This window comes from Nilaparvata lugens, chromosome 8 (assembly GCF_014356525.2).
Source record: "Nilaparvata lugens isolate BPH chromosome 8, ASM1435652v1, whole genome shotgun sequence".
Taxonomy (NCBI): Eukaryota; Metazoa; Arthropoda; class Insecta; order Hemiptera; family Delphacidae; genus Nilaparvata; species Nilaparvata lugens.
In genome coordinates, this window is record NC_052511.1 from 29,741,257 (window position 1) to 29,813,345 (window position 72,089).

Genomic DNA, 72,089 nt, shown 5'->3' on the forward strand with positions numbered 1-72,089 from the left:
ATTTGAGAGTGAGCGGGGGTCATTGAACCGCTTAATTAATGCATCCCAAATAATTTCATAATTATTAGCAATAGGTGGTAGATGACGTGAAATATTAGCTGCTTCTCCAGATAGTTTGGACACCAGATATTGGACCTTTTGTTGATTTGGAATCGATTTGTTGTCATGAATCATGCATTTAAACATTTCGTAGAATACCGCCCATTTTGATTGATCTCCGTCGAACACAGGAATTTCAATTTTCGGTAAAATATTAGACGAATCCTTATTGGAAGATACAGGTTGAGCCGGGGTAGAAACACTAGGTACAACCTGACTGCGTTTTTTCAATTCACTAGCAATTGCTTCCATATGTTCGAACATTTCCATATGTGAACTACTAAATTTGGGTACAAATTCCGGGTCTTTTTCCATTTCAAGCTCCTGTATTTCCATTTCAACAGCTTCATAATCCTGAACAGTTTTAAGAGTGGAACTATAGAGAATTAGAAATTGTTTAGCACTAGCTTCTTCTTTTAAAGCCTTTTTCGACAAATCGAAAGTACGTTGAATACGATAGAAATATTGCTCAAGTTTAGCTCGTTTGAGCTTTAACTTCTTTTCACTCATGATTGGATATTGGAAAGGTCTTAATGATTTTCATTTACTAATTTTCGAATAAAATTACGAATGCAACAATGAACTATTTTCATTGATGATTCAAGCAAGCAAAATGATAATGTTAGTACAAATTGAACAGAGAAAGCTCAATAGACGAAGCAAGCTAAGTGATAACGTTATCAGCATTGCAAAGTAACGGTTCCGATCGGACAATAGAGATAAGAGTGAACCAACTTGATCGGCTCAATTCATAATGTACAAACAGGTTTGAACCCTAGCATGCACAAACGATTTACAATAAAATTGGATGAGTGCTTGCCAAATATTTGAATAAAAAATAGCCAATAAAATTCGGCCTGGATGACCACTGTAAACTCTAAGGTTCAACTTTACGAAATTTATATTGATTTTAAATTGGTAATCAATAATTTTGATGTAAAGTGGACTGTATTGAATAGAAAAGAAACAAGTGATATCTCTACAGAAACAAGTACATGCAATGAATATATAAAAGAACAACTCACCGAAAATCTGCAGAGTACCTAATGTAATATTTATATTATTGAGCTTACAACTCCCAGGTAAGGTATTCAGGTGTCCCTGAGGTAGGAGATGAATCAAGGATGGTGAAAAGGCAAGCTTAATTGTCATCTACTGTTGGTAAATTCGGCTTCCATCATATAACGTTGCACATATATTTCTGACGAGATATTTACAATGTCTTTAAAGACTATAGATCAGTGAACTTTCCAATTGAAAAATAATAGTTTAAAACTTTCAACTAAAGGAAGTTTGGCAAACACTCTTCCAAACGTAGGTTTATGGTGTACGATTTAACATTAACGAAAAAATAATAATTTGAAGAACGATTTTCTTCTGGGAATGATCGACGAATAATATCAATTCCCGACTCGAGGCAAGCTATTACAAAGCGAGACTGAACTGAAAGAAACAGCCTACCGGCTAGTGAGCGCGACGCACTCAAGTGAAAGAAATACGAACTGAACGAGGAGCGCGCGTCCAATTCAAAAACGAAAAATGAAAACTAGGTATATATATATAAAATGAATGTCTGTTTGTGTGTTTGTTCCCTATGTCTTGAAAAATATTTGACATAACAGCATGAAACTTTGGGAATATTTTGTGTGAATATTGGGGATGGTTTCTGACCAGAAATTTTAATAGGGTGGCTAATAATGATTATTTATTAATCCATTTTTTACAGACCTATGTTTTCGAAATTGTTGGCCTAGTGGCTACCAAAGAACGGAAAGATGATCATGATTCAAGATCATATTGAGATAATATGATTTATCATCTAAAGTTACCAGCTGTAATAAACATGTCACCCTATGATAAATTGTGTAGGCTACTGGTATTACAACGGTAGTTTGGAGTTGAAGTGTAGTTGACTGGTACCAGCTGTAGATAATGGTTCCTTAGAAGACCTATACAAATAATAACTCCCCTATCATTGAGTAACCGGAAATGTTGGAAAAAAATTATTCACCTGATGGAGGAGAGATGTTCATTTTGCACTCATTAATGCCAGAATAATTTCCATTTTTTTAAAATTAAGCTTAGCTTATAATCATCCTAAAATGGAAGATGGAAAGAATATGTAATTCTATGTGATTCATCATACATCGCATATTTCCTGGACCATCTATTGACAATCAACAACTATAAAAACATTAAATTCGTCTTTGAAACACTGATTTACCCTATCTTTTTTTTAATTCAACACTTTACTGTTAGATATTACTACCAATTAATTGATTGAGAAGAATATGTTTTGGAAATAATGAATGCTGCATGACTAAGCACATAGGAAGTCCGTATTCAAATGTAAATGAAAATATTGATTGTCAAATAAATTTCATGATTCACCAAATAAAGTAAAGTGTGACATGAGATACATTGACTTTTTGGCGGTACGAAGTTAGCCGGGTAAGCTAGTTGTAAATAGAGCTTTATTATTAATAGTCAATGCTGAAAAAAGACAGACTAAATCACCAGGAATACTATAAATTCTATGAGGGACCAGTAAGCCATTAATATTCATGAGTAGTTCAATCACTTCCACTATGGACACTGAATAAATTATGTATGGACAATCAATATGTATGAGATTTATTAGCTACCAGTACTGTACAGAATAAAAATCTTTTGATTGCAGTAGTGCCAACTACTACAATATGAATAACCATTTGGATCAAATATAAGGAATTACTCACATGTCTCATTGGCTCGTACTTTTTATTTACAAAATATCAACAAAATATATAATATATATAAGTCATATTGAATGAACTTATGGCTAGTACTCAAGTTTGTCTTTTTCTGGCCGTGCTACAAATAAATATAGGTATATGTTTGACATTTTGTTTTTGTTATCTTGTTGTCTATTAAGAAAGTTTTCAATGTGATTTTTGATGGCAGTAAAATTAGAATTTTAAAAAAGAATTATCAACAAACTCCTAACCAAAGAAATCTCTGTGCTCTGTTCTAATCGGAATGTATGAGACTTCATATACAGCTGAAGGCGCAAACCGAACTGGCCAAGCATACAACAATGGAACAAACACATGGCAAGTTTGCGTTCTTGACAAACGCCTTTATAGCCTTTTATAGATATAGAGATGAATAGATTAAATATGGTGATTTAATAATTATTTGATTCAGAATTTCATTGAGAATTGAAAAAAATGTATAACAGTAATTGATGGAGCCTCATTTAATCATTGATGAAAAATAAATCTGGAGGGATATCATCATCAGATTATTTGACAATGTTTAATACATTGACTCGTTTATTTATTTATGCATAAATAAAAATAATGTAATTCCAAACTTATTATGAATTATTGGGAGAGGAACTACAGCTTTTCTGTTGATATCAGCAGCATTAAATAATACTGAGAGGTAAATTGCAGTACTGCAATTACTGCAGTACCACACAAAAAAGATATTTTCCTTTCTCCTCTCTGAGGAGTTACTGTACTAGTGTGTGATTCACTGTATGTGTGTGCGCTTTATAAAATTGAAAACACAGCAGAGCAGAGCAAGCCGATGTACAAGTAATTGGCTAAGTGCCAATATTGTTGTGACTTCTGTTGGATGTTGATCTGGAATGACAATAACAGCAGTGGAAGGGGAGGAGGTGACAGAGTACTATTACTACTCTGGTGGAGGGGGATTACTGAATTAGCAGGGAAGGCCTGACAATGGTGCTGATCTCTCGTAGCGAATTTAAGAACTAACTGTGGTAATCACCCATTTTACCCCGCTCCACACCCACTAATCACGGCTTGTCACTCATTTAGCGCAACATTAGATGCACCCTCTGCTCTTACTTCTTCTCTGTGGCTGCACTAAAGAAACCATTCCGCCCTCGCTACAGATTGTGCGTAATAGTATATTTCGCACCTAGGGTCGAAAATGTACGTTTTCCGGCTTGAGATCGCAGTTTTCAAGTTCGAGACGAAGTCGAGAGCTTGAAACGTTTGAGAGCTGGAAAAACATTTTTGCCCATGTTGCGAGCGCTATTTTTTGCCACACCAAAAAAAAAAACTTCCCAATATTTATAAGAAATTGAAAAATTAATAAAATTCAGACAGCCTATTTTGATAGTTTGAATCTTGGTTATGACAACTTTTACTGTCAATTAATTTCAATATTACTAATTAATAATTCACAATGGTGACCATATTTTTATACTATTAATATTTCAAATAATTGTTTGAATTTTTATAGCTCGCGCTTTGCGCCCGGTGCAATATCTCATGGATAGATGGATGAATAGAATTTTCATTACTATTTTGAAATAATGTGATGAAAAAATTAATATAATTGCATATTTCACTGTTTTGTCTCAAAATATATCTAAAAAGTTGATTGAAATTTAAATTATGGTAAGTAATATAAAAAATAGCTGATAAAAGTCGAAATTCATTGACAAAAAAAAATGTCATTGACCGAGATTCGAACCTAGATCATGTTTGTTATTCACTGAGCTTTGAGTTCTGATGTATTATGCCTTTACACTCTCGGCCATTGCGTATTGAATGTAGAGGCCTGACTGATAACACTTAGTATACACGTAATACTGTAAACTAGACTTCTAAAAAAGTTTACTTCACTCCTAAAAAGCGTACAACCTTTGACTATAGAAAGAAGGTTGTTCTTTCTATAGAAGAAGGTTCTTACTCTAGTCAAAGGTACAACAGACTTTGGCTCATGACTTATATTATTAAAATTCATATTATTATCTGTTCCACAATAAAATTTTCACTCTGAGTTAAGTCAGGTAACGTATGTAGGCTACTATAATATAGTGTATAGCGGCATATTTGAAGCCGGTTTGTCGGCATTTCTACAACAAAATATTGCTCTGAAATCATAGAGAAAACATTCGAAGATTCAATCTTGAGTGGGCCTGATGTTTTCTCAATATGGTTTAATATTAAAGAAAAATTATCTAGAAGTTTTAATAATGAATTACGGAAAAATTACTAGGAAATTTTCAGTCAAGGCTGAGTTCCACCAGTAGGCTTACCCTCTACTGCCACATGTGACTTTCAAGTCACAAGCCGTTTGAGAACGGATAATATTAGTTATGTGATATTATCACTATCAGTAACTGCTCAGAGTGACTCTCAAGATACAAATGGTTGACTGGCTGAAAGAAATTTAGTGCTATCTGTTGACAATTTATAGAACTCCTGCTTCAAAAATCATCTTCCCGGGACATTGAGTGACCAGCTGACAGCCATACTATATAAGTAAATTATATTCTTCAATTAAATATTCCGCTAAAATAAAAATTACTGACTATCTCAGAATATTATGAAATTTATAAAAAATACATAAAAATGCTAAAATTCTGATTCAGTAGTTTTATATGACTTGATATTGGTTTGTAACTTCTAAGTCACAGCTGACAACAACTACAACAGCAAGTTAGAAGAAAAGTGAGGTTATTTAGTCTGAGTGAAAAATGTGTGTCGTTTGTGCTGCAATGCAATAGAATTATTGAAAGTAAATAATTATGAATTGGGCAGGTAAGGATTTGACTGAAGAGGTTGCTACTAGACAACTGGAATTCCTTAGTTCTGATGATGAATATTTAAGTGAAAGTGACAATGAAAGTAATGAAGAAACAGTTTTAGAAGCAGAACCTGACGAACCAGCAGAAACTCATGAGGCAACAGACAATGCAGAAGAAAGAGAAGAAGCAGCAGCTACAAATCCAGAAGAAGAAGGTAATGAAAAATTTATATTTACTCCTCTCACTTGGAAAAATCCCACATCAAGACTTTGCAGACCGGTCCCCAAGTGGAAGTCAACTCCACCTCAAATTGATGAACCCCTAAAGGAACCAATCAACTATTTCAGAGACTTTGTAGACAACACCACTCTGGATAGAATAGTTGAAGAATCAAAAATTTATGCTCTTCAGAAAAATATCAATAAACCACTGGAGCTGGACAGAAATTTATTAGAACAATTTATAGGTACCTGTTTTCATATGAGTATCTATGGTTTACCACACACGCGCATGTATTGGCAAGCTGAAACTCGACTACCCGAAATAGCTGATCTAATGTCAAGGACAATGTGGGAACCATAAAAAATAATCTTCATTTCAATAACAATGCTTTCATCAATGGCTCAGAAGATCAACTATATAAGTTGCGTCCCTTTATTGATGCTCTACTAGAAAAATTCCAGGCAATTGAAATGGATGAGAAATTATCAGTTGATGAACAGATGATATCTTTTAAAGGCAAACATTCTCTAAAGGTGTATGTGCAGAAAAAAACAAAGAAGTGGGGATATAAGTGCTTTCTTTTGTGTGATGATAGAGGTATTGTGTACAATTTTGAATTTTATACTGGGAAGGTAATACAACCCCGTTTCCTGCCAGATATAGGCGCCAGTGGCAACGTTGTGCTTCGGTTGAGTTCAATAATTCCTAAAAATATGAACCATAAACTGTTTTTTGATAATTGGTTCACTGGAACTAGTCTTGTAATAACCTTGTGCAAAATGGGCATCGAATGTGTAGGGACTGTGTGCCCAAACAGATTACAAGGATGCAAATTTACAGACGACAAAATAATGAAGAAGAAGGACAGAGGCGCAATGGAGGAGAAAACAGCAGTAGTTGATGGCAGTATCCGGCTTAGTGCAGTGAAATGGTACGACAATAAATCAGTACATTTGCTCAGTTCATTTGTTGGGACGTATCCGGAGCAGCAAGTGAAACGATATGATGCTAAACAAAAAAACAAAATTGATGTAGTTTGTCCCAGTATTGTTTCAATCTATAATAAAAGTATGGGTGGGGTTGATTTGCTGGACTCTCTGATCTCACTCTACCATATTGAGATCCAATCAAAAAAGTGGTACATGCGAATTTATTTCCATCTCATGGACCAAACGTTGGTCAACTCATGGCTCATGTATAGGAGGCATCATAGAACACTACATTTGGGGTCTGAGAAGCATCTCAGCCTCCTTCAATTCAAGGCTCAAGTTGCTGATGCTTTGTGTCAACAAGGCAAAAGTGTATCATCAAAGAAGAGAGGAAGGCCCAGCTGTAGTCTGGAGAAAGAATTCAAGGAGAAGGCAAAACGAGGACCCATGGCTCCAGTTCCACAGAAGGAGATTCGAATGGACGAAGTAGGACATTGGCCAATGTTTTCGAAGAAGAGGGAAAGGTGCAAAATACCACAGTGCAATGCAGCACCAAAAGTGTTTTGTCAAAAATGCCTGGTGCATTTGTGCTTCACACCTGACAAGAACTGTTTTTATACATTCCATAACAATTGATCCATGCATTTTTTAAAGATATTTGTACATATTTACTCATTATATTTTGCACTTTTTCTTGCGTACTCTACTATTTTGCTATTTGGTCTCCCAAATAGCACATTTCATTACAATAATATCCTTGTAGGTGAATATAATACAACAGGCTAGTTCTAAATCAGATCACAGGGAAATGTATGTCTGATTTACAACTAAACTTGGCTAAAAACTTTTTTTGGTTTCAATGAAGTTAGTAATATTAAGTAAATAGTAAGTAGTATCATTATAATATTAGTAATAATATTATTATATAATATTATCCATTGAAATTTGATTTACAGGACTCTGATATTCAAGAGAATAGTAATGGAAGTTGTCTGTCACTATCTAACTGTTTGTTTGCACTCAGACCCACTGAGGGCCATTGTGACTCTCAAGTCACGCTCCCTCCTGGGAGCCCCCTTTGAAGGAAAATTGAAAAAAAAAATGTCAGGACAATCAAAACTAATATATGTAAGGTTAATAATCTCTGGTTAAGGTTAAGATCTCTGCTGTATTTTCTTGTTATTATAGTTGATTGTATTGCATTGAGAAGTGGAATTCGATAATAAAAAAGAAACAATTATTACTCTACCCCACTTTTAAATATTGATACAATTATTGTACTTTGATTTCAAATTCCATTCTTCACTTTTAAATACTTGCGATACGTACCTTTCTGACAATGGACAATGCAGCCATTGTATTCATTGTTTGATATCAAAAAAACAATAATAAATAATTAATTATGAAACAGTAATTTATAATAGTATATTTCGCACCTAGGGTCGAAAATGTATGTTTTCCGGCTTGAGATCGCGGTTTTCAAGTTCGAGACGAAGTCGAGAACTTGAAACGTTCGAGAGCCGGAAAAACATTTTTGCCAGTGTTGTGAACGCTATTTTTCGCCACACCAAAAAAAACTTCCTAATATAAAAGAAATTGAAAAATAAATAAAATTCAAACAGCCTATTATGATAGTTTGAATCTTGGTTATGACAACTTTTACTGTCAATTAATTTCAATATTACTAATTGATAATTTACAATAGTGACCATATTTTTATACTATTAATATTTCAAATAATTGTTTGAATTTTTATAGCTCGTGCTTTGCGCCCGGTGCAATATCTCATGGATAGATGGATGAATAGAATTTTCATTACTATTTTGAAATAATGTGATGAAAAAATTAATATAATTGCATATTTCACAGTTTTGTCTCAAAATATATCTAAAAAATTGATTGAAATTTAAATTATGGTAAGTAATATAAAAAATAGCTGATAAAAGTCGAAATTCATTTACAAAAAAAATGTCATTGACCGAGATTCGAACCTAGATCATGTTTGTTATTCACTGAGCTTTGAGTTCTGATGTATTACACCTTTACGCTTTCAGCCATTGCATATTGAATGTAGAGGCCTGACTGATAACACTTAGCATACACGTAATACTGTAGGTACTGTGAACTAGACTTCTAAAAAAGTTTACTTCACTCCTAAAAAGCGTACAACTACAGACTTTGGCTCATGACTTATATTATTAAAATTAATATTATTATCTGTCTCACAATGAAATTTCCACTTTTAAATATTGATACAATTATTGTACTTTGATTTCAAATTCGATTCTTCACTTTTAAATACTTGCGATACATACCTTTCTGACAATGGATAATGCAGCAAACATTATATTGTTGAGGCTATAGAGATATCATCGTATTCTATTGTTTGATATCAAAAACACAATAATAAATATCAAATTATAAAACAGTAATTTATAAAATATATTATAGACATAATACCGCGATTCACGATACATAATTATATAGATTATTACAGTCGTTATGAGATTATCTCTCTATGATTTTTGTGAGATCGGACATGATCAGCTGTTATTCAAGGTCATTTTACAGCCCTAGGGCCGTAAAGTTTTACCAGCCTGGTTGGAAAACAATCACTTTCGGCCTCCATATGATGCACGTAAGCCAGCTTATACATCCAAGTGTGGCGAAATAGTTATTTGTGCAACTAGTGCGCAAAGTGACAGTTTGCTGCACCGAAAGAAACGTTTATGCCCGAGCCGTAGGCGAGGGTGGAATGGTTTCTTGAGGGCAGCAGAAGAACTTTGTGCACGTATTTCACATTAAGTTTTTCCTACAGTTACCATTGAATATGAAAAGTGGGTAATTATGGGTAAAATTGCCTGAAATGCATCAAATGTTTTTCTGTGTAATTTTATTATTGATAAAAACCTTAATCCTAAAATCCTAAAGTCCTCGTTGTCCTTGGTTATAATATATAATGAATAATAATTACACATTACGTTGCCATGTTGCAAATCTGGAGTGCAGAAAAATTTTTCCCGCACTAGAGCGGAAAAATGATTCTTTGCGTTCTGTAATCAGTGCAGCAATGGCCACTTTTCAACGTAACTGTAGGAAAACGTTTTTTTTCGGTGCAGCAAACTGTCACTTTGCACACTAGTTGCACAAATCACTATCATCATTCGTTATCCAACAAAACTTGAGTTTATGAAAACTGTATGATGCAATGTCAGTGTGGCTTATTGTGCGAGGCAGACTCGCCCAGGATAACTTTGGCTCATCCACATGCCTTAGCGCTCAGGAAAACTGAGCGTGGCCGCATGCCTCGCTACCTCTGCTGTTCTCGTCATCATTCTGTTGATACCTTACTCCGTTTGTTTTGTTTTTAAGTTTTTGTTTTTATGTTTTTTACTAAAAATCACGAAAGAAGGCGCCTAAAACTTTTTTAAAATTTCAATATTTAAAACAGTATTTCAAGCAATACAAAATTACTGTGATAATTGTTTCAACAGTAAGTAAGCTACTTGAATAATATTGTATGAAAATAGAAAATCCCACATAACCTAAATTTCTAATTTATTGTTATTAGGTAGTGAGCTTTAGTCATTATAGTGATCTATTTCAGTGAATAATTTAGTAAATTTAGTGCTTGTATTGCAGATCGTTGATCGCACATATGTTTTTTTATTAGAAGGTCTTTAGTCAAATATTTGTATGGTAAAATTTAAAGTAGGCAAAGCGTAATGTATGCTATTCATGTCTCAATTTTGAGGTTATGGTATGGTTATCATTCTATTGCTATCTATTTGTAGGTAGGCCTAGGTACTTTTTCGTTTGTTCTAAAACTTCCGACGTCAACTGCGACCGGGTCGGGCTCTAACAAAATGACCTAGTGACTCTGCCTTAAATCATAGAAGCGTTTTTGTGTATGCAAATTTTTCACTGCGGACCAAACATTGTACGCAATTGATTGCAACGCCCTCCACCACCTTTGTTTTCGCACCACAGATCCCCAGACCTCATAACGAGCTGCTATTTTGGCTCTTTCTTCCAAAGTCAAGAGAGGGGGCATTTTTGAACTGAAACAAATAAAAATTGGATTCTTCAATGTTGTTTTCCATCACGAACTGCTTATTATTAAATCACTCTTTGCTTTTAGAAAAAAACGACTAGCACTCAGATATTTTACAATAAATGAATTAATCACTCACTGTGACAACGGGATCTTTCGGCAGTTCCGCTATCTTCTTGGTTAAAGAACACAACCGGTTGTTTTCAATTCATTTATTGTAAAATATCTGACTGCTATTCGTTTTTTCTAAAAGCAAAAAGTGATTTGAAAATTGCAGTTGAACATAACAAAATTGGTTTATAAATGAAAAATTAAAGCTGTATAAAAAATCTGGTGTTGCGCACAACTTTCCTTGCCATTATGAAAATTTATCACCTGACGCTAGTGTTCACGCGCATCTTAAGTCTACTACTTATAAATAAAGATCTGAGCCGGCTGGTAACAGGACAATAACGCTGGAGACATACGAGGTCTGCTATCTCTTCTTAGTGAATCATTTAATAGAATTAACAGTTGCCAAGAGTTTGCAATTGGATAATAAAATTTTCTCGAATTTCGAACTTATTTTCAATTTTAAGTAAAAATGTTACTGAACATCAAGTTAAATTTAGAGATTTTCATGCTCAATCTTTTCCACTCGAAATTTGTTGTTTAAATTGTATCTGAAGCTTGATAATTTGGAATCTAAAATCAAACTTTGCATAGATGGGGCGGAGCTCCTAAAATTTTTACAGATATGGGACTTGTGGCAGTTGATAGAGCTTATCAATGACTATTTTAGGTATAAATTTAATCAAAATTGTTGAAGCCGTTTTTGAGAAAAACCCTTTTTTTGACAACATTTTCTTCATTTTAGCCGCCATCTTGAATTGCATGTGATCGAAATTGTTCGTGACGGATCCTTATATTGTAAGGACACACACACACACACAGACCAATACCCAAAAACCACTTTTTTTGGACTCAGGGGACCTCGAAAGGTATAGAAATTTAGAAATTGGGGTACCTTAATTTTTTTTCGGAAAGCTATACTTTCCTTACCTATGGTAATAGGGCAAGGAAAGTGGAATAAGTAAAATAGAGAGTGACTTATCAGACACTCTGTATATAACAACAATTTTCATACGTTTGTGGTACTTTATTATTTAATTGAAATAATTCATAACCAATATAATGGCAGGTAACCTCATTTTGGTCTGAATGTGTGACTTTTGAAATAGCAACCTTTTCATGCAAATGAAAAAGCTTTATCCACAGTCAACAACAGATTTTCAGCTGTTTTGAAATTGAGCCCAACCGGGTCACAGTCAACATTGGAAGTTTTCGCACAAAGGAAAACTTACCTTTAGGCGACCACTAATGACAGAACAAGTGTAGTGAACATGTGTGTACACTCATGATGGGTCATTAGAGAAAGGCTTTGAACAAATTGTTTTGTGATAGGACTATGTATCTTTGATTTTTTTTGCTGCTCTACTTGAGGTTGAATTATTCTTATAAAATAATTTGTAATTTTCCAGTGGGTTCATTCATTGTTATTGATTTTATGTTAGAAGCTTCTGTCGAACAGCTGATTTTGTTGGAAGCCTTTTGCTAATTACTCAAAATGTAAAATAAACATATTTGTTTATACACTCTTGTTCACACTTGTTTACACACTTATTACTCGCTCAACACTCTTTTCCTGTCATTAGTGGCCCGAAGTAGATTTTCAATAAAATCTAATGGGCCAAAGTGGGCCAAATGGCCCACAGTAGAAGATTTTTCAATACAAGTTCTGCAAATACAGCAGATAGCTCAGATGAGGAAATCGATAATTGTATGTTTCTTTGGAAAATATCATACATTTTAAAAAAACTGGAGAGACTCTGATTATTATAGGTGACTTCAACGCAATAATTAGAACTAGAGCTCTAGTCTAGGAGAAGAGAACGTTTTTGGAGAATGTGGAGTTGGAATGAGAGAGGAGAGAATCTTCTAGACTTTGTAATGGGAAACAACCTCAAGTTAATGAACACGTTCTTTGAAGGTCAATTAGATGATAAATGGACATGGTAATCCCTAATAAATAATTTTCATGCAATATATTTTATAATTATGGAGAAACATAATAATATGATGAAAGAATTCGAGGTGATAGAAGATTGTGTGTAAAAACACTTATTACTCGCTCAACACACTTTTCCTGTCATTAGTGGCCACTCAAACTGACAATGATGTTTTCACGATGGTCATCAATATTTATGTCAAGTAGATGAATAAAAAGGATAAATATCCAAATCTGAATTGTTTTGAAGGTTTGTTCATGAGTGAAACTTGTCATCTTGAAGTTTTAAATAAACTTGAACAAACTAATCAAAATCGTGATCAACATATTTTATTCTACTTGGCTACAAACTTTTCCCACATGGCTGAATATTTTTGTGAATGGAATTTTTGCCCTCATTACCGAATGGAATCTATGACGGGGATGCCATCTAGACAAATTTACACGCTATGATACAACATGTTGAGCAATTTAATAAAACCAGATTGATGTTTCCAGTTATAAAGTCAGAATAGACTTTAATAAATTGTTATAATTACTAAGGGCTAGTTTCCGAGCTCGGGATTTAGTCAAGTTCTAGACTTTGAACATCTGGAGTCAGAAAGTTGGCTATTCGAAATGGGGCATAGTTGCAGTCCACATTTAAATTAAATTTTAATTAAAACTAGAAAATTGACACAAAATGAAATAAAGAGAAACTAGTGTAAAGTTTAAACTATTTTGAAGTATTTAGAAATGTTTCATTTCGTCAAGGAAAAACGTTCCCAATTAGAGAAATGAGAAAATAAAGATAATCATGAAAACTGCAACTATGCCCTGTTTTGGAAAGCCAATTTTCTGACTCCAGCTGTTTAAAATCTAGAACTTAACTAAATCCCAAGCTCGGAAACCGGCCCCAAATGTACTATTCTGGAAAAAAGTATCTTTCTCAGAATCAGAAATTGTTTTTATTGTTTCTGTTGCAGTGTGATTCATCATCTGCTATACATTATTCAGTAATTGAATCTTCTCTGATATAAAGAACAAAACTTGTAAGTATTATTATTATATCAACTCATCCTAGTTTTTTCTCAAATTTCAAATACGTCAACAGCGTTTTTCTTATGCAATTAAACTAGAGTTTAAAGACTATTTTAACTGTTGAACTTTCTGCTGCAACCTGTTGACAATCATTCAATATTAATAAAAGTTTGCATAAATTATTAGAAGTGCTTTTGGTGTTCAATCAATATCAATCATTGTAGAATAGTATGTTTCAATTTGGATGCTAAGCAAACAAATTCTTTTAAATGTTTCAACCTGAGATGGAAACAATTAGAAAAATATACATGTAACCAATGTAATACATTTGAAGCCATAGGCTCAACTCATACTTACGCAACTCAAGTCGAGAGCAGACTATGTCCCTTTGCGACGCAGCATGTGTGTTCAAAGGTGACACTCATACCAGTCGACTCTAGTTTCCTTGACCTCTGTCTCTCTAATGTAAGATCTGGGTGACTTGTGCTTGAATGCTACTTTGGCTGGTTGCCATTACTTTGCTTTTCTAAATAACTGACCTGAACCTTGTTTGTTTATCATAATAATTGAGACATCACTCTCCACAATCAATGGTAATTTAGTTTTAAGTCTTCTTAAAAATAATAGTCGAGCAGGAGACCTTCTAAATCCTGGAAATGGCGTATTACAATACTCCATCAATGCTACACTTATATCTCCTGATTTTTTCAAAATGTTTTCAGCTGTTTGTACAAAACGCCAAGCTAATCCATCCAATCGTACAATTGGATAGTAAAATCGAATTATTTCTGAGAAAAATTTTCGCTTCCATCACCCACTTTTTATTTGAAACAAAGAAGTTTCTGGATTGTTGAAAATTTCATTTTTTCTGCTTGAAATATCTTGAAATTGATGAACATAATCATTAATTAAAAACTAACTATAGATAATATAAAAATTATTCAGACATTAACAGTAACAAGACATTCTCCCCATTATTTTGATATCAAATTCTCACTCATTACAACAACCCATAATTCTAAGGGATGTAATATTTATAAGAGAAACATCTTTTTGCGATGCTATTATTTCTCTGTTTTTTAAATAACTTTCTTTGTTTTTTGGCAACCCAAATTTCCTTTTGTAATTTTTCTGATTGGAGGGCCAAGTCTCAAATTATTTTATAAAAATTATACTCTGTGTGGGATTCATGATTAAAAGGAATTTGAAGAGTAACGTGATGGAATCTCAAGGTTTATCAGACAGATTGGCACTACTTATTGTATACAAAGGAAATATAAAATTATTGAATGTGTGAATGTCTGAATGTGTGACTTTTGAAATAGCAACCTTTTCATGCAAATGAAAGAGCTTTATCCGCAGTCAACAACAGATTTTCAGCTGTTTTGAAATTGAGCCCAACCCGGTCACAGTCAACATTGGAAGTTTTCGCTCAAAGGAAAACTTACCTTTAGGCGACCACTAATGACAGAACAAGTGTAGTGAACATGTGTGTACACTCATGATGGGTCATTAGAGAAAGGCTTTGAACAAATTGTTTTGTGATAGGACTATGTATCTTTGATTTTTTTGCTGCTCTACTTGAGGTTGAATTATTCTTATAAAATAATTTGTAATTTTCCAGTGGGTTTATTCATTGTTATTGATTTTTATATTATGTTAGAAGCTTCTGTCGAACAGCTGATTTTTGTTGGAAGCCTTATGCTAATTACTCAAAATGTAAAATAAACATATTTGTTTATACACTCTTGTTCACACTTGTTTACACACTTATTACTCGCTCAACACACTTTTCCTGTCATTAGTGGCCCGAAGTAGATTTTCAATAAAATCTTAAGGTGCGTACAGATTTACGCACCGCGAACATGAGCAATTCACTTTTAATCAGCTGATGCGAAGATTTTTATATCTGTATCTTACCGTTTCTGTAAATATAGAGATATAGTCAGCTGATTAAAAGTGAATTGCTCATGTTCGCGGCGCGTATATCTGTACGCACCTTAATGGGCCAAAGTAGGCCAAATGGCCCACAGTAGAAGATTTTTCATTACAAGTTCTGCACATACAGCAGATAGCTCAGATGAGGAAATCGATAATTGTATGTTTCTTTGGAAAATATCATACATTTAAAAAAAAAAACTGGAGAGACTCTGATTTTTATAGGTGACTTCAACGCAATAATTAGAACTAGAGTTCTAGTCTAGAAGAGAACTTTTTTGGAGAATGTGGAGTTGGAATGAGAGAGGAGAGAATCTTCTAGACTTTGTAATGGGAAACAACCTCAAGTTAATGAACACGTTCTTTGAAGGTCAATTAGATGATAAATGGACATGGTAATCCCTAATAAATAATTTTTATGAAATATATTTTATAATTATGGAGAAACATAATAATATGATGAAAAAAATCGAGGTTACAGAAGATTTAAATTTTGATTCTGATCATAGATTACTGCTGCGAGGAATTTTAATTCCAAAAAGAGGATTTTTCGTCTGTAAGCAGGACAATATAAGAGTTAATGATTTGAATGAACAAATATTTGGAGAATCTATAAGAGAGATTGAATAGGAGAAATTTTAATGTGAATGGTACCGTTGAAGAGCTGTATGAGTGGATAGTAAAGTCTATCATTGAAGCATCAAATAAAATTAACAGACGTTTGCAGGTAGGGGAAGGAAGAAGAAGCAATAGATTATCAGAAGAAACAAAAGAAATGATTGAAGAACGTGAAAGATTAAACAGAATAAGAATGAAGTCAGAAGAAGAAAAAAGGAAGCACCAAAAATTGAGGAAAGAGATTAGAAGAAGAATCAGAAAGGAAATGAAAGAGTATGAGGAGAGGGTAATTTATTCAATCATGAATAGTACAGAATCAACAAGGATATTAACAAACAGCTTTGCAAAACAAAAGAAAATGGATTGCAACTCTGGACACAGATGTTGGAAAAGAGACAGAAAGATGGAAAATAATAAATCGCGTAACAGCCTTCTATGAAAATCTGTATAGTTGAAAGATGTTTTTTTTGGTAACTGCCAACCAAAAATTACCTTAATTGAGAGGCTTTTGTTCATTTCATGAATGTCAATAAAGCTATTAGTTTATTATACTCTGCCGGCATTGTCGAGGTAGTGTGGAATGTGGACCGTTGGTTGACTTTGTGGTGACAGACCCAGCCAGCGTGTGTGGGTTTGCTTGACCTTGAACTTGAATTTGCATGGGCCGTGAATAGCGTGGGTGTACTTTGCGGCAGCGTAATAATTAATTTATCTGATAGATGAAAGTTTGAAAGAATTTGAAGAAAAAAGTGACTAGAAGAATATTGTGGAATGTTTGTTTGCTCACTTGATTAAACAAAATATACATAAATAAGTGGAATTGGGATATCTTCTAAGTAACTCTTAAGTCTCTTTGATACTATGATTATCTGCCTACAGTAAATGTATCTCCTTTCTGCTTTCAATTTTCTACATCTTGCAATGCATGTCTAGTGCGTGGAAACTGTTCCCCCTCAATATAATAAGGCCCCTTAGACTCAGACCCTTAGGCCCGCCACAAAGTACACCCACGCAATCCACGACCCACGCTTATCCACGTTCAAGGTCAAGCTAACCCACATGTTGGGCTGGGTCTGTTACCGCAAAGTCAACCCACGTTCTACGCTACCTCGACAAATGCTGAGTATAGCCGAAAAACCCGACCAAAAGCCGGCAGAGTATAGTTTGTATAAAATAAGTTGAGTCATATTTTATATTGTACTTCATGTTTTTATATTGTTTTTAATAATAGATTTATTAACATGGCAATTCTTCAGAAGCTATCTGCTGAGTAGTGTCTATTATATTGAAATGTCATGTTATTTTATACAGACTAAAAATTGTTGACCAATTTTGAGTATGCGCCTCCTCCCTATCCATCTCTAAACTAGACTTATGAACAAAGCAGCTGATTGCCTTTAAAAAGGCTAGAACCAAAATTACTAGACGCGAGCAGAGTAGTTGACGGCGCATGAGCTACTTGTAGGCATTCGCAGTACAACGAGCGAGTGACCCACGTTCCATGAAACCTATTAACGAATCACAAACTGACCCACGCTTGGATAATTATTTCCTGGGATGTTCTCGACTGGGTGCAATTTGCGGCGCGACATTGCTAGCAATGCTTTTACAAGCAACAAGGCTCAAAATAGAGCTTCTTTTTATAAAGGTGACATAAACATTTTCCTGCTCAATATAATATCTCTTAGAGGTAAGCTTGGTCAGTTGGAGGGTGTTCTTGGCTCGAAACCTGCTGACATAGTGTGTCTAAATGGACATTGGTTGTGTAATGAAGAAGTTAATTATTATGTACCTGACAGTTTTATATCAGCCAGTTTTATGTGAGACGAACATCTTATGGTGGATCATCAATTTTTGTTGAAGCAGGAATCTCTTTTAAGTGTATTGACGTATCAAACTTTTGTTACGATAGTGTTTGTGAAGCATCAGCTATTAGGTTGACGAAGTCCAATCTTATAATTCTATGTATTTATCGTTCACCACAGGCTAATTTCAGAGTTTTTGTTGAGAGTCTTGAGAACTTTCTTGTTAATCTCAATGATAAGTACCTGAGAAAGAACGATTGGCTGGCTGTGGCTGGGGATCGAAATGTGAATCTTTTGATGAGAGTAGTAGAGAAACTTTAGAGCTGCTGGGTGATCATTTGATCTTAACAGTTCTAACAAAGCTCCAACTCGTTTCAATGCCTGCCTGGACAGCATTCATTTGAACATTTCTTTTGAGTATTTACATGTCTCTATTTTGCCGCAAGATATCATTTCTGATCATGCAGGTGTCTGGCTTAATATGAGTAAGGTTGTAACACAGAGAGATGGGTCTTCTAAGAAAAGTAGAGGAAGATATGTAAGGCTAATAAATGAAGAAAACATAAAAGATTTCAATCAGTGTCTATCACAGATTGACTGGTCTGAACTTTACAGCATAGTGGATTTGAATTTCTCCCCCTCACTGTTTGTAAGTCTATTATCTTCTTTATTCAATGAAATATGTCCACTTACTTATAAAATACTTAAAAAACAAAATTCCAGGCCTAACTCTTGTTCAAAAAGTTGGTTCACCAGTGAATTGAAATCAATGCGATGCTATATACTCCTTCTGTATGATAAATGGAAATGTACGGAAGATTTAGAATACAAACTAAGATATTCAAATTACAAAAAATAGTACAATAGAGAGATAGATAGGTCTGAGATCAGCAAATGACGAACTTATCAAAATGGCAAAAAATAAATGTAAAATGGCTTGGAAAACTGCCAGAAAAGAATCTGGAACTTCCAAGCCGTGTACAGAAATTCAAATAGCCCCCAACGTTCTCAATAATTATTTTATGTCTCGAAAACAATAAAATCTTCTGATATTATTTCTAGCTTGCAAAATGGAGTGGTGCAGCACTCTGCCTTGTTGGTGAACTTTAATAGATCTATCAATTCCTGTCGCCGGTTCCAAATGGAAGTCAGTCAATTGTAGAATGGTTCGACAAGTTATTGTAAATCTCAGTCTCTCAAGAAGCGAGGATATTTTTGGACTCTCCAATAAAATTATAAAAACAGCCTCTGACAGCTTGATTGATCCAATGACTTTCCTTATTAACAGAGTGCTCGATGTTGGTATTTTTGCTAATTGTTTTAAATTCACAAATGTTATACCAATTTTCAAGAAGGGAGACTTAAGTAAGCCTGAGAACTTTAGACCCATTGCTATTGTCCCTATTATTGGAAAAGTAATTGAATCATGTTTAGTCTTGCAGTTATATGAATATTTCATAAATTATCAGTTAATGTATGAAAATCAGCACGGCTTCCGTCCCAAACATAGCACTGTAATGGCTATTGAGACTATTCTTGAATTTATTCTTCACAGCTTTGAAAGTAGAAAAATAGTAGCAGCTAACTTAATTGACCTTACAAAAGCTTTTGATTGCCTACCTTTTGATATCTTGTATGATAAGCTCTTTTTCTATGGAATTAGAGGAACTGAACTCAAACTAATCAAGTCATATCTGTCAAACCGAAAACAGAGGGTAGTTGTTGCTAATGAGTACTCAAATTTTGAGGATGCTGTTGCTGGCGTCCCACAAGGTTCTGTTTTGGGCCCTTTCCTGTATTTAATTTTTGTTAACGACCTTTATTGTAATATTCCAACATTGTCTGTTCTCTACGCTGATGATACATCTTTAATCTGCTCCGACTCGAACTATGATGATGTTAGATATAAGTTGTCAGAGGCTCTTGCCTCTGCTAAATCATGGTTTGAATCTAATAATCTAATCATCAATGATAGCAAAACTGAATGTATCGGCTTCTCTTTGAGGAATATTCCAGAAGACAATGATATCAAGCATCAGGTCAGAATGTTGGGTTTCACTTTGGAGAGAAGTTTGAGTTGGGAACCTCACATCATAGGATTGTGTAAGAGACTCTCTCATGTCGTCTTTCTACTTAGAAGACTTTAGTTATCATTGAACTCTGATTCTTTGGTACTTGCATACTATGGACTTTTTCATTCCCTCATATCCTATGGTATTCGCCTATGGGGTAGTTCTTGCCATGCTTCAAAAGTTTTCATTTGACAAAAAAAGGCAATGAGAGTGTTAGACAACTTGAGAAGCAGAGAGTCATGCAGAGAAAGCTTTCTAAGACTGAGGATATTGACATTCCCTTCAATTTTCATAATGAATAGCTTGCTGCATGTCAAAACCTATTTAGAATGTTACTCATTTCAGGGAAACAATCATGAATACACAACCCGGCATAGAAATGATATTTCAATCCCACAGGTAAGGCTTTTTAAAACATGGGACAGCCACCTATTTCAGCAGATAAAAATTTACAAGTCTTTCCTCAGCTGTTAAAGAGCTGCCGTAAATGGAATCCAAGAAAGTTGTGGAGAATAAATTGATGGAGAGAGCATATTATTCATTGACTGAATGCTGTTACTATTCTTATCAATCTCCCTGTTAGCCTACTTGTATATACATAATCTGAGCTATTGTTATTCTTGATATTGTGTTATGTATCTTATTATGTACACTGTATTTTTTTCTTTTGAAAAAATAAATTATAAAAAATGTCAGGCAGAATAAAGAATTTGAATTTGATTACAAAACTTCACTCGGCGTGGGTTGGAGTGGCGTGGGTCTACTTTGCGGCGGGCCTCAGGCCGGGCGCATGCTAAGACACATGCAACGCAGCCCACGTAAGCCACCATTTCTGGCGTAAGACACACAGCACACGAATTTTTTACCAGCGTATGCTGCGGCACAACACATACACACACATCCCTAGATAAACAATAGCAAGTAGCAACTTTTATGAGTCTAATATGGAAATTAAACGATTGTTTCCAGTATATGTGTTTTTAAAAACTAGGAAATGATTATTTTCAGATGTCCTAAATAACAATTCAATCACTTTTGAAGTTTAGAGTCAGATTATCTGACTACATATATCTTCAGGGCTATTAAAGGGTACTATGGTATTATTTTACAACCAATATTTTATTTCATCCAATTGTTCTTGAATCAACATACATTTTCGAATTTCATTACATGATATTCAGTAATTTTTGCCAGCGAAACGAATGTTCAAATCACCCCCTCAGACTCTCTAAATGTTTTTTTATTGTAATTTCAATTATTCACATTATACAGAACAGGAATTTCGTGCACCATCTCAATCAAACGCTCGGTAGTAATCTTATTAGCACTTTTTCAGAGTCCATAACCTAAAAATTGTAAACATGCGTTGCGTGTTCTATAAAATCTGTGTACTACAAACTGTGACATGCCGACCCACGCATGTGTGAGATACATACACGCTTGCGTTTGAGCAAACGCGGCGCGATTAGGAAACATGGTAGCACAGTTTTCTCGCGTGTACTGCATTGCGTACGTCTCAGCATACGCCCAGCCTTAATATGTGAGATTTTTCAAAAATATTTTCTTGTGTACTGAGTCTTGCCTTCACAGTCCCACTAGATTTCTTATTACTGTTTTTCTCTCCACTATCGTTGTCTTTATTCTTTATTCATTTAGGCCTATACATTATCAAAATGATAGGGAGAGGACAAATAAGGTAACGTTGTGCTATTCCTCTCCCAAATTTAGATAACACATAGTCAAATAGGTTAATTCTCGTAGTTCTTCAATTCACAAAATTTTCAGTCCTCAAGTATTTTCACAAAGTAGATTTTCAAATTTAGATGCTTCAAAATTAAACATAGAAGAAATATTTCACATTAATATAACTAAAATAGAAAATATTCACATATTAAAAATATAATTTTGATGAATAACCGAAAAACGAATTACTACTACTACTACTCGTCCTCCTACTCCTCCACCTCCTCCTCCTCCTCCTCCTCCTACTCCTCCCCACTCCGCCAACTCCTCCCAACTCCTCCCCCTTCTCCCCCTTCTCCAAATTTATTTTTGTCCTTATTTATATTTTCTCACCCCCCTTCTTTGTCTACTTTTCCTCTTCACTCTTTTAGTTTTGTCTCTTTTCACAAAAATGGAATTAAGCAGATGTTAATCCATTGTATTTCAGATGGAATGGAAGTAAAGATACAGAGGCTAGAGCATAATGTGGTTGATGACTCTTCATACAAGGTAAGAAATAATTTTCTCATTTATTTCAACACAAATTGACATTATTATAATTATTTCTCACTTATTATTAAATGAAAGATAATTTGAAATTTCTTCAACATTGAAACGACTTCAACATTGATGTAAACATCCTCAAGAGTCATATGCACTATCTTCGTTTAATGCTAAACCACATCCCCTTGTAGATAAGGTTGCATTTATCATAATATATTTCATTCGGGGTTTATTATTTCCCCGTTTAAACCGAGAATCAGCATACATGCCTGAGTGTACTATTCAGTGTATTGAGTGTCTGATTAGGTTTACTTGTACTAGCATAATTTGGCTTGAACAAATTTGCTTGTATAAGTATACTTGACTAGCAGGAACCCGTTCTTTGCAAGGATCTATTTTAAAACTTGACAAACTCAAAACTTGACGTAATGAAATTTTGAAGAATTGAATATAGGCCTATAAACATAGGTTAATTAAGAATCTATATGCGAAATTTCAAGTTAATTAGTCCAGTAGTTCAGATGTGATGATGCGTCAAACATAATTTTTCCATCCCTTACTTGAATAAGCCAGCTCTTTACTTTATTATAGATATAGTTAAAGACTGCAAAAGATAGGACTGTGGAACAGAATAGTTGTGAAACTATGATAGCGCCAGAAGTGTCTCAAACACAATAGTAGGTACTACATGAACTTTTCGAAAGTTATTTGAAAAAAAAAATGTTAAAACCACAGAACTGAAAGTTGTCAACCTTATCATTCTACCTCCATTTAGAAAGGCTTTTGTTTGAGCCGAATGTAAATCTATATATACATATATAAAAATTAATGTCTGTTTTTGTTTGTATGTTTGTTTGTTCCCTATAGACTTGAAAACTACTTTACATAACGGCATGAAACTGTGGGAATATGTTGTGTGAATATTGGGGATGGTTTCTATGAAAACATTGAATTCTTTCTTTTCTTATTCTTTCTAATTCAACACTTTACTGATAGATATTACTACCAATTGATTGAAAGGATGTTTCCGGAATAATGAATGCTGCATGACTAAGCACATAGAAAGTCCGTATTGAGATCTAAATGAAAATATTGATTGTCAGATAAAATTCATGATTCACCAAATAGTCAAGTGAATAGACCATCTATTGACAATCAACAACTATGAAAACATTGAATTCATCTTTGAAACACTGATTTAACCTATCTATTCTTTCTAATTCAACACTTTACTGATAGATATTACTACCAATTGATTGAGAAGATGTTTTCGGAATAATGAATGCTGCATGACTAAGCACATAGAAAGTCCGTATTGAGATGCAAATGAAAATATTGATTGTCAGATAAAATTCATGATTCACCAAATAGTCAAGTGTGACATGAGATACATTGACTTTTTGGCGGTACGAAGTTAGGCGGGTAAGCTAGTTGTAAATAGAGCTTTATTATTAATAGTCAACCGCTGAAAAAAGACAGACTAAATCACCAGGAATACTATAAATTCTATGAGGGACCAGTAAGCTATTAATATTTTGAGTAGTTCAATCACTTCCACTATGGACACTGAATAAATTATGGACAATCAATACGTATGAGATTTATTAGCTACCAGTACTGTACAGAATAAAAATCTTTTGATTGCAGTGACCCCAAGTACTACAATATGAATATCCATTTGGATCAAATATAAGGAATTACTCACACCTCTCATCGGCTCGTACTTTTTATTTACAAAATATTAACAACAAATATAATATATAAGTTATATTGAATGAACTTACGGCTAGTACTCAAGTTTGTCTTTTTCTGGCCGTGCTACAAATAAATATTGGTATATGTTTGACATTTTGTTTTTGTAATCTTGTTGTCTATTAAGAAAGTTTTCAATATATATATATATATATATATATATATATATATATATATATATATATATATATATATATATATATATATACAGCTGATAGAAGGCGCAAACCGAACTGGTCAAGCATACAACAATGGAACAAACACGTGGCAAGTTCGCGTTCTTGACAAACGCAAAATTGATTCGATCAGCTGATTGATAAGATTATTTCAAGCTTTCCAATGATTACAACATAGGTTAGAATATCATGTGTCAATTATCTCAGTTCCATATGGCGTTCACCTTACCATGTTCATAACCTCACATTAATAGGATCCTTTTTCATCCTTTGAATCCCTTAGAGGCAAAATATCTCAAAATCCGTTCTTAGTGTGCGTCTAGCATGTTTAAAGAATATTTTTGCAAATGTTTAAGTCTGTAGGCCAATTAGTTTGAGCTGTAGTGTGATTTTACATCAAAATTTTCGAAAAATGCCCTCTCCTGAACCCCCTGTGCTACTGACCGGCAAAATGTGAACATTAAAACATACTTGCAAAATACCTAAGTCAATATTTTTTACTAACAACTGGAGTAATTGGTTGACATTTTCAATCATAGTTCATCAAGGGGTGAATTTTCATCAGCAATGATTATTTCAAAAAATTTCCTATTTTCAAAAGTGGTTCAAAATCTCAATAAAACAATTATCATATCTCACTATTGTCGATTTCTCCCAAACTTCTCGTAAGGGTTGTCAAAAAAAGAATATTACGTTTTTAAATTCAACTAATTTTTTTATGCACGTTAATTTGGCTTCCATGAAGGTTGTTATTTGGAAATGGCTCTAGAGAGCTTCATGTCAACATTATATACTAACCTGAATGCCAGAGTTGCACCTGCTGTATCTGGTTCTTTTCTTAGATATCAGAAAGGCCTTACAGTTGAACATTCGCTACTGGTTGACAAATTATCCAGGGCTGGTATTGTAGGTGTGGCTCAGGATTGGTTTAGATCTTATTTGAGTGCAGTATGTTGCCATGGGGGATGCCAGAAGTGAGATCCTGGAAGTGGACTGTGGAATCCCGCAGGGTTCAGTACTCGATCCAGTTTTCTCATATTTATAAATGACCTTTTCTCAGGTAATTCTAATGGTATTTCAGTTTACTTCGCAGATGATACTGCTTTCTCTTATTGTAATACATAAGTGCAAAACCTGAATAAAATTGTGCAAGAATATCTTCTGAATAGAATGCTTTTCTGGTACAATAGAATTGGTTTAGCCCTAAACCTCTTGAAAACGAAATATATATTATTCACATTGTATACTCCTTGGCAATTCCTTCACTCATTAAAATGTCATACAATTTCTTGTAGACAAATCAATTGTGATTGTGGTACTCTGGCACAAACTGATTTCATCAGGTTAAAAAATTCCACCATCTTAGAAAATGCATTCCTCCAATTGTGCTCAGGTAACTTTATTTTGCTCTGTTAGATTCCAAATTAAGTTATGGCATTAGTTGCTGGGGATCCACCTACAAAACCCATCTAGCACCTCTAATTGTGATTCAAAAAACCAAAGTACGTTGTATGAAGAGTGTAAGCAGGATCGAACACTCTTTTCCAATTTTCCATAATTTCAATTGTTTGCCATTGTGCTACAAATATGTTTTCAAAGTCTCATCATCCTTTTACATTTTATCAGGCAATTGAAGTTGGCAAATGTTTATGAATGATAATGTGTACAGAACTAGAATTGTAGTTGAAATTTTAGCTATACACTCCAGTGTGAATAACACTTTTTTTCAGAAATCCTTTGTATTTTTGGGACCAAAATTTTCCAACCAACTACCTGATTATATAAGAAACATTGAGAACAAAATACCTTTGAAAAAAAAATTAAATGTCTTATTGGATGTCTGCCTGAAACTATTGAGAGTTATTTTTCTGTAATTATCTGAATCCCATTCTATTATAATACTTTTTTTACCTGTTTTGCACATACATATTTGAAGGAGAAAGATGTGTGATGCCCCGTTTCACCAAGCTTGGTCAAGGCATTTATTTATTTTTTTTTTCCAACGGTACACACCAATTACAACAATCAAAAAGCACAAAAAAGAAGCATATAAAATAAGAATAATAATAATAATACTAATAAGCATAATTATAACCTAATAATAAGCATAATAACAAGCATAACAATAACAAGCTAAGTTAAAGAGGATTGGCTAGTGCCCCCTAAGTATACATATTACATAATGAAGCTAAATTTTAAAGCAAAGCAATGAAGGTAAAGCATTCAAAGTAGCCTATAGCCAAATAAAAGAGAAAAATAAATTAGGCAAACCTCAGCATTAGATCACTAACAAGTAATCACAAAGGGTATAACAAAATACATGCATAAAAAAACAAAAGGAGAAAGGATGATAAGACGAAAGATATATAAATATCAGCTAACAACAAAGAAGGAGCTAGAGTCCCCACCGCATGGCTGCCCTCCTGAAAGCTACCACGGACACATCAAAGAAATCAATTCCTGCCGCAGCAGCCTCACAACCAGATCGCAGCACCCTTGACAAACCACTATTGTATGTGTAAGCTGTTGTATGAAGACGTCGTCTGAAGATCGTCCTGGAGCGGGTCCCTCTTGGAGCACAGATATCAATGCCAGCCAACAATTCCGGGCAGTCCAATGCTCCATTCACCAATTTGTAAAGAAGCATCAAGTCGAAGAGTCTCCTCCTAGAAGCCAAAGGTAAAAGGCCAAAATGTCTCTCAATTTCCTCCACAGGTACATCAAAGTATGCAAACCCCATCCTGCAGCCAAGCATTCTCACAAAACGTCTCTGGACCTTCTGTAGCATATCAATCTGGTATTGGTGGTATGGGGACCATATGACAGAAGCATACTCCATAACAGGAAGGACCAGTGCCCTGAACAGAACCAGGAGACTATGAGGAGATCTGAAATCTCTAGAGGACCTGAAAATGAATCCAAGCAGTGACCTAGCCTTGGCTGTTATCCCACACACATGCTCCAAAGGACTAAGGGAGGGACTCATGGTAACCCCAAGGTCATTGAATTTAAACACTCTTATCAGAGGAGCACCCTGCAGGACATATTGAATATCAAGGATATTGGACCCACGTCTGAAAGACATCATCACACACTTAGCAGTGTTCAGTGCCATGCCATTATCCAAACACCATTTATCAATGTTCAAGAGTGAAGACTGCAGTGCATTGCGCCCTGTACCATGCGACACCACATCAAAAAGTTTCACATCATCAGCATACATTAAGAAATTGGAAGAGATGACACTACCAATATCATTCATAAATAAGTTGAAAAGGAGGGGACCCAGATGAGACCCCTGTGGAACCCCAGATAAGGCCCTGAATGGTGATGACTCATGACCTTCATACCTAACATTAAGAGTTCTATCCCTCAGGTAGCTATCCAACCACATTAGCAATGATCCATGGACTCCATAACCCTTCAACTTGGCAATCATAAGAGTGTGATTAACTCTATCAAAGGCCTTTGAGAGATCCAAGTACAAGCAATCCACCTGACAAGCATTCACAAAGGCTCCCATCACAAAATCCTGAAACTCCAGAAGATTAGTAACTGTAGATCTAGACCTCAGAAACCCATGCTGCTCCATAGATATACCCTTACGCAGGCAGAAATAAAGATGGTCCGTAACTATGCCCTCAAATACCATGGCTATCACAGAGTGGATTGTAATAGGTCTATAATTTCTGGCATTACAATGGTCACCTGACTTGAACACAGGCACCAGGGAACCACTCTTGAGAACCTCAGGGAAGATACCTACTGTTAGCAGAGCAGCAAAGAACACAGCCAGGTGACCAGCCAGGACAGGAGCACAGAAACGGAGTACCAGAGAAGGAATACCATCAGGTCCTACCCCCCTATTAACATCTAAAGTCTCCAGCCTCCATTGAACATCAGAAGCAGCAATGCAGCATGGCGGAACCACCTGATTCCAACCAAAATCAAAAGTAGGAACAGGAACAGGAATAGTGGATTTTTTAGAGACCTTCTTTAGCCCATTGACATGGGACCAGAAAGATTTTATATTAGTCTGGACAGAATCCTCCACACCCATTATATAGGTATCATAACATCTTCTAGTCAGGTCCTTACATCTGTCCCTCAAGCAGCAGAAAGCTTCATAGAGGTGGATACTGCCATTGGCCTTGTAATTCCTGTGTGCAATCTTTTTAGCCACAATCAGTCTCTTTAGATCATTAGAGAACCATTTAGGGAAGTTAGAGACATAAACCCTTCTCACTGGAGTAAACCTCATGATGGAAGATCTCAAATCACTGCAGAATTCACTGAACTTCTGCTCAACCACCATACCTTCCATGCAGCTTAAAAGCGGATATTCCCTACCCTGAAGAACCTGGAATATAGAGACCAAATCACTTTTCCGGAAGTCAGGAATGTGTTTAACATATCTTGGTTGAGACCCACCACTCAAGCAAAAACCTATATGAAGGGCAGGGTGATGCCTATCCTCAGGAACCAGTACTTCCAATGGCTTACTCACCAACAAGTCAGGAATAGAAGAAAAAACCAGGTCCAGAAGTACTCCCCTAGAATTCAACTCGTTGTTTGCCTGCTGGAGGTTGTGTGCAAGAGCCAAATCAGCAATAGATCTAGAAGTAGCAGCATGAAACAAGTTCAATCTGGACCAATCAACATTTGGCAGATTAAAATCACCAATCAGTAATACATAATCTGGGCTTCCAGCTTGCAATATGGCACAATCAATGGATTGGCATAAATCATCATAAACCTTAGCTGGCTGGTTAGGAGGAATATAGGCACAAACAAGCAAAAACTTACAAACTAACAGGGAACATAAAATAAACAGGCATTCACTTTTACAAGACAATACAACAATAGGGTAACTAGAAATACTATTATGTACAGCCACAAGGACTCCACCACCACTTAACTTAGCACTGGTAAGTTCTGATCTGTCACATCTATACATGCTGTAGCAGTCAAGACCAAGCTCACTATCACTAATATCAGAACTAAGATTAGTCTCTACAAAGGCAATCATATCATATGCCGTGACTGAAGCATTAAGAGACAAATCAGTTAATTTAGACCTCAACCCATTGACATTCTGAAAATAAATACTATAGTTCTTTGGTGTACCGTTGGAACTTATGCGTTTTTTTGCTTATTACTCACAATTTTTGGGACCCCACTGATATATTTGATTGTAAGCCCCTCCTCACCCCTAGACTTTCAATTGGCCAGTTCGGCATTTAAAGTTTTCAGATGGTTAGCCTCAAATGGGGTTCTATCTCTAGATAGTCTAACTTTGGATAGCAATGGATCACACAACTTGGCATTGAATTTAGATATGACTGTTGAAGCATCAGCAGGATTACCCAATATCACCTTGAGTGGCCTAGTGTACCCCTGTTTCTTTTTCCCAACACGAAGAGATCTAGCACCCACAGGAGAAAAGGATGGAAGAAATGGAGAGAATAGTTTTGAGATAAAGTCCATGTCATGTTGTTTTCTCACTGCTACATCAGCGCTAGGGGATTCTTCCAAATTGAAAACCATCACATTTGAAGATCTATGAGTATGTTCATGGAGTTCTGCTAAAGTCACCTCAAGGCTACCCGAGTCCAACCCAGAAGCATTCATGGACTGATTCTTAAGTACACCCAGCTCCTGTTCCAAGGCCTCAATACGTTTCTCTGACTCACAAATACGAGGCTCCAAACTGGACAGCAAATTATTCACAGAGGCTAGGTCTTCTTTAATGGCAGTAATATCACCAGGAACCGCTTCCATACTGTTTATTTTAGAGATTAGAGTGTCCATTTTCAATGACAGTTGTTGAATATTAGAAAGCACTAGATTGTGAGGATGTTCATCAATACCAAGACAGTCAACCCTGGAACAAAACCATTTATTCTTGGAATCCGCTGATAGTATACGGTATTCATTGTCTGGTACAGAAACACAAGTATGATGAAACCAACGTTCGCATTTACCAGAGCATAAGAGACCCTTTTCAGAACGCAGGACTTTTTTGAAGCACATACAGCACGTAATACGATCCAAAAATGCCATTATATACATCTAGATGAAAAACACAAATTAAGTTCAACAGTTAGGCAGCTGTGTTAATATCGAATAATATGTAGAAAAAAAAGTTCGGAAAGCAGTTAGTAGCAAGTTCATCGAAAGAACGCGAGAGGGAATAGTGACGCGTATACGATCGGATAGCGCTGCAAAATAAGTTGAACAGTATCTGTATCACCAACCATCCGTATCACCGCGCAACAGAGTCTTCCTACTCGAACATAGACGCAACAGAGTCTTCCTACTCGCACTTAAGCAAAGACACTCGAAAAAGCAGACTCATTCATTACTGCAACCGGTAAATTATCTACTGTCAAGTTGAAAACAAGGCGGTCAAAGTTCAATTCAACGTGACAAAACTAAAATTAGCTCATGAGTTGAGTACTGGCTACGAGTACGAAATAATGCTTCAGTGTAAATACACATGTCCAAATCACGTCGCTAACATTGCTAACAGCAGAGAACACTTTGGGAATTCACCACACACTACTCACAGTTCAAAAAAAGACATAATTACTGCCAATTTGAACATGGTTAAAGTCTATCAGCTGGTCAAATCAAATAATTCGTTCCACCAACACCAGTTACGTTTGACCACGGTCAATTCAATGGTTAAGTTTGACTGCCGCCGAACGGGCGATCAAATTTATTTGAACACGGTCAAAAGACTGGTTTGATCAATTTCCTTGCTTGTTTGTGGGTTATGTTTTTGACGCAATAAAAAATTTCAAAGTTTTTGGTGCGATTGAATTTTGTTGTAAGCTATTTATTAGGTTCGTTCTCGGACTCTTTTAATTAGTAAATTATTATAGTATAGAAAATAAAGGACGGTTTTGAAAAAGATTTGCTTTAATCTTCTATTACACAGTGGGCCTATATTAATCAATCCTCAGATCATATTAGAAGGGGACCCAGGAGGCCTGCCCTTAAATAATGAATATGAAGAAAAATCAGTACAGTAATTACAGAAAAAGTACAGTAATCTGAATTTTTGATGGCCTGACGGTAAAGTAAAAAGAGCATTCAGCGCAAATTACCCTCTGAATATGAGCAGCAAAACTGATATCAAGTATCATGGGGTGCTACTATATTTACAGCATTTTATTTGGATTTTCGTTTAATAATAATTATTAATCCATTAGCATTTGAATAACTGCAATATCTCAGTAATTTTCATCCATCAAAATCAGATGTAGCCAATAGCAAGCCAGCAAACATGTCGGCCAACTTCAGAAAAGTACAGCTACAAGATTTGACCATGTTCAGATCTGTCCATGTTAAGATTTGCCCGACGGAGTTTTGATCAATCCCGAGGTTTGTGGAACAGTTGTATGTTTGATCAAATTTTGACTATGGTCTAATTGACCATGGGCTAGGCTATATTTGATCAAGGTTGGTGATACCGGGCATAAGTGTAGCATCAAAAACTTTTTTCACTAATCTCCTACTTGCATACAAATTAAGAATAATTTAGCAAGTAGTATTTTTTTGACAGGAACTAACTGTATAGAAGTTTATAGCTTTATTTTACTGAGCTAGTGATAGTAAATTATTTCAATTATTGTATTGTGTTTTTGTTTTTGTCAAAATAATATTTGATTTGGTTTTTAACTTGAGGCTGACTGAGAGACTTCCTTCAAATGGCAGATTATTTGTCCAAATACCTAATCAAATATTACCAACACTTTAATCACCAAAAATGAATAAAATAAAACTGACTTGTTTCTAGGGAGAAGAGTACGGATGCCACAGTGGATCCAGTCCAGTCCAGATTCAGCCTGAAGGTCAAGACAACTCAGGATCAATTATGGTATCACAACATCAAGCACCAGACGTGGACAACTGTGATTGGCCAACTTATGAACTGGATCAAGGTGAAACTTCAGTCCAAAATTTTTCAAAACATCCAATTGAAATTATAGTAAAACAAGAGGTACATGATGGAGAAGAAGAAAAAGTAGTAGTAGTTGGAGAAGAAGAAGAAGAAGAAGAAGAAGAAGAAGAAGAAGAAGAAGAAGAAGAACGACGACGACAACAACAACAACAACAACCGATCAAGCAAGAGGTACTAGATGGAGAAGAAGAAAAAGGAGAAGAAGAACAAAAACTGATCAAGAAAGAGGTACTAGATGGAGAAGAACAACAATTTCGAGAGACAGAAGAAGTAAAAGTGGAAAAAGTTGAGGTTAAGCAAGAAATTGATTGTTGTTTGCATATTGAGAGCACATATTCTGTTCCATCGGATAGACTGAGCTTTGAGCCCTCTTCACCTGAACATTTCAAAGTAGAAAATGTAGAAGCTATGGAGGAAGATCGATCATTCAAACATCATTCAGAAATGTTGATGCAAGACTATTCTTCTGAAATAGCTCCTGGAAGTTCTGAAAGTGGAAGCATATATTGTATACAAAAGTTTGAGAAACATGCAAGAGCAGGTTCCCCTGAAAGGTCACTTGATGAGTCTCTTGAAAATTTATCGACACAAGATTCTATTGAAGATTGCAATGATTTGAATTCATTAAATGAAAATGATAAAACACATTTTAGTGAATCAGTAATTTGTCATTTGTGTAGCAAAACATTCAGCAACAACAAAGATCTAAATCTTCATTATATAAAATTCCATTGTAAAGTAAATCAAGGAGCAAAACCGTTTTGCTGCAAAGTCTGTGACTTTAGTACTTCAAGGAGATCAGCACTAAATTTACATAATAGAAATGCACACACTGGAGAAATGCATTACATCTGTGAATTTTGTGAGTATGTGTCCAATTCTTCTGCTAATATAAATGCACATACAATAAGTCATACAGGAGGAAGGCCCTACTACAGTTGTGAATTTTGTGGCTTCAAGTCTTTTCAAGAATCAGATCTTACTATGCATTTATATTGCCATTGTCACATTGAAGAAAACCCTTATAACTGTGAAATTTGTGGATATTTATGCAAAACTTATCATACTTTATCAAGACATACTCAATCTCACACAGAAAAGCACTACTGCTGTGTAAATTGTGACTACAAAACAAATCATAAAAGGAATCTCACCAAACATTCAAGGATGCACACTGAAGAAAGACCCTACAGCTGTAATTCTTGTGACTACAAGACATCACAAAAATCAAATCTCATGTCACATCTAGAAATACACACTGAAGAAAGACCCTACAGCTGTGATTATTGTGATTACAAAACAACAAAGAAATCATATCTCATAAGACATCTAAAAAGGCACACTAAAGAAAAAACCTACAGCTGTAATTCTTGTAATTACAAGACATCACAAAAATCAAATCTCATGTCACATCTAGAAATACACACTGAAGAAAGATCCTACAGCTGTGATTATTGTGATTACAAAACAACAAAGAAATCATACCTCATAAGACATCTAAAAAGGCACACTAAAGAAAAAACCTACAGCTGTATTCTTGTAATTACAAGACATCACAAAAATCAAATCTCATGTCACATCTAAAAATACACACTGAAGAAAGACCCTACAGCTGTGATTATTGTGATTACAAAACAACAAAGAAATCATACCTCATAAGACATCTAAAAAGGCACACTAAAGAAAAAACTACAGCTGTAATTCTTGTAATTACAAGACATCACAAAAATCAAATCTCATGTCACATCTAGAAATACACACTGAAGAAAGACCCTACAGCTGTGATTATTGTGATTACAAAACAACAAAGAAATCATATCTCATAAGACATCTAAAAAGGCACACTAAAGAAAAAACCTACAGCTGTAATTCTTGTAATTACAAGACATCACAAAAATCAAATCTCATGTCACATCTAAAAATACACACTGAAGAAAGACCCTACAGCTGTGATTATTGTGATTACAAAACAACAAAGAAATCATACCTCATAAGACATCTAAAAAGGCACACTAAAGAAAAAACCTACAGCTGTAATTCTTGTAATTACAAGACATCACAAAAATCAAATCTCATGTCACATCTAGAAATACACACTGAAGAAAGACCCTACAGCTGTGATTATTGTGATTACAAAACAACAAAGAAATCATATCTCATGAAACATCTAAGAAGGCACACTGAAGAAAAACCCTACTGCTGTAATTCTTGTGACTACAAGACAACACAGAAATCACATCTCAAGTCACATCTAGATATACACACTGGAGGAGGAATCCACAGCTGTAATTCTTGTGAATACAAAACAATACAGAAATCATATTTCATAACACAAAGAATGCCCACTGGAGAAAAACCCTACAGCTGTGTGATTCTTGTGACTAAAAAGGAGCAAACAAATCATTGCAAAACATCATAGAAGGAGACTGAGCCCTATGGTTGTGAATCGTTTTAGCATTCCACACAGAAAGATTTCATAACTCCAACAAAATTTAAGAGCAAATACAGGATGAAATAAGCCTAAGGCAGGATTTCAAAATATCTGAATTCAACTTTCAACTATTATAATCTCAGCCCAACCCATTCTATCTAAGCTTAAGACTTCAATAAAACACGAAGTGCGAATCCACATTACATTAGAAAGTACCTTGCAAACTCTTACGAGTTATTCTAAATGTAGGTAGCCAAATTACTAACCAACTGTTCCAATTATATTTTTCAAATAGAGTTTTCAGCCAGTGGAAATCGAATTTTTATATGTTTGGAATCTCATTAGAGCATTGAAGTATTCTCAAATTAAGTTACATTCACAAATTATTTGACAATACTTCCGCCTAAAACTATTGAAACTCACATTAAGATAATGTCAATATTTGGTTAATTTTTTATGCTTTTTGAACCAAAATGGGACGACAATTTACTATATTTTATTGATGTTTTTTCCCAAGACGAAACACTATCTAATAACTTTACTGAAGTTATTCTAAACTGTTGTTTAGATAATGTGTATCTTCGTAAATATTTAATAACACTTACCGTACTCTTTGTGATGAGATGAGGTATGCATTTTCCTCCTGAGGAGGAGCTTTATCAGCCTGAAACAAGGGACGCTTGCTTTCTAAGGGTTTCTCTATATTTTATTATACATCAATTTCCAATAATAATAATAATTAAGAGGAGTTTATTGACAAAACATATACATAATTTATTGTTATATTATAAATACAAAATTGCTAATACTAAACTTAGTTCTAATTATGATACCCCACTATAATAATATGTGTCGGGGTGATCATAATGTTCTTTTCTAAAACATGTATAAAAAATGTAATTAGTAATTTTAGTTATAAAGGTTTGTTAGTTATCAAAGGTAGGTAGAATAAAAAGAAGATAGTAGTTCATCCTATTTACAATGAGCTCCTCGGTCTGGTAAATGCCACTATCATATAACCAATTCCGTACTGCTCTTTTAAATCTATTTATATTTATTTCGTCCTTTGCGATCTGCGGGATTTTATTGAAAATTCTAGGACCTAAATATTGTACCTCTGACCAAAAGCTGTGTTCATTGTGGGAATGAGAAGAAAATTCAGATTTCTAATTCTGGTGTTGTGGCTATGGAAAATTAAATCGGTAAAATTTGTATTCTTAATATAAATTACTAAAACTAATACATATAACTATCTGACGCTGAGAACTCTACTTTCGGTGAACAATTCACTTGTTGGAAAACGGTTGTTTCTGTTTGTCATAACCTTAAGAATATGTTTCTGAGCTTTAAAAATTGAATCTATTAATTTGTAATTTGCTGCACCCCAAACCAACAGCCCATATCTCAAAAGTGACTCTACAAGTGAGAAATATACTATTCTAATCATATCTTTACTAATTATATGACAAAGCTGGTAGAACTTATAAATGAGCTTTCTTATTTTCTTAGTTGTGTACGATATAATATGTTCATCCCATTTCAATCGATCATCTACAATATTATACCTAGTTATTTAACATTATCAGAGTGCTTAATGAGAGGACAATCACAGTTTCGATTCTCCCCTTTACAATAATGGAGCTTCATTGATGACTTTGACCGTTTGGTGCTATCAGTTATAGAAAAGGTTAAGAAATTTGTTTTCCCTGCATTTAGTGTTAATAGGTTGTTCCCCATCCATGTGGTGACCCTGGAGAGTTCTGTTTCTGCTGTTTGAAATACCTCATCCCAGTTTCTACCCTGGAAAAGCAGGGCCGTGTCATCTGCAAATGCTATTACCCTACCTCTGATTCGAATGGAGCACAACTCATTTGCAAATATAAGATATAAAATTGGGCCCAAAACTGTTCCTTGAGGAATTCCAAATTCCATGGATCCTTCTGCACTCATGTGACTAACACATGATTTTAGCTGTTGTAAAAACTCAGTAATACAGACTTGGGTCTTTGTATTCTGGCGTCAAGCTCCTATAGTTCATAAGTTGTCCGCTCTGATGGTAGTTATTCATTAGTGCTAGCTTGTAGTATGCTCACTTTGCCTACTTCTAATTTTGTATTTTTTAGATGTGATTTTCTGATGTATTTAATTCGTTTCATTGTTCTAGTAATTTATATTGCAGTTTTTGTCATATTCTGCAATTATTTGAGCCATTTTGCATTGGTTCTGTGTCATTTTTATTTCCAATACTTTGATCTCCCATCGTTGGCTACAATCAATGCTTGCTTCCACTTGTTCTCTTCTTCAAGTCAAGTTGCCCTTTCGAGGCTTCCCCTTTTATTTCTTCAAATATGTAGCAATTTTATCTTTTCACCTAAAATTAATGTTTTAAAGTGTTTTCTAAGCTCTCCTTGGCATTCTGTGCAAATAAGTTTCTTCGTGGGATTTTTTCTCATCAAAATATCTTCATCATTCCAAAAGCTAACCTAATAGCTCTGCATCACCTTGTGTTCAACTTCAAAAATACAAAACTAATTCTCCTTGAACTCGATCATCAAAATTCAAATGTTTTTCTGCCATCATAAACTCTTATGAACACTCAAAAATTGTAATTGTGAGTATTTAATTGTAAGTTCAATTTTTCTCCCTTGGCACTTTGTCTGATTGGTATGGTTACAAGTCACTACTTTTAGGCCACAATATTGCTTGTCATTTGACTACCTCTCTGCATCAGGACACCTTGATCTGCCACTCTTGTCGTTTGACTATTTCCAAGCTAGATCTTACTGCCAACTTCAAATTTCATGAACTCCCCGTGTGCAATCTCTGTGTGCATCCAGTGATCTGGTTTCTCAAGTGTGCTCAGAACTTTCTGTATCAAATTGTTTCAACTGTGTCAAAAATGAACTGTATCAAATCAATTCAAATTGTTTTCACTGTCATTATGGACAATCCTAGTTTGTGCCAACAGCAACCATTATCTCATATTTTGCATATATTATGAACTCTGGCACCCTGCCATCCCAGCCAACAATTACAAATTTCGTGTGTCAGTCCACCCTGGATCCTGTCTATCCACTCTGAGATCATTCATCGGTCTTCGGCGCTCTTCTCCTTGGTCGACGGAGCTTGTCTCATCGGTCGTCGGAGTCCTGCTTCATCGGTCTTTGGTGCCCTCCTCATTGGTCGCCTTTTCTCTCACTGATTGCATCCAAGGTGCCCTGCCGCCTGTCCAGGTCCGAGTCACTGGTGTGTGTCTCACGTGCCCTCCCGGGAACAAGTTAGATGGCCTGACTTGCAACATTTGCTTATCAGATGAGTTTGTCACTTTCAATATTTTTAGACTTATTCTTTGGCCCTTTTTACACAGAGGTTTTTCTAACATTCATATTTTCATTCTTTGAAAATTGCTACTTATTTGTTAAATTGAAACTTCTACTTACCCTTTTTTATGAGTCTCTTTCTCCTTTTACCACAACATTGGAAAGCCTGTTGTGCAACAATTTTGCCACTTAGTATTTGAAGTCACATTTAGTAACTCTGTATATGAATAATTTTAGGAATTCACAACGTTTTAACACTAATTACTAATCATTTCTAATCAGACAGTAGCCTACAGCTGTCTCTTGCTCTGTTCTGCACATTAGCCAAGCTGCTTCTGGTGCCCTCTCATGCCATACTAAGTATTGTTATGATCTGTTGAGATTTAATTTGAATTTAATTTAATATTTCTACCCTTTTTGTCACTCATTTTCTCAGGAACAATAATCTTAAGAATCAGTGAAAGAGAATTCACAGACGATTGCTTATCTATTGAATATATTGAGTTTCTAAATATGTTATTTCAGGACTATCAAATTGCTCGAATCAGCTATTGAAAATAAACCAAAATTATCAAGTTTTCATCTATTTATATTCAAATTACATATTAATTTACATTAAAGACTATATCTATAATCATTATATTGTATTCTTACATTCCTATATTCAAATATTCACAAATGTTTTGTAATATCCATTGACTTATTGACACATTTGAATTTCTGCAATTATTGTTGTACTAGCCTTTTATATCTCCATCATCAGTAAAACTCTTTGTTCGTTTTTGAAGAATTCTGAGCGTATGACAAAAGGGCAAAATAAATTCAGTCATTGTCTCTGTACAACATTGTCTTTATTTAGAAAAATCACTATCACAGTTATCAAATTTAGAACTTTTACATTTTCAGGTTCACAATTACAATTCTTTTTAAACATTCTAGAGTCAATTACAATTTAAATAGAGGTCGTAATTTCAATTTGGCACTTCGTTGGGTCCGTGGTGTAAGAACTAGACAAGTTTTAGTTCTTTTATCAAATTCTGCGTCTCACACCAATCAGTCCACTTTAAAGTTAGGTTGGCTTTACGACCCAACCTGCCACGAGACTCATCAGCTGTAATGATTTAAAGATGAGAAATGAAATTGAATTGTTGGCACCATAATTTGGTTTATGTGCATTTTTTACTCTACTAAATAAATGATTACTAAATAAATCAGTGTTTTGAAGTAAATAAGTCAGAAAATTGTTTGAATTGAATCTCCTTTCTCTAGGATGCCAAGGATATAATTTCCACTGACTTAAAAACTGAATGTGACCTGTATAGTGAATCTCAGTTTACTGTTCACGTTATAAAGACAGTGGCAATTGAAGGACGGCAAAGTTGCCAACCACCTCCCAGTAAATAGCTGTGATTCAAGTCATTATTCTGGTACCTATAGCCTATCTTATTTATAATATTTATTATTCAGCTCTTGTTTGCAATGAACAATTTTATCACAATTTTATGTTGTTTGTCAAGAAAATATAGATCTTATCATTATAATGATGATACATTTTTATGAATGGATGAGGTGATTTTTTTGGTAGTTCATTATAGGCTATTTCTTCATACTCAACAAACGATTTGTGCCTGCTAGAAAAAGATAGAGCTATCTGCTATGTCTAATGACAGATAAGGATGGGATCCAATGTCAGTCTGCTGCTGTAGTCACTTCATTGAGTTTTTTGAGGATTTTCTCAGGATTAAGTTACTCTATTTTTTATAACTCTGCTGTACATAACAGCAGAAAGCTGAAGTTTTCAGGGAATTTCCTTCTAGGTTTAGTTGCAGTAAAGAATAAAAGTGGAACTTGAATTCACTATCAGAGAGTTGTGCTGTGTGTATTGTGACAACGTCGAGGTCAATTATTGTTTCTTATTGGCGCTAATCTGTTAGGTTAGGTTAGAGGGAGAATATCTTTAGTCATTAAACAACAAAGTGGCCGTCCATCCACTTCACATTTCCCAAACATTGTCGTACATGTCCTTTTACACTGCACACAATTGATCAGCAACTCTCTCCAAATGTTGAAATTGGCCATACAAACTAAACAACTTGCGGTTACAATAACTATAACCATGGTTATTATAGTATACCATAGTTATATAGTTATAACTATATGCTTCAAAAATTGTAGAATGAAATAAGGTAATAAAATAAAACACACATTAATTAATGTATATGTTTTATTAATGTAATTCTTGTTTATAAACTAGAAAATACCTAATTTTATAAAATTTCCATACATAATTATTTCTCTTTACAATTTCCAATTTGAGTTTTTCTACAGTATTCACAATGTCTGTTGAAATAATAAATTCTTGCCGAGAATGAAACAGCAAATAACAGGAAATTTGAATACCATAGTGGAAATTACATTTTTTGTGATTTTAATTTTTATTCTCTCTTGAATATCAATTTGAGATTATTATCAATAAAAAATACATACAAATAATATAAAACTATCTCCCAAGTAATTCTGAAATGAAGAAAAAATTATTCCTTGATAATTTGGAGTAGCTCTACCCAAAAGATAATTTGATGCAGTAAGCTTACTCTTTTATTTCTTCAGTGCATATTCAAATCATGAATATGAAATCACAAATTTATATAAACAAAAATATTCTAGGAATAGAATAACATTTAATAAAAAATCTTCAAATTACTAGATAATCAATAGGCTACATTTCCATGCAATATATACCTTATAGTATGTCCCTTTCGCTAGCAATTAATAGAGATTTTTTGAAAATGGATATAGCCTATTTAGCAGTATCACAAACATAAATTTTCATTCAAAACTATAATATACAAATTGCTTTCTTTTCCAAATAATAGGTAGGCCTACCGTACATAATGTTATAACATTTTGTAGCAACGCATTGCCAAGCTCGGGTTAAGACATTTGAACATGGTCAAGCAGGGTACAAATAACAAGTGTGCAATTATCGATAGAAACTAAATCGCCATAGAAACTCATGTATGTTTAAGTGGATGCGTTGTAAAGCGTACATGATTTTTCGATCAAATCATGTTCAAACGTCTTAACCAAGCTTGATGGTGAAACCGGATATATAAGACTAAATCCGAGATTTGCATGAAGCTGCACATATCAAAAATTTCTGCAGAGTGAAGAATTTCTTGAAATAAGTATCATAATATTTCCCCCCAAACCCTCCCCTAGTGGAAGTGATCAATATAGATCAATAAAAAAGTACTATTACCTATTGATATCAATACACATCATTACATATCCATGGATATGTATTGATGTGTATTGGCCGAAATACCTATTGATATCAATAGGCCTACACATCAATGGGTAGCCATGGATATCAATACATAACCAGCTGTATTGATATCAATACAGATCAATAGCCATCCAGAAGCAGCATGTCCCCTTTATAGAAAAAATCTTCTTTTAAATCTAGGAGAGCAGCTTAGGATGAAGATAACATTTGCAAGGATTAGAATAATCTAATCCAGCTGCGACAAGCATCAGACAAGGGAGTATACCTGTTTAATTATCTATAATCAATATAAGTAAATTGGATTCAGTGAAAAGATGTCTATTGACATATTGATAAAAAATTAAGGAATGTAAATAGTTGAGACATAAATAATGTAAAAAGTAGTTAATGAAAATAACTCATAGGTACGCATGTAATTTATTTATGAAGAAAGGTCCTTATTGTGGTGCTCCAGAATAATTTAATCTCTCCCTGTTTAAAGTAGCAATTTTTTGAGCTACATACTGGTTTATGTTACTGCACCTCAATTCAATTCCAATTTTTGAAGCATTCAGATTTTCCTCCAGAATCCGGTGTTTAAATATTTCTAGAACAAATAACAGTTGAAAGTATAAAATCTTAAAAAATTAGAAAATAAGGATTTTATTTCCTAAATTAATCTGAAAATTTATTTGAAAACCTAAAAATGTATTTAAATATGTATGACGAATCTCCCTCTCGTGAAAGGAAAGTCCAAGATAACACAAGAGCGTTTTTTTTCACTTGAAAATTATGTCCTCACAGTTTTACATTATAACATTATACTCTGGTGGGAAAGTCGAGAAACCCCCATTTTTCACGTGAAAAAATGTGGAAAAGTTCCATCTTTTCACGTTTAAAGTACGTGAACCTAAAACTTGAAAATAACATTTTTTTATAATAACCACATTTTTTGAAAATAACCATATCATATGATTCATATCAAGGAATTTGAAATAAAGCCAAAGATATGCTCAAAAGCCATGAGACCAATAGTCTATGTGGGGGAATATTTATTTCCTGAAAATATTTATTATTGAATTGTGATGTAAATGCTTTATTGATGTATTTTTTTGATGGAAATAGATTGAATTGAATTGAGTATTGAGCATTGAGGTATTTCATAACTGTTGCAATAATAACTGACCGAGCGAAGTGAGGTCTAAGATTCAAGTCAACGGTTTGGCATTTCTCTTAATGTTTAAATGTTTATGTTTACATGTTGCACATTTACGGCGAAACGCGGTAATATATTCTCATGAAATTTGACAGGTATGTTCCTTTTCAAATTGCGCATCGACGTATATGCAAGAATTTTGGAAATTTTGCATTTCAAGGATGATATGAAATGAAAAAGGAGCCTCCTTCATAGATTTACGCCAATGTTAGAGTAAAAATCAGACTGTAGAATTATTCATCATAAATCAGCTGTCTAGTGGACTATAATATACTACCCGTTCAAAAACATAGAACATCTTGAAAATGTATCTTTGCTTAAACGTTAGAAGACAGTTGACTATAATACTACTCGTTCAAAAACATCGATCATCTTGAAAATGTATATTTCCATCAACGTTGTAGACAGTTGCAGCAAGACCTGATGACAGCGCTCTCACTTACATTCCAGGACGGCACGTCACAGTACGATAGGACAGAAAGCTCTATGTTTATTCAGAATTTTTCCTAGACATTCTAAATTGATAAATTATTTATACATTTTTGAGAAAACATAACAACAGGTCAATGTAACTTACTGAGCGCGAGGTCAACTGTTCACAGAACTACTAGTATATTTTTTAATTTTTATATAATTTTTAGCAGAGCAATAATACCAATTTAGAAGCATCTCCCACCAATGCCCAATAACTCAAATTCGTAGGAGAGTAGGTGGTGGGTGAGGTGAGTTTTCAGAGAAGCAGTATTTTGACAAAGCGGTTGAAGATGAGACATTAATGCAAACTTTATCTGACCGTTTAGGGTGTATTTATTAGACGAATCGACAGTCCTCGAATCCTTCCAGCCACTTGTTTCAGCCAACTTTTTTAGGCTCTCTCTCAGTATCTCTCGCTCGCTCGCTATACCGACAACCCAGCCTAACCCAACTTAACCATCTCCTGTCTCTGAATGCCAACAAAGTGTCGTGTAATCTGGTTAATGAAGTGTAAAGCATAGAGATAGCGCCGCAGCGGCATTGGACGAAATTTGGTCGTTTACAGTGATAGAGTAAGGGAAATGGCTTTAGAGGGGGGAGGGCTGTGTTGGAAATGGTTAGAAGTTGAAGGGGTGGCGTTGTGTAGGTCTATTTATGGTAGTTTATGCCTTCACTCTTCGACTTTGATGCATCATGGCGGTAAATTTGGCCATCGCTTGAGAAGTCTCATAAAATTATTCCGTGATCGAGTTCTAATATCAGTATGAATGAGTTATTACTGGTAGAGAATTTATATCACAAGTGAGAGTGAAAAGTGAGATTGTAGGTAAGATTATTGAAGTGTCTATCTAATATACTGTCTACCATACCTCTAAATACTTAAGTGTTTCAATCACCCATTAATTTTTTTTTCATTTCATTATAATCAACGTATTAATCATTTATGATCCTTTTCATTGTGTCTATTTTTATCATATTCTACGGTAATAAATTAAAGATACCTAAGACCTCACCAATATTAGGCTCATATATGCTTCGTAATTGAAGCTCTCGACCATCTCCTGTTGAGAGAACAATCATTTCACAGTTAAAATGCTTTTCACCAGAACTCACTGAATGCTGGTTCGAAAAGCATTTGCAGCACGGTCTTTGAATTATCTTGTTTTTATTATTTTTTTTTTAATTGAATGAATGATAGAATTATCTCAGTTGGTGATTTATATTCAGTACCGGTATCTATGTAACTATTTTCAAGTACCTTGATTCAATTTTGGTACGTAAGATCAGATAGATACGGTATGGCTCTATAGATATATTTCTTTTGTCAAGAAAATACAAGATGATTTGACCTTATTAGACTAGAATATGTTGACACGTGGCACAGCTAGCCAAGCAAAACTTGTGTGCTAGCTATGAGTTCTTTGTAGATTGAGACTTCAATTCCATGTGCCTATTAATTGAGCCTGTGTATATAAATAATCTATAATATAATAAAAGAAAGACTCGGCTTATACACGTACGAGATAGGAAATTCACGAATGACACATCATCACATCTGAACTACTGGACTGATCAACTTGAAATTTTGCATATAGATTCTTAATTTAACGAGGATGGTCAAGTTTTCAGTTTGCTAAGTTTTCAATTAGTCCCTTGCAGAGCACGGGTTACCTGTTATATAGTCAACAATATTTTTATTGATGTTATTGTGCAATGATGATCTCCATAATATGCTTAAAAAATTGAAATATAGTGAGCTTATAAATGTTTTAAATAAATTTTGAATTAATTATATTGCTTTAGATTTTGTTAATTCAAGACATTTCTATTCTGAATTAAAGATGTTTTTTTTCTGAACTGAATAATATATTCTGAATAATATAATCCTGAATAATATATTCTGTAATGTTAATTAGTTTGAATATGTATTTGAAAATTGGGAGAGATTCTTTTGTTATAACAGCGTTATATATAGATCTCCATCACACTTGTACATAACATAATTTTTCATTGATCTGAGGAAGATTTTGGATGATAATTGAAAGTATTTCCACATCGATCTGGGAGATTTGAACATCAACACAAAAGAACCAAATCAGCACAGGCAACTAGAAGACAATGATAATCTACTCAGTGAATATAGATTCCTACATTGTATAAAGCAGGCAACTCGTAGTGGAAATAATAGCGCTTCATGTATAGATCATATTCTGATAAAATTTAAAAAAGATATAATACCTACCAATAGTTTTCCCAAATTCTATCCCAGATCATTTTATAAGTATTATGGGGATTAAATATGATGCGGTGAAACACAATCACAACATAAGAAAACCCTAATATGAAAGTATTGATTATGATAAACTTTCATTAGCACTAACGAATGAGACCTGGAATTCTGTGTACCTGCAGGAATGCGCTCAGAGTGCTTTTTTTTAGAATAGAATAGAATATTCATTTTATTCAACAATAATACAGAAAATTTCCATTCAGTTGAATAACGTCAGGAAGATTTCCAGTCAAAAAACTTTATAAAAGATAATTCACACGGCAAGCTATTATGTAAATCATACATTAAAATTACATTGGCATACATAAATAACATTGAAACATACTACATTCCATTTAAAAATTTGTCAATACTATAGTAACTCTTATCAACTGAGAACCTATATAGGTCTGTTTCAAAGGGATGCGTCCTAGGATGTAAATGAGTTGGCAGCCTATTCAATAATTTCACACCAATATAACTGGGCTTTTTCTTATAAAGAGAAAGTCTATGATACTGAACACTGATATTATTTCTATGCCTAGTATTATGATGGTGTACATCTGAATTTGTTGTCAAGTTGTTTATATTTTTTACTACTAACATAATTACTTTATAGATGAAAATACAAGGAACTGTGAGAACTGAAAGATTTCTGAATGCATCTCGGCAAGTGTGGTTAAAGCCTAAACCTGCTAAGTATCTTATTGCCCTTTTCTGCAAAATAAATATTTTATTCATGTTCTACAAAGTTGTAGCTCCCCAAATTTCAATGCCTTAAGAAATTTGTGAATGAATCAATGCAAAATATAGGACTCTTCCCGTGTCCAGAGGTACATAGCGTATGATGCTTCGCAGGACAAATAAATTAGTACTTATATGGCTAGCAAGTTGTTCAATATGAGCATCCCAAGAAAGGCTTCTGTCAATTACCAGACCTAGATAAGATTTGCTTCTGTGACATTTTCTACCTTTGAGTCTCCAATATTAATGACCGGTTCAAAGAAATAATTTTTTAAACCAAATTGCATATATTATATTTAGGCTACTCTTATTTGGATTGACTGACAAAAACGACTCATTATAATATTGAACAATGAGGTTTGTAAGAGTGTTGGCATTTATTTCAAGTTCATTGAGGCTCTTATCATTAAACATCAGGGTTGTATCGTCGGCATACAGAGTAACATTAACACCTACTGGGACAGATGATTGCAGATCATTGGTGTACAACACAAAAAGCAAAGGTCCTTGTGGTACACCTCTTGTGACCCTGAGAGGCATTGAATCAGCTATCTGGGTATCAGAATTTATTGTAACATATTGATAGCGGTTGGACAAGTAAGACTTGATCAAATTACCCCCAACACCTCTTATTCCGACGTTTGAAATCCTACTGATAAGGGATTTGATATCAAAACTATCAAATGCTTTAGATAAGTCTAATAGCACCCGATTATGTGATCTCCTTTATCAGTCTTATCTATGATACCTTCAATGAACGATACAGCGGCAGATATAGTAGATTTCCCCCTCACAAAGCCATTCTTGCAGGAAGATATTAAATCAAATCTCTCCAGATAGTTCATAATCCTGTTATATATCAATTTCTCAAAAATATTGGAAAAAGCTGACAAAATGGAAATAGGTCTGTAAATTAATTATAAATATCATTTCTGACACCATTTTTGAATAGTGGTTTAACTTTGGCTATTTTGAGTAAATCCGGAAAAATGCCTGTTTGAAGAGTGTTATTAATTATGAAAACTAGAGGTTCGACTATTTGATTGCAACATGCTTTAACTATGCTGATTGGAATATTATCGAACCCTACACTACTTTTTGTTCTGATACTTTTTATTATATCAAGTATTTCTATTATCTGTTGGAAAAAAGTAGAGACAGTTTCCTAGAAAAAGAAGCATTGTCATTATTCTTACTTGAGTTTAATATACGGTATTCAAAGTTGGTGCCATTGAAATAAAATAATTATTAAAAGCGTTAGCAATTTCTTTAGGATCTGAAGAGATTTCTCCATTTTGTTCTAGCTCTATATTCGGTTGCAGTTTTTTTCTTTTGCCTCTGAGTTCATTTATTATTTCCCAGCTTTTCTTAGATTTATTTGGTGCACTTAAAATTGAATTACTAATAAATTGTTTTTTGGCTTGTATAACCTCACTGTCATAATTTTGTTGAATTCGTTTTATCAGCTCCCTATCAACTATTTCTCCATTATCTATTTTGATCTTAACTAATTTTAATATGTTTCTTATCTGAATAATTTCTTCCGTAATCCAATATCCTTTCATTTTCCTTTTATTTTGCTTCCTTCTATACGATTGTTTTAAAGTAGAGTTCACATTCATGTGATTAAGAAAAATTTCATGAAACTGCTTGAATTGTGAGTTTACATCTGATTTTTCATAAACAGACAACCAAGACTCCATACTCAATGAACTTATCATCTTACTAATATTCTTCTGAGAGCAGCTGAACACAGGAGCGTTAAACGGTATCCGACTTGCTTTAAATCTACCAGAAACATGAGATAATTGTAGATAGTAAAACTGTGCAGTATGGTCCGACAACAAAGTGTGTACTACTTGCGCAACATATGATTCACAATTAATATTTGTTATTATGTTGTCGATGGCTGTCCAACTATATCTTGTAATTATTGTTGGATCTTTTACACTGCAGTGTAAATCAAACTGATGTAGAACATTAATTAACTTTCTACGATTGGGAGAATTATTCAAAATATCTATGTTATAATCACCGGCAACAATAATCCTATCAGAAACATTTTTTTAAAATTCTATCAAACAGTATTTCAAGCCGCTCAAAAAATACATTTGTGTCTCCACTTGGAGATCTATACAGGCCCATAACAACATAACAGTCCTTACCTTTATAAAACTTGAAATCACACACTTCAATATTTCTAGTGCTACATAAACCACCTATATTCAGTTTGCTGAACTCAGAGGAAGTAATGTCTGAAAACCTACGACTTACAAATACAGCTACGCCTCCTCAGATCATCTTTACAAAAACAACAGACTAGAAGCATATCACTGATTATTAGAGAAGCTATTTCATATTCTTTCAGACCATGTTCACTCAATACAAGAATGTCTGGTTGTTCTTCTTCAACCAGATTGTCTAAAAGGTTCAACTTACTAATAACTCCATCAATATTTTGATGAATTATTTTCAAACTATTTGAACAGTTCAGAATATTCAAGTGCTCAGAACTAATATCAATATTTCTATTATTCTGCGAATCTAAGTTAATTTTTTGGTGGACACAAGTAATATTAAATTCGTCTTGTTTGGAAGTGAATTGACTCTTGCCCTTATTACAATTTAAACCCCTAAAAGATGTCCCCTATCATCATAATGCCCGTCACACAATTCAATAACCTGATTATTATCATTATTATGGAACATTTCGCTTAGTCTAATTATTTCATCTCGGACATATTTTTTCCCTTCTAAATTTAAATGTTGCTCATGTTTTGTGTGCATGTCTCTACTAGTCCTACTCAAATCTAAAATCTTAACATTGTTGAAACGCACTGACAAGTCATTAATTCGTTCATTCGTTTCATCTATTTCGACGTTCACACATGAACTGTTCATCAGATCGAATCGATGCGGTAGGTTAGCGATAACATTCGTGTCTTGAAGGCTGTTGATCGTTCGTTTTATCGATTTCACTGCGTTTTTTGCTTCATTACACGAAACTTCATTCGTACCACTTATTATAACCACTGTATCCTTTTTTTGTGAATGATTCGCATTGTTCAACACAGCTCTCCAGGATAGCTTTAGATTTTGCTCCGGACTTTATACATCCATAAACATTTAAATTTGATGATATGGAGTTGATCAAGAGTGGGATATTCCTACGATGACTATCACTGTAGATGTTCATATTCGCATAGGTTGATTTTATATTAGAGTTAATGACAGTCTTCTCTACCCTGCCCCGATGTTTTCGACCCTTTTCACCCTTATTACGATCATTACAACGATCTATGAGGTTTCCGAGTCGTGAATTATTATCACTAGACCTGGACTCTGACAAAGTTAAGTACCGTACATCACTCTCCATTTCTTTGCCTCCTCTGTAGACAACAAATATTCATCCCGTAGCGTCTTATTGTCGGCCTCTATACTTCAATTGTCGTCGACATGGATGCCAATTGGTCGTTTAGTGATGCAATCTGTGATTGAAAAAACCTATATTTTCATCAGTTTGAGAAGACCCCTCATTGGTTTGTTTTTCCGTAGTCAGTTCCAGTATTCTGATGTCATTCGACATAGACCTCTCGATTGCAGCATCACATTGAGTCCTTAAGCGCTCATTCTCCATTAACAGGTTGTCTCTTTGGAGCATTAACTCCTTAATCATTGAACTTTGTTAATTTGGTTCGATTCCCTCCAAATTGTTGTCCCTTTCATCTATAGACAATTAATCAGAATACTCTTATCCTTATTTGTCATATCTGGAGTAGAACAGTAAGCAATTGAGATAGAATCATTTTTGGAACTTGGAACGGGATGACTATGATTAGCAGATGATAGATCAACTATGACATTTACTGACTTATCAGTCACTAGTTGTGCTTTACAAGCCTTGTCCAAACATCGCCACAAAATTCTCTTTGAAGAGAATGATAGAAATATTGAAGAACTACACAGAAGAATGTAAAGTTATTAATAGAGTATCACACACATAAAGAAAAAATAAGCCTTGGATCACAAATGGATTAATTATATCAATAAGGAAGAAAGTTAATTACACAGACAAAGTAAGAATAATACAGCGAATCTACAGCTTAGAGAGTATTATAGAAGGTACAGAAATTTCCAGCAACTCTAAGCAAACATGGGAAGTAACAAGAGAAATAACTGAAGTGCAACGGTCAAGAACACAGATTCACCAAAATCAACTAGGAAGGGAGAGAATTGAAATTGGGAGATGATGATAAGGATATGGCAAATTCTTTCAATCAATTTTTTATTAATATTGGATTAAAACTGGCCCAGGACATCCTAAATAGTGATTGTTATGGCGCAGATGAGCATGCGGCAGCTGATCAAGGAGTCTGCCGGTCATTATTCTTTGCACCTGTCAGTGAGGACGAAATTATATAAAACATAAAATAGTCTTAAGCTAATGTCACCAACCGTATTTGAGATTACTCAAATAAAGCTGCTTAACACTATAGGAAGCTAATGCTGGTCATGAGGGCCAGTGAATTTTGGCAATCTTGGTTGAAAGAAAAGAATATAACCAAAGTCCAATTGAATCTTATATATTTTTTATAATAAGAAATTTAAATATACTCAAATATTCATAACATCTTTCAAAATAATTCGGTTACATAATTTTGATATTTAAAATAATTAAGTTACAAAGTCTATATGAAAAACCCGGATATTGAAGATTCTGGTGAAGTGTAGAGAAACGCAGATATACGAAGTTAATTCATTATAAAACTCGATGAACTTGGCTGAATTGCTAACAAAGTGTTAATAATGAAATGTTCTGCTTACCGCACTGATTGTAGATTGAAATATAACTAGGTACAAATTAATACTTATACTCTTCTGCTTTATGTCATTGTGTTTTTCCTGAGAAAATCCAACTGGGTTATTACAAGATTCAATCAGACATTAGATAATAATTATATATGCTCCCTTAGCATAGTTGAAGAAAATAAAAATATAAATAATAATGCCGAAACATTATTGAAAGAATGAAGAATCAGTATGCAAAAGTTTGAGGCGTTTCATCATGATTCAGAACAAGAAGTGCAAGTCAGAGCTTCCTACAGCTGACGAAGGCAAGAGTACAATCAGACAGTCATACCACTCTAACAAAACATAATCAATAATTTGAGAAAAATAAAAAGCAAGATGAAAATCTCGAAAGAATCATCCAAAATGAGAAAAAAAAAGATAGAATGATCAATTATAACATTTTTTTGAAAAAAATATCAACACCCAGTCAGCAGTAAGGCTTGATTCAAGGCTTGAATTAGAAGCAGCCTTCACTTGTCAATCAAGGCTGAAGTTGAATCCAGCTGAAAACGATCTTGCTTGACATTCAACTCGAAGTCCCCTTGAATTTGAGAAAAAATAAAAAGCAAGATGGAAATCTCGAAAGAATCGTCCAAAATGAGAAGAAAAAAATAGAATGATCAATTAATAACATTTATTTGAAAAAAATATCAACACTTTTAAAAATGCACTAAGAAGAAGAAAATAGTTTTTTTTATCACACTTGGTTAAAAAAATTTTCACTTCATATCCCTGAGAGAAAAATTCTAATGTAATAGTGTGAATATTGAGTGGGTATTATTGTAGTTGTTTGTGTATATCTTATATTATTTTTCAGGTTTTTGAACTGAAATTAAATTTGATTTTACTGTTTGTTGAACCCTGCGTTTTTAGTGTGAAAATTGACTCTGTCTTGTTTGAATTTGCTAACTTGTTGCTTAGTTGTCAAAATTAAAGCAATTTTTGTGCATTTTCCAAGTGCAGTTTCAATTTCATGTCGAAAAAGCCACTGTATTTGAAAATTGTACGAGCTTTTTGCAGCTTTGGCTTTTCCACTGGAAGTTATGCTCAACGCTCGATGAGGGGAAATAATTTTCAGTGAAAAGGCCACAGTTTGAATTGAGATGTAACTGGGAAAACATGTAACAGTGTGCGAGCCTCGGTCCTCTGATTGGGCCCATTTCCCATTCAGAGGGACAAACTGTTAAGTTTCCAGCTTGTAAAAATAAATATTGTTACAATAGTGAGTGATGAGAATTATGCGAATTAGCCTGAGAAGTTAGCCTGTTGTGAAAATGGATTTTGCTGTTTTGCTTTTCTGTGTTGTGTTGTGTCGACTCTGTAAGTGTGTGTGTAGAAGCTATGATCCTAAGAATAACAACAATTTTCCTGGAGTATCAGCTTAGTTCATGACCCTTGCTTTTCTGCGTTGTGTAGTGTCGACTCTGTAAGTGTGTGTGTAGAAGTTGTGGTACTGAGAAGATCAACAATTTTCCTGGAGGAGCAGTCTGGTTCACGACCTTATAAGGCAAGGAATTTATAGCTGTCAAGGAAAAATAGCTGTCACTTGGTGGGAGAATGTATCTTAAATTGTAGTTGTAACGTTCCTTTCTATTGGTGGAAATTTTTCTAGAAAATAGTAACTGCCAATCACAGTTAACGTTGGTTAGGTCTATAGTATGGACGATCACACAGCTGTCCACCTCAAGACGAGAAAAGCGAAGTGGATTCACTCAGCGTCTGGCCTCCGTCATAAGCAGTACAAAATGTAGTCTGATCAATATTTTGTGTTAATCATGGCTTCCATGCCAGCTTTAGGCCTTTTTAGTATTTGGCTCTGGAACCTTTTGTTCCAGTAGCATTTTTAGTTTTTTCCGCCTCAGTAGTTGCTTTAATTAAGAAGAGAGAGAGTATCAAATTGTCACCTCACAATGGAGATTTTCCTCCTATAACCGCTACTAAAGGTACGTCATAGATTTATAATATAATTAAGGAAATGATTATCGATGAAAGCTTCCATCAGAATGTTAAATTTGTTGTGATAGATACATTTGAGTGTAATATGTAGAAATGTAGAGTACCTATTAGAAGAAGGAATTGAGAATGATATTTTTGATTTTAAATTATTTTTTGGAGAGGAAGCTATTAACCTAAATTTCAATTACTGTTGTTTAAATCCAAATTGACTGATGTTTATAGTATATTATTATGAGTTCTATCAGTATTTTTGTTATAGATTTATTGGTCTTTTTGATTCTAATGAAAAGCTTTCTTGATTATTTAGGAAACACCTATCATGTAATTTATTCTTTTAAATTACACCATATATGTGATTTATGTAAGAGAACTGACTAAACTAACAACAATACTCGAAATACCTTATTATGAAGTAATTCAATCAACTTGTGAATTATGTAGGCCTATTATGGAATACTATGTACTCATCGCTTTGTGTATAGGGCGTAACCCTTATTACAAATAAATTCTATTCTATTAAATCAAGAGATTGAAGTAGGTAATGCCTATTTATGTTTTAAAGTAATAAGTATTGATTTGAGTTTTATATAACCTAAAGTAGGTTGATTTTATTATATAACTGAAGTTAAGTTAATTTGTATTATCCTAGTTTATTTTTTTATTCTAACAGCGGTGAAAGTACGAGAACATCAAAGTACGGGATCATCGAAGTATGGGTTCATCAAAGTATGGGATCAATGTACGATTTCATCAAGGTACTGGTCCATGAATATCTCGTGAACGTGTGTCTTTAAGCTGCTGAGACGCCTCTGAATCGATGGCAGTCCTAGAAGCTTGGGGTATGCTGTCTCCTGATGGTAGAGCTCAATCACCGAGCCTAAATTTGAGTTGAAGAAACAGCTTTGAGGTAACAACCTTTTTTCCAAAATTAAACGAACGTCCCAGGAAGGTCCCAGGAACTCCGGATGTGACAGAATGAGTTTTAGGAATTATAGACTTTCAAAAAGGGAGGGGTGTAAAACGTGCGGAATTAGACTTTTGTTAAATCATAATTTTGAGATATTATTGGGATTGGATAGATTACTAATTTTATTAATTTTGGTTTGAGTAATAGATTTTCGGTTGTATCTTTACATTGAAATGTGAGGCCATATTTTCTCTGTAAGGATCCAGCTGGGAATTTCAGTTTTCTTTAAATTTATATTTTAATCTACTAAGCTACTAAAGTTGAATTAGTATACGAAATGTTTAAAGGTCCCTTATTGATAAATTAATGTTTTAAAATAATTCTCATCTTAAAGTTGTAAAGGATCAAATGAAGTTTCAAGGACCCTAACCTTTTCTAAATTGGTTTTGATGACATATATTTTTGAATAGTTTTTCCAAGGTAGTATTCCATGATGTGATACTTGAGGAATATTTGTCTTTGCAGCTTTCATGATATAAAGATACAGAATAGCTATTATTGGGGATCATTAATATTTGATAATGTTTTGATAGTGTTTTAAAGTTTCCAAGTGTGTTCTAAATTTGATGTTCTAAGTATTTTATGAATTTTATGTGGATCTTTTCTTAAAATATTTATTGTTATTTATGATTAACTTCTGAGTCATATCTATGATAATTTTAAATTCTTCTTTTGAAATTAGAGTCCTTTAAGCTTCTTATGATTCAATCTAAAACGTTTCCAATGTAAAGCAGACAAAGTAGGTTATTACCAAATTATCTATATCAGAGATAACTTTCTAAATTTTAGTAATTTTATTTTCGGTTTTCATGATGTAACTTCCTTTTGTTTTATTAATTGTTGAATTTAACTGTAAGAGGTGACAATATAGTTGATACCTTCTCTCTATTTCGTTGTCTCTCTTGTCATTTCTGGTTTCCCGTTCTCTAGCACTAGGTATGTTTATCAAGCATCCCTTTTATTAAGTTATATTGTGTGTGCTTCTAAATTCTGAATTCAAAATTAACTTTCTAAATTCATAGCACGGCACAAGCTATCAGTAATTTTTATCTAGATGAATAGGAAACCAAATTTTATATAGTTTGTGGGAGTGGAATCAGAAAATTATTTGTGCGTGTGAGTTCAAGTAGTGAGTTTTATTAAAGCGTATGTGAGTGTTTCTGAAGAGTCCAAATTTGAATATTGTTAAAATGGTGAGTGCCGAACTTTTGTTGTTTTTCTTATTAAGCTCAAAATTTAGTTTCATAGAATGACCGAGGCCCAAATTCAAATGCAGCACGTTAACAGGTTCCCAAAATGTATCAATTAAAAATTGAGTAGGCCTATGTCTTATTGACCTGAATCGATTGCTGAATAACTTTGTTCAGTTTGAAAATTTGACATGTTACCTGACTTTCATTAATTCGTTTTAGACTTCAATAAACCTGAAGTTGAATTTTATTAGTATTTTTCATTGAAGTTCCTGGCTCGTAGTTGCTAGTTGCTATAATAGGTGACAATTTATGATAATGATGATAATCTGTGCATTTGAATGAACGATTCCACTAAAAACTCCCAACCAATCAAGGATTCAACTAGAGATTTGATAGCATAATTTTGGTAAATATTATAGAAGAGAAGAAACAACCCACTCCGTTTACATTGGTAGCCAGCGGTGGTATTGTCTGCAAGAATGACTATCGAACCACATGTATTCTTATATATTTCATATTCTGGAAGGTTAACTCAATAGAGACAAATATGTCACCGGTTGCAGAAATGATGTCAGGTGTGGTGTAGGGTTAAAAATACCTCCACCGGTTACACTAATTACAAGTCAAACAATAAAAATTGTGGCTTGAACTTGATTAAGCTTCAATATCGGGGTACCAAGCTTCGCTAAGTGTGAGCCATATTTTTTATCGTTTGACTTGTAATTAGACATTTTTTCCAGGGATATAAAGTGAAAATTTTTTTTCACCAAGTGTGATCAAAATAGTTATTTTCTTCTTTTTAGTGCATTTTCAAAAGTTTTGATATTTTTATCTTTTTAGTTTTCACTTGAAATTATTCACTATCTAAAAATGTGAACAAAATCTCTTAGAAGCAAGTTCTAGACTGCACAGAGACTTTGGGAATTTCCTAGTCGCTAAACAAATTAAAATGGAAGTTGAAGATTGCTAGATTCATTTAAATGTTACACTTGTTCACATAGAGTGTGGTTTATCTTTGTATTTATGCTTATGGCTTTTTCGACAGAGAGATCCTGTAAAGATGAGAGTGTAGTGTTAAGCTGCGTTTACACCAGAGTTGATAATACAAGTTTTCAACATTTTTTTTATCAACTGATGTTAATTACAAAAGTTAATAACATTATGTTGAGTTGCGTTTACACCGGAGTTGATAATGTGAGTTATTATTAAAAAGTTGTCATAACTTGACTGAATCGACAAAAAATTCTCTTGAAAAAAGTTGATAACTCATGTTTTCAACAGAAAATTCCTTGTTATTAACAAGATTTATGTTATCCATCGAGAGTCGGTAACTTTTGTTTATAACAGGTTACTATCTTCCCCGCAACCCCCTCGCCTAGCATCCCTACTCTACAACTACAGCTGTTCCCTAATAACTAAAGCTGCAAACAAAACATGTGACAAAGTTAACTTTTGTTGATAACAAAACTAGCAGCAAAAAGAAAATGTTATTAACTCATGTTGAAAACTTTTGTTTTGAACTCTGGTGTAAATGCATTATAATTTATTTACATTAGATCAGATTAGATTATTTTAATGATCACACTATTATTTTAGTGAATAATTTAAAGAAAAACAAATCTTTGGATAAAGTTTTTCATATCATTCAATAGTAAAAATAATTCTATTTTAGGATAAATTGAAATTGAAATTAGAATTATCTTTATTCTGCTTAAAATATATCTTAACCAAATTCTCGCATCTTCCAACAATTATTATAATATCAATCATATCCGCAACAAATAACTATCAATTCATTATTAAAACTATAAACTTCTTGGAAAAAACTTGTCACTTCCTTTGAAACCTAACCATCTATTAATAATTTACGCTATGCAGATGACACACTTCTGATAGCGGGAAGTGAGAATGAGTTGCAGCAATTACTGGAAAATGTGAATAACTACAGCAATTACTATGGGTTGAAGCTGAATCTTAAGAAAACCAAGTGCATGATCGTCTCGAAAAAGCAGAGAGTGCCAATTAATATTGTAGTGGACAATACCGTACACCTATTGAAAGAGTCACAGCATATAAGTATCTTGGAGCATGGATTACTGAAGTGAACGATCAGACCAGGGAGATCAAAGGACGAGTGGAAATAGCACGACAGGTGTTTATAAAAATGAAAAGATTTCTGTGTAGCCGAGATATTAAACTAGAACTTAGAATACGAATGCTGCGTTGTTATGTGTTTTCTACATTGCTGTACGGCATGGAAGCATGGACTTTAAAAAAGTCAAACCTCAAAAACATCGAGGCATTTGAAATGTGGTGCTATAGAAGGATGTGGAGAATACCATGGACAAGAAAAGTGACAAATAGGGATGTAATGGTAATGATGGCAAAGGAATGTGAAGTTGTTGCGACTATAAAGAGAAGAAAATTGCAATATTTGGGTCATGTAATGAGGGGTGAAAAGTATGAGCTGTTGAGACTTATATTGCAAGGAAGGATCATGGGAAAGAGGAGTGTGGGAAGAAGAAGGATATCCTGGCTGCGTAATTTAAGAGAATGGTATGGCTGCAACTCAAGGGAACTATTCAAGGCTGCAATCAATAAAGTGAAAATTGCCGTGATGATTTCCAACCTCCGATAGGAGAAGGAACCAAAAGAAGAAGAATGATCACACACATGTTTCAATTCAAATTTGAAGACAATTTTTTGCTTTTTATCCTGGCTGTTATATCATATGAATAGTCTCATTGAATGAAATCATATGGAAGTCAATTTATATTGATAACAAGATTTTGTTAATAACAAGGAATTTTCTGTTAAGCTGCATTTACACTGTGTAACTTTGTTATAAAACTTTGGTTATATAAAAATTTAACAAAAATGTTGAAAATTCATGTAACTTGTTACATATAGCTTCGTGTTTTGAAACATAATTTCATGTTATATAACATACAAGTTTTCCCTTTAGCTACGTTTACACTGTGTAACTTTGTTATAAAACGTTGGTTATATATATCAACTTGAACAGACATGTTATGAATTCATGTAACTTATTACATGTAACTTTGGGTTTTATAACATAATTTCGTGTTTTATAACAAGTTTTTCCTTTCCCACACGAAGTCGGTAAAGATCAGAGAAAAATTATAACTTTTTGTTACATGTAACATGTGTTATAAGAACTTTTTACTACTTATAACATGTTACAAATTATAGAATGGAGTTGAAATAGGTGGTGGGGGAAGCAGCTGAATCATCAGCTGCTTGGCAGTTGTTGACACTTGACAGTGGTGATTGCAGGCAGGGATCCAGGAGGACGATCGCCAGTCAATATAGACATGAAAAAGGCGATGTGCTTGGATTTTATATTGTAGTTCTAATCTTCTTCTTCTCTCTCTATACTTATGAAAGGCTAAGCCCCGAAAGACTGAAATCACACCACAGCCCAAACTACTGAGCCTAAAAACTTGAAATTTTGCACGATTGTTTATGGTAGTCTGAAAACATCAAGGACTTTCAGAAATTTGCCCCCCTGAGGGAGCTGGCGCCCCCCCAAAATTTTGTACTTTTTAAGCGCTCATTGCACAGCAAAGTCATGAGGAACTTTTCTGTTCAGCTACGAAAAAAATTAGATCTATGCAGAAAAATTTCGATCAGGAGCACAGGGGGGTCCAGGAGAGGGCATTTTTCGAAAATGTTGATGTAAAATCACACTACAGCTCAAACTAATTGTCCTACAGACTTGAAACTTCGCACAAATATTCTTCAAACATGCTAGACGCGCACTAAGAACGGATTTTGAGATATTTTGCCTCTAAGGGTTTCAAAGGATGAAAAAGGATCCTATTAAGTAAGGTTATGAACATGGTAAGGCGAGTGCCATATGGAAATGAGATAATTTATTTATTGACATGTGATATTCTAAAATATGTTTTAATCATACTGAAATCACACCACAGCCCAAACTACTAAGCCTAAAAACATGAAATTTCGCACAATTGTTTATTGTAGCCTCAAAGCATCCACTACGAAAGGAATGCACGGTTTGCTGCGCGGTTCGAGGTTCGGTTCGGCATGTGTGGACGCACCTTTAGGTGTTACAGGACATTTATACAGATCACAGGCCAGAGCAACATAATAATCTATCTTCTTCTTTTTCTTCTTCTTCTGCTTCTTCTTCTTCTTCTTCTTACTCCTCTTCTCCTTCTTTCTCTTCTTCTTCTTCTCCTTTCTCTTCTTCTTCTTTTTCTTCTTCTACCTATATCTAAAAGGCTAAGCCCCGACAAACTGAAATCTCGCTCAGCCCAAACTACTAAGCTTGAAATTTCGCACAATTGTTTATTGTAGCATCAGAACATCCACTACAAAAGGATTTTCAGAAATCTCCCCCCCCCTGAGGGAGCTGGGCCCCCCAAAATTTTCACTTTTTAACCGTTCATGAGAAACTTTTTCGTTCAGGTACGGAAAAAATCAGATCTATGCAGAAAAATTCCAATCAGGAGCACAGGGGGGTTCAGGATAGGGCACTTTTCGAAAATTTTGATGTAAAATCACACTACATCTCAAACTAATTGGCCTACAGACTTAAAACTTTGGACAAATATTCTTCAAACATGCTAGATGCGCACTAAGAACAGATTTTGAGATATTTTGCCTCTAAGGATTTCAAAGGATGAAAAAGGATCCTATCAAGTAAGCTTATGGTAAGGTGAACTCCATATGGAACTGAGATAATTGACACATGATATTCTAACATATGTTGTAATCATTGGAATGCTTAAAACAATTTCTTACAACAATTAAAACAATTAGCTGATCGAATTGATTTTGCGTTGATTGAGAGTGCAAGCTTAGCACGTGTTTGTTCCATCGATGTATGCTTGGCCAGTTCGGTTTGCGCCTTCTATCAGCTGTATATTGAGTCTCATACACTCTGATGCACAAAGGTTTTCTTTGGTTAGGAGTTTGTTGATAATTCTTTTTTTAAATGCAAATTTTATTGCCATCAAAAATCACATTGAAAACTTACTTAATAGACAACAAGATTACAGAAACAAAATGTCAAACATATACCTACATTTATTTGTAGCACGGCCAGAAAAAGACAAACTTGAGTACTAGCCGTGAGTTTATTAAATATAACTTAATATATTTTTTTTGTTGATATTTTGTGAATAAAAATTATTAGTTGATGAGAGATGCGAGTAATTCCTTATATTTGATCCAAATGGTTATTCATAATACAGTAGTTGGGGTCACTGCAATCAAAAATTTTTTATTCTGTGCGGTAGCTAATAAATTTCATAAGTATTGATTGTCCATAATGTATCCAGTGTCCATAATGGAAGTAATTGAACTACTCAAAATGAATGGCTTACTGGTCACTCATAGATTTATAGTATTCCTGGTGATTGAGCCTGTCTTTTTCAGCATTGTCTATTAATAATAAAGCTTAATTTACAATTAGCTTACCCAGCGAACTTCGTACCGCCAATGTATCTCATGTTACACTTGACTTTATTTGGTGAATTATGAAATTTATCGGACAATCAAGATGTTCATTTACATTTGAATACAGACTTCCTATGTGCTTAGTCATGCAGCATTCATTATTCCGAAAACATATCATTCTTCTCAATTAATTGGTAGTAATATCTATCAGTAAAGTTTTCAATTAAAAAAAAGGTTATATCAGTATTTCAAAGAAAAATATTCAATGTTTTCATAGCTGTAGATTGTCGATATATGGTCCAGGAAATATGCGATGTACGATGAATCACACAGAATTCCATATTCTTTCCATTTTAGGATGAATATAAGCTAAGCTAAATTCAAAAAATTGTGAATTATTCTTTCATTCTTCAGTAATTAATGAATGCAATATGAATACTATACATATATACTATACAATTTATACTCTCTTTCATTAGGTGAATATTTTTTTTCAACATTTTCCAGTTTCTCAATGATAGGGGAGTGATAATTATTTGTATAGGTCTTCTAAGGAACCATTATCAACAGCTGGTACCAATCAACTACACTTCAACTCCAAACTACCGTTTTAATACCAGTACACAATAATTTATCACAGGGTGATATGTTTATTACAGCTGGTAACCTTAGATGCTAAATCATATCATCACAATATGATCTTGAATCATGATCATCTTTTCGTTCTTCAGTAGCCGCTCGGCCGAAAATTTCGAAAACATATGTCTGTAAAATGGATTAATAAATATTATTATTAGCCTCCCTATAAAAATTTCTGTTCAGAAACCATCCCCAATATTCACACAACATATTCCCAAAGTTTCATGCCGTTATGTCAAGTAGTTTTCAAGTCTACAGGGAACAAACAAACATACAAACAAACACACAAACAGACATTCATTTTTTATAAATAGATTTCCATTCGGCTCAAACAAAAGCCTCTCTAAATGAAGGTAGAATGATAAGGATTCAGTTCTGTTGTTTTAACATTTTTTCAAATCACTTTCAAAAAGTTCATGTAGTACCTACTATTGTGTTTGAGACACTTCTGGCGCTATCATAGTTTCACCACTATTCTGTTCCACAGTCCTATCTCTTGCAGTCGTTAACTATATCTATAATAATTATATAAAGTAAAGAGCTGGCTTATGCACATACGGGATAGGAAAATTATGTTTGACGCATCATCACGTCTGAACTACTGGACTAATTGACTTGAAATTTTGCTTATATATTCTTAATTAACCAAGGATGGTTATAGGCCTATTCTCAATTCTTCAAAATTTCATTACATCAAGTTTTCATTTTGTCAAGTTTTAAAGTAGATCCTTGTGAAGCACGGGTTCTTGCTAGTTATTCAATATATTGCTTAGATACATAAAAGTCCAGAACCAATTCTTCCATGCAAAATTTCCTTGTGCTAGATACACAATGGCCCAAAAACTTCGTATTTTCAGTTCATTTTCCAGTTTTCATTTATTTCCACAAAATCCTGTAACCGAACACAAAAATTCGTTCTCGCCTTTTTTTAGATAACGAAATTCTTGATAAAGACTTCTCCATTGTCATCACATTAAGTTTTCGCACCATGATATAAGTTCATTAGATCTATGAGAATCACCCATGAACTCTTTCACACTGTGGGTTTTTGTTTAGAGTGGGTTACAAACTCCCTCACTCTATACAGAATTTTGCCCGGCGCCAATCAATTACTATGAATTGATAAAATACACTGTAGTATAATTTCACTCACTGTATTTATACTCATATTTCACTCACAGAACTAATATTAGAAGAAAAAGATGAAGAGAGATAGATCAGGGTCGTGTGTAAGGGAATGTATGAAGTGAAAGGCAAAACAAAGGTTAATTATGAATTAATTAATGAACTTTAAATTGACATGAATTTATAAAAAAATGATCAAAAATATAGTAACAATTAGAAATAAATATACAAGATGATTGAGTTTTTGAAAGTACTACAGTTCAAGTTTAATTTTATACAGTAAAATTTAACAAACAATTCCTATTTTTCAGATTATCTGAAGAGTAAAATATAAAATCAACCTCTAGTTAAAAATACCATTATAGTCAAACGTAAAAGAATTAATAAATTTTAAAGAATAATTGTGATTAGGGGAGCCTTGCTTTAAAAAACTATTATTTGTTCTTAGAAGAAAATTTCAACTGTGAGCTTCAAGAAGTTAATTAAGACTGTGTCAATTGATATGAGTTTAAGAAGAAGTAATAGTTGCGTTTGCTTTTTACTATGATGCTATAAAATTCAATAAACTTATTTGGGCCTTTTAGGGTGAGGTGGTGTGAATTTGAAATAAGGAAAATTGAGAATTCTGAATACAAACTTTACCTGGTTCAGTCAATTCCCTATAGGATAATTGAAGTCTGAAACCAAAGAATCACTCCTACACTGAACACCGTCCAAAATCTAAGAGACTAAGAGAGACTAAACTCGCAAGACATGGTCTGCCTCCTTATATACTAGCATCACGATTTTCCACCCCTCATCACCCTTCGCCCACTAGCTCCGCCTTCACTCAAATTCTTCAGCCTAATATTCAGTTTACAAACTGAATTCAAATATCAATTTAAATTTACTATAATGTTTATTATGATACATCATTTTAAACTATGGCTCCCCTTCATTATTAAAACAAATGATATCATATATTTTACCAATATTTCAAACTCTGAAGTTTGTATACTGACAGTTGAATACATACTCATCAAATTTGATTAATACAGTAATCAATCTTATAAATTCAATATGGTAAATACTTCAATAATTGTCACGCGGTATTTTAGCACCACAAAATATTTTGAAATGAACTAGTGAATTTTAATAGAATTATAAAATGGAAAAGGAAGTTAACCTAGTCAAAGAACCACTCAAATAAAATTGAATGTTGTTAGTGATAAAGAGTAATTGTATTATCTAAAATGATAAGGAAATACATGCATAACTGTGATTCAACAACTAATGAGAATCCATTGGCAGAATTAAAAATTATAAAGCGGCTTATTTATTACTGGCAGATCATAAAAAATAACAGTTTGCACGTACATTGAGGTTAGAATTATTTGTTTACACTTTTAACTGAATCAATTGATCTAGAATAAATCAATAGTTATTTGATTCAATACCTAGCGAATCAGCTGATTGTTGGAGCAACCAGTATAGGTTGAATTATAAAGTTTACTCACAAAAGATGTATTATATATATTAAGGAAGGTTTATGTATAGAAATACAGACAATTATTATTGCTGTATAAATATTTATTACAATCTAAAAAAGCACGAAAATCAAGAGTATACAAAACTCATATAAAAAACTAAATGTATATTGTTTGTTAACATTGTATATCGCGATTTATTTATCAAAATAGTTTAAGACAATCACTCCATATATTTATATAAAAAGTTTTAGTTATTTTTTTTCTATCATAAAGTTGAAGAAGCCCTGATTCTGAAGCAACTAATTGTATTGAGTTTACTAAATTAAAAGCCAATCAAAAAGAAGCTTACAAATCGTTCAAGGAAGAGATAAAATTTTTCTGAAAATCACTTTCTTCTGGCTTGTGATCTCGTTCTGAGAGGATGCACATGGAGTTTAGGGTTCTTTCTTCCTTTAAATTTTCAAATTATCAAGCCTATCCCTCTTTTAAATGTGAAATATTTGTGATTAATGTTAAATTATCTGTGAACTCAGTGTTGTTGAAGAGTTCTTAGTTGTAATCAATTCCCATAAATACATTTTAATACGGAAAGTAATCTATAAAAAATTGGAACCACGCACGAGCCCAGCAGAGACGAAAGGGACCTGCATAATTAATTATTGGAAATAATTAATTCAATCTACGAGACCGTCAAGAACATCATTAATGTGAGTGGTAGATCAAACGAGCTCGTTATAAGGCCTTTCTGTTCATAGTTGGGGAATAAATCAAAGCGCAATATATACAAATTAACTTAAGACAAGGAAAATTCGCAACGTGTTAAGTGCTATCACATAGTTTGTAAGAACGTTTCATGAATTTATTTGATCTATGTAGGAAGCTTACTTCCATGCATGGCACGAACTCATTATAAAACCCTGAGATCTTATATTTTGAATATTAATTTGACAATTATTATTTTGCTAATTGATCAAAGTAAGTCATATCAAATCTATAGACCAAACAGGTTTTAAATGGTAGAATTATGAATTAACTTGAAGTCCACACATCAGTATTAAACATAATATATATTTATAAATTTTAAAGCTCACTATTGTGAATGCTATTAAACCTTGTGATAATTGTTAAACTGTTGAAGAGTTTATATATATTGGAAATTATAGATATAGAATATTTTATTTATATATTGTTTTATGGGAATATATTTGTGTTTTATGTCAGCATACAAAATCATAGAAGTTTATTTTATCCCAACTCATCTCGTGGTATACAGTTTGAGCTGTCTTGGTACCAAGAAATATTTGTCTGCAGCATATAAAATTATTAAATCAATTAATATTGATCTTGTTAAGAACATTCAGTACTTATCATCCTTTGATGATAGTCACATTAGTCTGCTAGAAAAAATATATTGATAATTATATTAATAAGGTTCCAGTTATATCATATAAGGATCCAGAGAGCTTCAAGAACTGGCGTTGTAAGTTCTAAGGAATTTCGGAAGAATAAATTGGTGAATACCTGTATTCATAACAAGCGTTTTAAGGATCAACTAGAAAAAAACCATAGTTGGTCTTTATTATTCTCTATTGTGTACATGGTTACTGATAATCAGTCATCAACTATTCTTTTGATTTCCTCATTGGTATTCTTCAAGAACTTCATAGAAGCAGCGGTAAGAATTATTAATCACCAGTCATTGAACCCTATGGTGATTAATTATATTTGGAAAATTCATGTATCTACCACTGAGCTAAAGCTGCGGTTTGTACCCAGCAATTTTGCGAGCCGGACGGCCTTAATTATTTGTGAATTTATTCGCAAATTAGGGATTTTAGCAACTGCTCTTGCAAATATCAGAAGCACGTCTTTACATAATAAATGCATGAAATGAAGAACAAAATACAATGTCATACAGTACATCATTACAATTGAGTTGAATAAATCAAATTAATAAGATACTTATTAATTAAGCAGGTTTCTTATACTCATTGTATAACAGTTATAATAATTGTCAACATGTTTCAATCAAACATACCAAATTCTATTTACAAATTTGTCCTTAGCCTAAGAATCCAGATTAATCTAACTTATTCAGCTTATGATAATTATTAAATTATAATTCATTGTACAACATATGTTTTTTGAATAATTTATACAAAGCCTAACCCACTTCATGACCTAATTTATTTAGACATCTACAACTCAAATCATGTTTATCCAAATAATTGCTTCAATAATATTCAAATGCTAACACGTGGTAAAATATTTTAGCATATGCTAACCACGTGGTAATGTTGTAAACTACATAATATCTATATTTCACTTCTCTCCAAACTATATATCTATATTGCTATATGCAATCTACATTTACCTGCCATCAACTTATGCTATAGATATATACAAGGGTTAACACAAAACACAGTGGGCCATGTGGTTTCTATTGTAGATGTGTCTGTGACTGACGTTTAGAATACTGTTAAGTTTCTAGGAAAGAATGATTTTTTTTCAAACTATTTTGGAAAAGAATAATGACCCCTGTCTGTCTAGGTAGGCTATTAAAATGCATTCTCAATAGTTTCGAGAAACGGTTCTTTTTATTATTCTAGCCCTTTGAGCATTCATATTCTTACAATACAATATGTTCAGAGCACGTGTTACAACAAATAACAGAAATCTACAATTTTTAAATTTTAGGAGAGCACGTGGTCGCCATTTGTGGCTCAAAACCCCCCTCTCAAGAGCAAATACTAAATGAAACATGAGTCTAGTCTTTGCAACATTAACACTAAAAGGATGGTTATTAAGAGTAAACTACATAATGAAATTAATGTTCTCACACTTCAGACAACACAAGATGAGTTCATGATATGGACGGTCTAGAAGTTTGAAGATCACTGTAGTTCTCCATCGCAGTTCAACTGGATCATTGGATGGTGCATGTTACGTGGAATTCTGACTGGCCGTTAGCCTAGTGACTCTCGTAAGCTGAACCAGCTATGCCAACTTAGCAACTTAGTCCGCTGCTCCATTTTCTTCTGTCTCCTTTGTTTCTATCTTTCCTCATCATACTGTACTGTACAATTAATACTACCAGCTATACATATTTACAGTTAGGTTTTTCAGTATAGTGCATCCTTCACACAATAAGGCTGATAAATATGCGCCTGATATCTATCAAAATAACTTTTCTGGTAGCAAAATTAATAGAGGACCAGGTAGGCTGAGTCCTGAATACAACTCGTCCTACCAAAACAATAGGTAATGCGAATAATTGCAAAATCAAGTAGTGAATAATTGTTATTTTTATTGTTGAATTAATTGTGATGTAAGTTTCAAAATACATAAGTTGAATGTGATGCCAATTGTAAAGATTTTCAAATTGTAAAGAAACAAGATTCAAAAAAATAAAATGATTTTGTATTCAAAATTTTGAATATTATTCAATGTCCTGAAATGACAAACTCTTTGATTGCCTTTGTAGGCACAGCTCATAAGTAAGATAAATCTATATAAGTAAATGAACAATAACAGTATGAATGATAATGAATGAATGAAAATAGATAAATGAATGAAAATAGATAAATGAATGAAAAAGAATGGATGATATTACAAATTTATGATGAATATACAATTACTCAACCTGAGTATCTTGAGGATGTCGAAAGCTGTCAAAGATTGTAGGCATTTGTAAGAAATGCTCCGGCAATGGAAATCATCATCACCATACCGGCCAGAGAGTGGGAGGGTATACGTAACCCCAAAGTGGAATGCTAAATTGCACAGTCGACCAAGTGAGTGGGAGGGTATATGGAACCCCAAAGTGGATGCAATTTCGACTGTCAATAGAGACTGCAGACCTTTATCGGTAGATTCGATCGTAGGTAGAATTGTAGAACAGATTCGGTAGCAGATTGATTCGAGAGATGTAGAGAGATTGATTGAGTTTCCCAAAATCCAAACTGTGGACAGAGGAAAAGAAAATACCCTACGGTAAGAAAATATGTTGACTGTAGCAACAGCACTCTGAACTACACAGAGTTCAGAGTACAAAGAGTTGAAAACAAGAATATGAAATAAAGATTTGTAGAAACATCAAGCAATCTTGATGATCTTGGAATTTTGCAGAAATGCAATGGAATCAAAATGCTAAATTGACATTTTTTAAAAAGATTGAAATAGATGAACAATGTAAAATTGGAAAGAGCTTTAAACTAAATTCTAAAAATTGAGTTCAGAAAAGCGTGTTCAAATGGAAAGTGAGGTTACACCTACCAGAAGTTTGAGATTCAAACACAATCCGTGAAGACATACAAGTTGTTTGATTGAATTAGGCCAATATTTATCGCAAATATGCCAATGAAACATGAAAGTACTGAATATTCAGCTGGAATAAATTCAAATTCGAAAATTGAAAACAAGAGCTGGCCAATTCCCACATTCCGGAATCGAGTTGAAACAAAGAAGCAGCACACCAGCGCCACACAAGCCGAGTGGAGCAAAACCTACCTACAACGATTTCCGCAAGTGAGAAATGCAAGAATAAAGATACAAAACACAAATATTATTCAAAAGCAAGTGAAAAAGGACAAATTTGAAATTAATCAAATAATACTAGACAACAAATTGAAATTATTACAAAGATACAAATATTGAAAACAATGCAGACTAAATCTGCCAAACGTTGGCTATACTGGCAACGCGCTAAGTTCAAAAATCAAGGATGATGCAAATTGAGTTTTAACATAGACTGGGCCCCGTTTTGCAATTAGAAGAATTGTAAAACAAAGAAGAAAGAAAAAATATGTTGAAGAGATTTGCATCATTCGCTATCATCTAATGGCAAAGGTGCAACACTAGCAATAGAACGTTTGAAAACACCAGAATCAGTTAGAACCTGGATGACTCTAACCTTGTCATCGGAGCCAGGGAAAACCTCTGTAATACGTCCAAGCTTCCAGAGTGTTGGTGGTGTCCCAGGATCCTTCAATAGCACAAGAGTGCCAACTTGAAGATTGGGTGATGAAGAAGACCATTTATGTCTTTTCTGAAGAGTAACTAAATATTCTTCAGACCATTGTTGCCAAAATTCCTTTGTGACTTCAGCAAGTCTATTCCAACGTGCAAGAAAATTCACATGTTTGAATTTCTGCTTATGAGAAGGCAAAGCATTGAGTGGGCGCGCAATGAGAAAATGCCCAGGTGACAAAAATTGAAGATCAAGAGGGTCCTCAGACAATGGAACAATAGGTGAAGAATTCAAAATAGCTTCAACTTGTGCAGAAAGAGTACACATTTCTTCAAAATTCCAAATATGTTTGAAAGCAATAATTTTATATATACTCTTGAAATTTCTTATTCCTCTCTCCCACAGACCACCATGATGAGGAGCTCTTGGGGGAATGAAATTCCATTGAATGTGCAAAGATGCAGCTGAATTTTGAAGTATTTGTTGATTGCTAGGCAAGTTGAGGAAGTCACCTAACTCTTTGAGATCATTATTTGCACCCACAAAAGTGGTAGCATTGTCTGAATATATATTCCTTGGAATACCTCGTCTTGAGATGAAACGGGTGAGAGCAGCCAGAAAGACTGAAGTGGACAGCTCTGATACTACTTCTATATGTACAGCACGAGTTATCATGCAAATGAAAAATGCAAAATAGGCTTTACCAAATGTCCGTGACTTTGGACCACCAATACGGAGACTAAAAGGTCCAGCATAGTCTAGACCAACATTCATGAATGGAAAATCAATATTTACACGCACAGAGGGCAATTGACCCATCAATTGTGCAGCTTGAGTATGAGTGAAACGAAAACACTTGATACACTTTCGCAGAACATTCTTAACAGTACGCCTTGTTGATGGTATCCAGAACCGTTGTCTGATTGCAGCCATGGTTGCTTGCACACCAGCATGACACAATTTGTTATGATGATAAAAAATCAGTGCCTTGGTGAATTTGCCTTGGTGAAATCTGATGCTTGAAATCAAAATCAATATTAGCATTAGCTAAACGTCCTCCTACTCTTATGAGGCCATCAGAGTGAATGAACAAAGACAAAGAATGAAACTTACTGGAGGCATTCAACTCATCATTTGCACGTAAAATTTCCAACTCCTTGTGGAATGCTTCAGCTTGAATGGCCTTCAATAGATGAATTTCAGCATCTTCAATTTCATCAACTGAAAGGGCGTCAGTACGGCGATCAGCAACTTTCTGACGAATGTTATGTAAAAAACGTAGAACATAAGCAGTGACACGAATAATTTTAAAACTATTGGAAACACGTTCAGAAATAATGGATAAAGGTGAAACAACTGCAGTATTTACAAGAACTGTATTGGGAGCTAGAATAGCTACATGAGAAGAGAATGACCTCCAACTATCAGTTGGATCAGCCAACCATGGGGGACCATGCCACCAGAGTTTGTTGTTTGCTAATTCACTAGGAATCATGCCACGAGAAATTAAATCAGCTGGATTGTGAGATGATTTCACATAGTTCCAGACATACTGTGAGGTAGATTCTTGGATTTCACCTACTCTCAATGAAACAAAAATTGACTTTCTGTCAGGAGGAGACTGCAACCACTTGCAGACAATTTGAGAATCTGACCAGAGAAAAACACCTGAAATAGTCAAATCAAGAGAATTCAAAGCACTTACAACTTTGTTAATGAGTCGTGATAATACTAAGGCACCACAAAGTTCCAAATTTGGAATGGAGACAGGCTTGAGAGGTGCAACACGTGATTTTCCACAAAGAAGATGAGTTTGAACAACATTATTTTGGATGGTGCGTACATACACACAAGCTCCATAAGCAGTAGCGCTAGAATCAGAAAAACCATGAAGTTCAACTATGGAACATAGTTATGTCCACGATGAAAGCAAATGGTCGCATACGAAATCGTAGGACAATGTCAAAAAGGTCTGACTGAACAACAGGACCCTTGAAGATAACATCATTGAGAGAAATTCCGGTTGATGTTTTGGCGCTAGCATCAAACACAACTCTTGTTTTGGTTGTAGTGGAGTCGGGCTTGAAGACAGTGTGATGTGGAATATAATAGACTTGTTCCTCAGGGGCTGGTGGCGGTACAGGGTGCATGTGACCTAAATCTTCATATTCCTGCATAAATTCAACATATTGAGGTTTGAGCTCAGGTTCTTTAAGAAATCTTTTTTCCAATGAATGGAAACGTTTCATAGCTTGAGTCCTTGAATGACCAAGGGTGGCAAATGAATCCTTGCGAGGTAAGGACACTTGGAAACGACCATCTTCATGCCTGATGGTATTTTCTTTGTAGTGTGCTTCAACCCTAGCACACTCAGGAGAGACAGGAATAACTGAAGAGACTTCTTCCAGCTTCCAGAAGGTTTCCAACTGATTGGAGACTTCAGCTGTGGAGACAAAATTGGTAACAAATTGATTAGATGATTTTTTGAGTGACACTGATTTAGGTAATTGACAAGAGCCAAAAACAATCCAGCCAAGTTTTGTATTTTGTAGGATTGGAACATCAGGTGACACAATAATTTGATTGCCAGTCATGATTGCGGCATAAACGTCAATACCCAATAGGATATCAATTTTCTTAGATTTATGAAAATTTGGATCTGCAAGTCGAATATTGCTTGGAATCTTGTAATAGTTAAGATCAATTGTGACACGAGGAATACATGAGGCAAATTTCTCAACAACAATACATTCTTGTTGCGTTGACCAAGTATGATCAGATGATTTTATTAATACTGAGTGAACAACTGTAGATTTGGCTTGCATACTGGACACTCCATTAATCAGATTAGTTACATGACGAGAAGGAAGAGCTAATCTATCAGCCAACTCTTGAGTGATGAGTGAACAATCACTTCCTGTGTCCATTAAAGCATTACATGCAATTAATTCACCATTTGAACTAACAACCAGAACCTCTGCGGTAGGTAATATTTGAACTGATGACTTATTATTAGAAATGATGGATGAAGCAGCATGTGAAACAACTGTTGTTTCTGAATTATCAGATTGTGAACTAACTGAATTTGATGCTGAAGATGAATGGGCACTAGAAACGGTGCACTCATTCTGAGACTGAATCACATTAGAAACAACATTCTTACCTCCTGAATTGCTAGTAAAGGAATCATGTAGAACAGTGTGATGTCGCTTATCACATTTTTGGCATCTCTTTGAAGAGCAGTTGTGATTGTCAGTGTAAGGATTAAGGCA

At 34.1% G+C, this 72,089-nt stretch overlaps 2 protein-coding genes across 8 annotated transcripts in view; one reads left to right on the forward strand and one right to left on the reverse strand.

The window, feature by feature from the left end:
* The first annotated feature begins 10,119 nt into the window (after positions 1 to 10,119).
* On the forward strand, positions 10,120 to 54,148 carry LOC111051761 (zinc finger protein 436). 7 transcript variants are annotated; one of them, XM_039434470.1, is made up of 5 exons: positions 10,172 to 10,294; positions 13,868 to 13,933; positions 22,526 to 22,587; positions 32,314 to 32,458; positions 53,678 to 54,148. In XM_039434470.1, exons 3-5 carry the CDS (start codon positions 22,531 to 22,533, stop codon positions 53,785 to 53,787), a joined length of 312 nt encoding a protein of 103 aa, XP_039290404.1. In that variant the 5' UTR covers positions 10,172 to 10,294; positions 13,868 to 13,933; positions 22,526 to 22,530; the 3' UTR covers positions 53,788 to 54,148. The 7 variants fall into 7 exon arrangements, with proteins under 7 accessions (XP_022194010.2, XP_039290403.1, XP_039290404.1 ...); XM_022338318.2 differs by lacking the exon at positions 53,678 to 54,148 and having other exon boundaries at positions 10,120 to 10,294; positions 32,314 to 39,069; XM_022338319.2 differs by lacking the exons at positions 10,172 to 10,294; positions 53,678 to 54,148 and adding an exon at positions 10,308 to 10,528 and having other exon boundaries at positions 32,314 to 39,069.
* Positions 54,149 to 70,867: 16,719 nt separating this feature from the next.
* The window catches only part of LOC120352695, a 1,424-nt gene continuing 202 nt past the window's right edge, over positions 70,868 to 72,089 (reverse strand). Inside the window, exons 1-2 of the mRNA XM_039434472.1 lie at positions 71,981 to 72,089; positions 70,868 to 71,260 (exon numbers count right to left, since the gene is read on the reverse strand). The exon at positions 71,981 to 72,089 is cut by the window's right edge and continues 202 nt beyond it. Coding sequence (XP_039290406.1) covers positions 71,063 to 71,260; positions 71,981 to 72,089 — 307 coding nt within the window. The 3' untranslated portion in view covers positions 70,868 to 71,062. The remainder of the gene's footprint in view (positions 71,261 to 71,980) is intronic.

Excerpts from the sequence above, each read along its gene's own strand:
- LOC111051761 (XM_022338318.2), top strand. The coding sequence starts at position 22,531 with ATGGAAGTAAAGATACAGAGGCTAGAGCATAATGTGGTTGATGACTCT. Across the intron at positions 22,588-32,313 it reads TTGATGACTCTTCATACAAG|GGAGAAGAGTACGGATGCCA; the intron begins GTAAGAAATAAT and ends ACTTGTTTCTAG.